The 72089-nt window shown below is 40.4% G+C and overlaps 1 protein-coding gene and 1 long non-coding RNA gene across 3 annotated transcripts; one reads left to right on the top strand and one right to left on the bottom strand.

The window, feature by feature from the left end:
- Positions 1–42331: 42331 nt before the first annotated feature.
- LOC116758549 lies at positions 42332–59190 on the bottom strand. The gene is made up of 3 exons (XR_004351189.1): positions 58978–59190; positions 54430–54484; positions 42332–42601 (listed from the first exon to the last, which is right to left on the bottom strand). It is a non-coding gene; the product is annotated as an uncharacterized LOC116758549 (long non-coding RNA).
- Positions 59191–59326: 136 nt separating this feature from the next.
- Positions 59327–71803, top strand: PSMA1 (proteasome 20S subunit alpha 1). 2 transcript variants are annotated; one of them, XM_032641452.1, is made up of 10 exons: positions 59327–59469; positions 60780–60824; positions 61278–61379; positions 61500–61603; positions 63488–63576; positions 64200–64270; positions 64389–64518; positions 65707–65786; positions 70025–70135; positions 71438–71803. In XM_032641452.1, exons 1-10 carry the CDS (start codon positions 59467–59469, stop codon positions 71492–71494), a joined length of 792 nt encoding a protein of 263 aa, XP_032497343.1. In that variant the 5' UTR covers positions 59327–59466; the 3' UTR covers positions 71495–71803. The 2 variants fall into 2 exon arrangements, with proteins under 2 accessions (XP_032497343.1, XP_032497344.1); XM_032641453.1 differs by lacking the exon at positions 59327–59469 and adding an exon at positions 59703–59893 and having other exon boundaries at positions 71438–71801.
- The last annotated feature ends 286 nt before the right edge of the window (positions 71804–72089 follow it).

Below are 72089 nucleotides of genomic sequence, written 5' to 3'. Positions count from 1 at the left end.
CAGGTTCAGCTTTTGACTCCTGGGGCCAACAGTCCTTGTTAGTTTGTTGAAGGCATCAGTGCCAAACGAAACATGGCCTTTTAAAGCACTGAATTACGTGAGTGCAGAGCTGTTAAAATCAGCGCAGCAAAAATCCAGCTGGGTTTGGCCAGTGCCACAAAGTACAAAATGATGATCACTTGCTCTGCCAAGACCCAAGGTTCCCCAGACGTGGTGGCCTGAGCAGAATTATTTGAATATATGTTCATTCTTTAAAACAAGGAATTTGCTATTAGGAAATAGACATCTGTTGTTTTTTTTCTTGCTCTGGGTCCCGAGGTGGATTTATTGGGAAGCTTCAGAGCCTTTGACTTGCATGGGTCCCTGTAAGGGCTGGGAGACTCTAGGAGTTAGAGATTGCTCTAGATGGGGAGAGGAAACCACGTTACAATCAAGAGGCATTTAAACATAAGCATTTCTGGTCAATTGCCTAAAGAGACCTCAGCAGAAAAGAACTGAATCTCCAATATTTCAGTAACTTGTGACTTATTTTCTCATTCTAAACAAATTCACTTTCATACTTATTTTCAAATTTGTAATTTTGTATTATTTTTATTAAGGAGAGGCTGAAAATTATGAAGCTCCGGGCTCCACAAAACCTGAATCTGTCCCTGTCTGCTTCCATGGCTTTTCTTCTGGTCACCACACCTTAATTTGTCTTTGTGGAAAGGCCCTACTATTCACTCAGTGGTAGGCACGGGATCCAGGTCTAGACAAAAAGAGAGGAAGTGACTGGTTTAGGAAAAAGCATGTGATCCAGTTTGGGCCAGTGAGAATTGGGGCCAGACTTTTTGCTGGATCTCTCTACCATGGTTGTTAAGTTGTGGGAATGAAAGTTTGACATTACTGTTTTGCTTCTACAAAAGGAAACTGCCTGAGAATAAAATTAGCATAGATGAAAGCAAAACTGAGAGATTAAAAAGAAGCCAAGTCCTCATGTCACTTTTTTTTTTTTTTTGTGGTACGCGGGCCTCTCACTGCCGTGGCCTCTCCCGTTGCGGAGCACAGGCTCCCGACGCGCAGGCCCAGCGGCCATGGCTCACGGGCCCAGCCGCTCCGTGGCATGTGGGATCTTCCCAGACCGGGTCACGAACCCGCGTCCTCTGCATCGGCAGGCGGACTCCCAACCACTGCGCCACCAGGGAAGCCCCCTCATGTCACTTTTTGCCCCAGAAACCAGTTGTACTGAAGCTGGTATACATAACCCTGGGCTTTTCAGGTAAACAAATCAATTAAGCCCTCTTTTTTGCTTAAGCTAGTTTGAGTTGGGTTTCTGTCATTTGTAACTGAGAGTCTTGACTAATACAGGTCTAGAAAAAAAAATCTACTGTTATTTCAGTTCAGAAAATGGTTCATTGGTGTATTTGAGTCTTTCCCCCAGCTTTATTGAGATATAATTGACATATAACATTGTGTAACAACTTGATTTGATACAAGTATCTACTGCAAAATGATTACCACAATAAGGTTAGTTAATGTATCTATCACTTCACAAAATTACATTTTTTTGTATTTGCCTCTTAATAGTTATAAATAGATAATGCTTATTGATCACTCTCATTAAGGGCTTGCATAATCCATTGTATCTTACAAGCAACCTTGTGGTGTATGCACTATTATTAACATGCCCATTTTACAAAAGAGAAAATTGAGGCACATAGAAGTTAAGTAACTTGTCCAATTGGTCCACTATCACCAAAACAAGTGTCTCAGACTTGAAGCCATGTTGATCAGTCCTTCCATTTATTCAGCAAATAGTTATTGAGCACCTACTAGGCACTGGGGATTTAGGGATGAATATGACATGGTTCTTTCTAAAAGCTCTCAAAGTATTGGAGGGAGGCTGGATGGGAGGCAAGGTCAACAGTTCCCATGAAATGAGTGACTTGGAATCACAGTAGAGGGAGGTGCCAACTCATGGAAGGGAGCAGGGAGGCTTGATAATGAAGGACTGCAGATAAGGTGGCAAGGAAAACTGGTCTTGAGGTGCCAGCAGGAATTACCAGGCAGAGAAGAGAGAAGAGGATTCCAAGCAGATGTAACAGCATGGTCAAGGCTAGAAACGCAATGAAAGACATGACTTGTTTGGGAAATAACAAGAATTTTGGTGTGGCAGGAGAAGACAGTTTTTGAGAGAGAGTGGTGAGATGAATCTTAAAAAGTAGATAGAGGACAACTCACAAAGTCCTAGTGTGCTGTGAGAAGGAATCTGGAGTTTACTCAGTATTCCTAGGGAGCCACTGAAAGACCTCAAGGAGAGAGTGACATGACTACATTTGTATTTCAGACAGATCACATAGACAACAGTGTCACTCCCTTATAGTAGTCAGGCCCTTCTGTCCAGCCTTGTTGTTTGAGTTTGAGGTTCTTCAGATCGATCTAACTTTTTCCTCCATGATCACTACTGTTGTCATATTTTTCTCTCTCTTTCATCAATGAGCAATCAACATAACCTGAGGATTCCTTCACCTATCAGCCAGGGTTATAGCATTCCCTCAGAGAAGTAATTTTCAACCATGTGTGGTAGAAGTATATCACTTTCACTTGATGGGTATTTTCATAACACATATGTCTTTGTGATACACTCCCCACTTGCCCTGAAATTCTGATAGACCTAAGATTTGGGAAGATGCGTAGGGGTGGTTGGAAAGACTTGCATCTTGGAAAAGTTTATTCTTTTAAAGAATGTGGATCTGGCCATGCAAATAAGTGTCTAATAAATATCTCTCTCAGGCTTCCCTGGTGGTGCAGTGGGTGAGAGTCCGCCTGCCAATGCAGGGGACACGGGTTCGTGCCCCGGTCCGGGAAGATCCCACATGCCGCGGAGCGGCTGGGTCCGTGAGCCATGGCTGCTGAGCCTGCGCGTCCGGAGCCTGTGCTCCGCAACGGGAGAGGCCACAATAGTGAGAGGTCCGCGTACCACAAAAAAAAAAAAAAAAAAAGAATAAATAAATAAATATATATATATATATATATATATATATATATATATATATATAAATTCTGTGGTTGTTATTAAAACACTACAAAATCTGCATGGATATATTAATAATGATACCTTTGGTAGATGGTTGAATGGTGGCTCCCCAAAAGTTATGTCCTTGTCCTTACATCTGGCCCCTGTGAATGTTACCTGATTTGAAAATAGAGTCTTTGCAGCTGTAATTAAGTTAAGGGTATTGAGATAACATCAGCCTGTATTATCTAGGTGGGCCGTAAATCCAATGATGAATGTCCTAATAAGAGACAGAAGAGAAGAAGCAGGGACAAAGAATAAGGCAGAGATTGAAGATATGCAGCCACAAGACGAATGTCTGGAGCCACCGTAGTTGGAAGAGGCAAGGAAGTATTCTCCCCTAGAGCCTTCAGAAGGAGTGTGGCCCTGCCGACACCTTGATTTCAGACTTCTGGCCTCCAGAATGATGAGAAAATAAACAAGCTGGTGGTTGTTTTAGACCAGCAGGTTTGTGGTAATTTGTTATGGCATCCTTAGAAAACTTGGATAACTTCTTTCTAATAGGTTATGCTTAACAGTCACTTTTCGAAGAGAAGACAACTTTCAAAAGTGTTATATATGGTTATGTTATACATGGTATAACGCAAATGAATCTGGGCACGTTAACAATCTCTCTGGGCCAATTTTCTCACCTAAAAACATGGAAATAATTCCATCACCACAAGTGTTTAGACTATTAAATGAGATAAATGATGCCCAGCAGACAACTAGCAAAAAAGCCAGGTGCTCAAAGATGTATCCATTTGAGAACAGGACACAACACTTACTACACAGACACCCTGGTGAAACAAGGCCTCTCAGGAGAGAGCTAGGATAGTTCATATGCAGAGTCCTGGCCTATGTCAGAATTGCTTTTGCATATAACCACTTACACCCATCTGGTGTCAGCTCTTGCTCTCACCGACTAACCACTGCCCTCTCCCTCAACCTTCTCTACTTCCTGTTTACGTAGATTGCTGCTTCCTGGCCAAGGGAATTGAACAGTTTCAGCCAGACTGCATTTCCCCTGGACCTATGCCAAGACTACCTTCTCTGCTTTCCTTCTTTCATTCTGCTTTCTTCTTGTTTTAGAAGCTGTCACATTAATGAGGACAAATTTCTTGCTGCTCTGAGCAATCCACAGCTAAGCAGTTGCTCCTCTTCCTGGCTATTGGATTGAATCAGATGGACATGAGAAAAAAAATAGCAAAAATTACGTACGCATCAAGAAATCGGTCCAGCCCTGCTTGCCTCAGCCCCTCCAAGCTATTGATACTGAGGCTTCTTTCACTCAACTGTGCTGGTCACATTGCCTCCACTCTCAGGCCCAGCCCTCACCTATTTGTGTGAAGCAGTCCTGACCAAGGCCGGCAGGATAGCAGGGAGTCAAACTAGACCAGAACATCAGGTTGGAAGGCTGCTGAGATGATCTAATTTGTGATTCTCAATGTGAAATAAATGTCCAAATCACCTGATGAGGCTCTTTCAAAACAAAAAACAAACAAGCAAACACTTGGAACTGGAGGATAGGCATGGATATTTGGGGGGAAAAAAAACCCCAGATGATAATGATTTTGCCCACAAGTCCAGGTTTATTATTCTTAACACAAGAGATGAGAATGTGGACTCTCGAGCCTGACTGGATTCAAATTCTAGCTTTGCCACCAATGAGCTTGTGACATTGCACATGTTTCTTAACTTCTCTGTGCCTCAATTTCCTCATCTGTAAAATAGTAGTAATAATACCTACCTTCATCATAGAAATGTTGTGAGGAGTAAATGAGTTAACATGTGAAAAGCACTTAGACTATATAAGTGTTTGCTAGTATTACCGTTACTTCTATGTTGTTTTTATTGACCGGCTCAAGGAAAAGGAAGTTGATCAGAGGATGATATGCCCGAATGAGTGATTTGAAGATGATACAGGCGGAGGGGATGGTAGAGTTCAGTGTATGACAGTGGAAATGGGTAGTGGAGCCTGAATAGAAGACTATCATTGGAAGGAGAAAGTGGAGCAGTAGTAAAGCATATGCTGTCTGGAACTGGAGTGCCTGAGTGTAGATCCTGCTTTCGCTACTCAGTAGCAGCACAACCACAGGCAGACCTAATTGTTTCCTCATCTGTAAAATGGAGATGATAATAACAGTGACCTATCTTAGGCGGCTGTCATGGAATCAAGTGAGTTAATACATGACATGCTGATTTCTCAGACTAGTGCCTGGCACATAGCAAGTGTTCTCTTATCCTTAACATTTTAATTGGAAATGAGAAGGTCAAAGAACTGAGGGGCCAATTGTTATTCGGAAATTGGCATTATCCGAGATGATGGCAAAGTCTGAGGTAAACAGGAACACTGTGAACCAGTTCACATGAATGAGTGTTCAATAAATGAGTGAGATGACCAGGAGGCTGGTAATAAAGAAGTAAGGAGGAGGAGAGTGATCATAGCCAAATGGCGCTAGCCTCCAAGTGGCTGAGTCTTTCACAAGAGTTTGACAGCACTTACAGGGAGCAAAGAGGACCCCAACATCATATTCTGGCCCTGAAGGCCAAGAGCTAGGGGCAACAGTCAGAGAAGGGGCTGAGGACGTAGGAGAGTTTCCTGCCTAGGGAGTGACAGTCCACATGGAGTGTGGGAGGAGTCTGGAAGATGGAGAAAAGATGGGGGTAGAGCCACACTGCTGAACGTCACAGTAGGTGCTATGGACAATAAATGGTCTAGACTAGCACTATTCACTAGACTGTTAGGCAGTAATGGAAATGGTCTGTATCTGCAGTGTCCGATATAGTAGGCACATGTGGCTATAGAGCCCTTGAAGTGAGGCCAGTGTAATCAGTGTTATTAAACAATCACTGAGGAATTTTGTTAAGATGCAGAATCCCAGACCCTACCTTCATCTACTGAATTAGAATCTCTGCAGTTTGGTCCAGGACTATCTCCCAGAGATCCCCAGGTGACAGATTTAGGCCAGGTATACAGCCAGGTTTAGGCCATGCTGTGTGATCTAAGGAGGCTGGAGAAAGTGGGTATCCATGTGGGTTAAATATAGGAAAAGCTATCATATAGGGTCTGTTTGGGAAGTTTTAAACTTATTTTATTCTGAGTGACTCTGATAGTTTTTATTTTGAAAGTGTTTGGCTTGGTTGATCTAAGAAAATTTAAAACTTAAAGAATGTAAGAGTAGAGAAAATCGTATTATGTTAAAGGTTAATACTAGTGTTCCTATTACGGGAGAATTAACTGCTTGAGAAGAAATATTTTGATAACTGCTAGAATCCAAAAGCGAGAGTGGGACTTCCCTGGTGGTCCAGTGGCTAAGACTCTGTGCTCCCAATGCAGGTGCCCTGGGTCTGATCCCTGGTTAGGGAACTAAATCCCACAACTAAGAGTTCCTAATCCTGCAACTAAGAGTTCGCATGCCGCAACTAAAGATTCTGCATGTGGCAACGAAGATCCCGTTGTGCCGCAACTAAGACCCAGTGCAGCCAAATAAATAAATTAAATAAATAGTAAAAAAAGAAAAAAAGGGAGAGTGAAAATCCTTTCTGTGTAAAAGGGAAGATGAATCTGAGATTTGGATGGGCCTCTGGGATGGAAAAAGGGAAGAGAAAGGAGAAGGGAAAGTTCTGCAAGATGGTGGTGGGCTGAGTATGTACAATGTAACAGCACCCACCCTCCACCAAAAAAAGTCAAAAACAGTTCACCAGATTACAAATATTCATTGAGCAAGTTATTTAACCTCTCTGTGCCTCAATTTCCTCCTTTGTAAAACAGTGGTAATGTTACTTACCACTAAGTAAGACCTACAGGCTTTTTGGTTGGGGGGAACTGGTGAAAGAGCTGAGTTTTCTAGCTCTTGGGAAAACTTGGGCTGTCCTGGGGTAAATTAGAGCCAGTATGATTGAACACAGATGCCTGGAGGCAGAGAGAGTCAGGAGAGCATCAGCTGCTGAAAATGCCCAAAACTCTGAGGAAAGTTTTGTGTTACTCCACATTGTGGAATCAAGTAGTTGAGGCAGTTTCATTGGGCTCTCACTGGTCAGGGAGACCTCAGCTTTCATCTGGGTTACAGCAGGAAAGAAAGCAAAACATAAAATGGCCTGTGGGTCCTGCTACTTGAATTCACTGACCCTTAGACTGGCTGCATGAGCCGCCGTCCACTCACGGGCCTCTCTGCTAGCCTATCTGGTCTCTTGGGGCTGGTCTGTTTATGTCCTGTCCTCTCATCCCCAGAGTGGCCTGGTCAGCTCTGGTCTCAGCTCTTATCATCCCTCCCAAGTGGTGTCACAAGGATGTGTGTGGATGATAAGTGCTCTAGTCTTAGAGTATAAGGGTTTAGGGAAGGGAGACAGCAGCGGGGCCCTGGGTGATTGGGTATCTGATTTGCCCTTGAGGGAGGCCAGATTAGGCCAGGCAGGGTCTTAGGCAAAAGTGGGGTGCAGGAGGGAGGAATAGCTTTGGGGAGCAGGGGTACAGGGTTGCCTAGAGCAGTTGGAATATAATTGAGACAGAAGGAAAAAGCAAATGTATTCCAGGAATATATGTCAGCAATTGAACCTTAGAAGCCAAATCCACATTAAGACTAAGAGAAAAGGAATGGTCAAAAATGGAAGAAGGGGGGCTGCCCTGGTGGTGCAGTGGTTGAGAGTCCGCCTGCCGATGCAGGGGACACGGGTTCGTGCCCCGGTCCGGGAAGATCCCACATGCCATGGAGTGGCTGGGCCCGTGAGGCATGGCCGCTGAGCCTGCACGTCCAGAGCTTGTGCTCCGCAACGGGAGAGGCCACAACAGTGAGAGGCCCGCGTACCGCAAAAAAAAAAAAAAAAAAAAAATGGAAGAAGGGACCCAATTTCAGAAGCAACTAAATACAGGAACATAGCAGAAGACAGGGTGAAGGGAGGAATGGCCAAAAGGTACTAGATTTCTAGCCACAGTGCTAGGTTACACGTGGCTGAGTTATCCTCTCCTCAGTGAGAGGTAGAGGTTGCCCTGCACATGAAAACATACCTTTTTTATGTGTGTGTAGTAAGATGTACATAAGATTTACTATTTTTTAGTGTATAGTTCAGTGGCATTAAACTCATTCACATTGTAGTGCAACATCGCCACTCTCCATCCCCAGAGCTTTTTCATCATCTCAATCTGAAACTCCAAACCCATTAAACAATTCCCCATTTCCCCCTCCCACCTGCCCCTCATAGCCACTGTTCTACTTTCTGTTTCTACAAATTTGACTAATCTAGGTACCTCAAATAAGCGGAATGATGAAATATTTTTCCTTTTATGCCTGGTTAATGAAACATACCTTTTTAATATCCCCTCAAAGTTCCTAAGGAACATGTCAGATGTGCCCCAGGTCATGTCTCAACTAGCTGTGCAAGTAAACCAACGACTTGCTGTTTATCCATCACGGGTTCTGATTCTTCCCTTGAGGGAGATAAATGCAGGCAAGAGGAAGGAGTGCACCTTCTCCCTTCGCATTACTTTTGCTGCCAATTTGTCTCCTCTCTTCCCCAGCCTTTTTTTTTTTTAAACATTTTTATTGAAGTATAATTGCTTTACAATGGTGTGTTAGTTTCTGCTTTATAACGAAGTGAATCAGCTACACATATACATATATCTGTTCCCCAGCCTTGATCACCACTACCAATGTTAGCTCTACTTGATCACACCACAGACCTCTTTAACCCCAAAATGGAATGAAATTGCTGCTCTAAAGAGTGAAACTGGGACTTCCCCGGTGGCACAGTGGTTAAGAATCCTCCTGCCAATGCAGGGGACACAGGTTCGAGCCCTGGTCCAGGAAGATCCCACATGCCGCAGAGCAACTAAGCATGTGCGCCACAACTACTGACCCTGTGCTCTAGAGCCCGCGAGCCACAAGTACTGAGCCCGCGTGCCACAACTACTGAAGCCCACACACTGAGAACCTGTGCTCCGCAACAAGAGAAGCCACTGCAATGAGAAGCCTGTGCACCTCAATGAAGAGAAGCCCCTGCTCGCCACAACTAGAAAAATCCCGCGCACAGCAACAAAGACCCAACGCAGCCATAAATAAATAAATAAATAAATAAAATATATATTTTTAAAAAAGAGTGAAACCTTTTTCAACAAGCCTTAGGTAGTCTGGCATCTGAACAAGTGTGTTTGGATTCATACAGATGGCCATGAACTTCTTTTAATTAACGTTTGGACTGGGACTCATTCTGTGATACCGCTTACCTCAGCCTCCCTCACCTATCTGGTCTGTGCCCATGGTGAGATGGATATGCCCTTCCACTGCCCACCATCACCCCACTCTCACCCATATAGTCCTCTGCTTTTCCAGCACCAGGCTTCTGCCCTCCCCCTGGGATTAGGGCCTATTTCATCATTCCCTCTCTATTCAAAGGTATCATCCATCTGTCTAGGGTCCCAATCATTAGTTTCCATGGTCCTTTTTACCATTTCTCTTAGAAGGCCTAAGAGTCTTCATGCAAATCGACCCCTGGTGGTGGCTGTGATCTCCCAGAACTCTCAAGGTGACATGCAGTTGAGCCTCACCATGACCCATGTGACTCATGAATTTTATTTTTGAAAGAGAGGAAGGAGGGGCAAGTTGAAGACTATAGTTCCATGACCAGACACTGTCAGGGGGCTTTGCTGAAAGGCTCTTGACTATCATAGAGGGTCAAGAGTCTCTCATCCTCAGGGTCTGAAAGTGAACACTGAAAAGGAGGAAAACACATTTTGCTTTGGCAAAAATCAGGATTCAGATCCTGACTCCTTCATCTACTAGGTGGGTGACCTTGGAAAATGATTTAATCTGGCTAGCCCACAGTTTTCTTATTTGCAAAACTGGAATAATATAGTACATAGCACATAGGGTACATCGATTTGGAATCGTAGTGGCTGTAAGAAACTGAACTACAATATAAGGGCTTTCAAAAATATTTTTTAAATTTTTCTCTCACCTCAAAGTCCTGAAGTAGAGGGCTTCCCTGGTGGCACAGTGGTAGAGGGTCTGCCTGCCGATGCAGGGGACATGGGTTCGTGCCCCGGTCTGGGAGGATCCCACATGTTGCAGAGCGGCTGGGCCCGTGAGCCATGGCCGCTGAGCCTGTGCATCTGGAGCCTGTGCTCCGCAACGGGAGAGGCCACAACAGTGAGAGGCCCGCCTACCACAAAAAGAAAAGAAAAGAAAAAGTCCTGAAGTAGAAAATCCAGAGCTGTTCCACAATGTCCTCAGGGACGCAGGGTCATCTCACTGCTCTCCATTCCTTCTGTGTGGCCCTCACCCTCATGGCCCAAGATGGTGACAAGACTGCATCTGTGTTCCAGGTAGCAGGATGGACAAAGGGATGAAGAAGGGGTAAAGGGCATGTACCAATTTTGAGGAAAATTGCCAGAAGCTGCCATACAACACTTTTGCTTACATCCCATAGACACAATCACACCTAGCTGCAAGAGAGACTGGGAAATTCCCGGCAGCCTTGTGCACAGCTAAAAATTGGGAATCCTGCTACCGCGAAAGGGATAAGAAATAATGGGGGGACATTTTGAGGCTCTGTTACATAAGTTACTTATTGTAAAGATTAAGGTACTCCATCAATAAATGTTGGCTATTTTTTTTTTTTCTTTTTTGTGGTACGCAGGCCTCTCACTGTTGTGGCCTCTCCCACTGCGGAGCACAGGCTCCGGATGCGCAGGCTCAGTGGCTGTGGCTCACGGGCCCAGCTGCTCTGTGGCATGTGGGATCTTCCCGGACCGGGGCACGAACCCGTGTCCCCCCTTGCATCTGCAGGCGGACTCTCAACCACTGCGCCACCAGGGAAGCCCAATGTTGGCTATTTTTAATATTCTCCCTTGAGGGATTACTAAGGAGTAACTCAGGGAAGCAGAAATAAGAGTGTCCTCCAAATGAAGAGAAGATGTAGCTTTCATTTTATCCTTTGTTAAGATAATGACTCACCCAGACATTGTAGCCTATGAGGTGCTGACTTAAAATTTTCAAAGTTATTATCTCCTTTACTTTCTAGGGCTCGGCTCACTTTGAAAGTATCTTATTGACTCACTCTGAGCCAATCAGTGTCCTGTGTTGGCAGACTCTCAGAAGGGAGCATACCAGCAACCTAACCAGATACAGTCCCTGAAAGGGAGGACTTTCAAAAGATCTGTGTACCTCCTCATACCCACATCACCGCTGTGAGTGTTTCCTTTTCTGTAGAAACTTCCACCATCTAGTGCCCAATTACCACCATCTCCAACATGAATCTGACTTCCCCTCTGCCAGCAGCTTACATTCTGTCTGTGGTACAGATAAGTTCCTGAAGATTCTTGCTTCTTCTCTGTCGTAATATTCTTGCATCACTCACTAACTGAGATGGTCTCTTTCATTCTAGAGAACACCATCCCTCCCAAAGCCCATGATCACACTGAGTGGATAACCGAGGCAGTAGAAGAATTGGTCAATTAACTGAGCACAACTAGAGCAGACTTCCAGAACTGCAAGGACATGGAGGTCAGATTCCAGTCTAGTAGCCTTCAAGAGCAGAACCACTTCCCATTTTTTCCTATTGAAATATTACATTGTATCTCAATGTGTAAAACTGATAACAGCAGAGTTGATCTGATTGAATGAGGGGAGAGCCCAAAGCCCAGCCTACCCATCTTGCCTCTTACCAAGCACCTTCGTTCCTACATGAGAAGTCCCTGGGTATCTCCAAGGAACTCCAGGGCTCACTCTACTAACCTCAGTTTGAACATCCTTATTCTGGTAATTCTCTTGCTTTAAGAGCTGGTCGTGCGAAGGGGAAAGAAAAAAGTTTTAGAATCAGACAGTCCACATGTCACATGTTGAGATCTTACTAGCTGTGTGACTCTTGGGCCTCAATTTTCCCATTTGTAAAATGGAGATGATGAGTGCTGCTTTCCTGCATTGTAATAAGACTTAAAGTGAGTTTATGAATATAAAGTTCCCAACACAGAGTAGGTTCTCAATAAATGCTAGCTCCCTTTCTTCTTTTCCTTCCCCTTAAGGTAAGATGACATCTAGCACATCTTTAATGGATGGTTAGCATCGTTTGCCTACCACACTGACCACTGTGTGTGTAGATGAGCGTGCCTTTATGCACGCGTCTAAAAAAGTAGAGGCCACTGCTGGGTAGTTTTAGGTCCTGGCAGCTAATGATTATTGTAGTTTGTGAAAACTGTCCTCAGGCATTAACAGAGCTAATGAAAGTACTATCAGATAAGGCCGTGACATAGATTGAATGGATTGGCTTCTTACGTTTTTTTTTTTTTTTTTCTTTTTTTTTAGTGGTGGCACACAGCATGCAGGATCTTAGTTCCTCAACAAGGGATTGAACCCGTCCCTCCTGCAGTGGAAGTGCAGTCTTAACCACTGGACCACCAGGGAAGTCCCTGTTTGAAAATATGAATCAAAGAAAAATTGGATTAGCCTGGCTATCACAATAAAGAATAAAGAAGAAATAAAGAATAGTTTCTTGAATGTTGCTGAAGAAATAAAGAATAGTTTCTCCAACTCACCAGTAGGTGAGCTGGGGCTACTCTTCGTTGTGTTGTGTGGGCTTCTCATTGTGGTGGCTTCTCATTGTGGAGCACAGGCTCTAGGTGCACGGGCTTCAGTAGTTGCAGCACGAGGGCTCAGTAGTTGTGGCTCACGGACTCTAGAGTGCAGGCTCAGTAGCTGTGGCGCACGGACTTAGTTGCTCCGCGGCATGTGGGATCTTCCTGGACCAGGGCTCGAACCCACGTCCCCTGCATTGGCAGGTGGGTTCTTAACCACTGCGCCACCAGGGAAGTCTCTTTGGGCAGAGCAGCCAGAGTACCCTCATGCTCAGTATAAGGCACTTTGGGTCACTTTATATAAAGGTCAAGTGAGGGGGAGGGAGCCAGTCAGGCCAGAGACCAGCTCCTCAGCATGGGATTCATGAATCCCATCACTAAGAGGATGGCTCAGGCCTGGTATCTGAAGGAGTTTACTAGTTTCAGTCCTAATTCTAGAATCAGAGAGCAGGGCACAATGAATAATGGTGGTTGAAGAAGACAGAACAATGGCCCCCAAAGACATCCACATCCTATCTCTGGAACCTATGAATATGTTATATTACATGGCAAGGGGGATTTAAGGCAAGGTTGCAAATGGAATTAAGGTTGCTAATTGGCTGACCTTAAAATAAGGAGATTATTCTGCATTACTCAGGTGGGCCCAATGTAATCATAAGGGTCCTCAAATGTGGAACAGGGAAGCAGAAGAGTCAGAAGGACATGTGATGATGGAAGTAGAGGTTGGAATGTTTCAGTGTGAGGACTCAACCTCCCATTGCTGGCTTTGAAGATAGAAGGGGGCCAGGAGCCAAAAACTGCAGGTGGCCTTTGGAAGCTGGAAAAGGTAAGGAAACACTGTCCCCTCCAGGGCCTCTAGAAAGGAACACAGCTCTGCTGATACCTTGATTTTAGCCGGGACCCATTTTGGTTTTCTGACCTACAGAACTCTAAGGTAATAAATTTGTGTTGTTTAAGCCACCAAGGTTGTAATAATTTGATACAGAACGTTAGAAAACTAATACAATGGGTTATTGGCAAACACTGGGAGATTATACAAGGCAGTGGGGAGGGGCATCCATGAGCCCAGCTGTGGGAAACTAAATAGCACAGAAGCTGGGGAGGTAAAGTCCAATGTGTCAAGGCTAACAAGAGTGATCTCTCTGGCTCATTGGCTCATTTCCTGGGTAAGTTGGAGATGGCCACTCCTTACCCCTTCAAGCCTGCAGAAGGAGGGCAAAAGGCATCGTGGGCACACTTTCCCAAAGTAAGACTTTCGTGCTTTTCCTAATCAGTCACCAAATGATCCTGGGAACAAATGGTCTCCAGAGCCCCCACTATAGTCCCTGTTGGGGAATCCTGCAGGTGTCCTGACACTTACACTATCAGGATTGCTTCTCAGGCACAGACTCACATGTCCCTGTGAGTACCTGTCTTCCTCTTACAGATTCTTGGAAACTCAGTGTATTCTGCTTTCATCCTCAGAGCTGAGAATAAAAGGAAATATTTCACCAGGTGCAAGAAAATACCACAAGATGATAGCATTATTAATGATAACAATAGATAGCATTTGAGTTTCCTAAGCACACTTCACAAAAATGTTACAGACCTCACTTTTTTTAATCATCATGATCATCACAATCCCATAAGGTGCATACTGTTGTTATCTGCATCTTACATATAAAAGAACTAAAATCCAGAGAGATTAAGGAGCGTGCCCCAAACCACAGCCCTAGCGGGTGGTAACTCAGCTCAGTCTTACTCCAAAGCCATGCACTTAGGTATTTTATCACTGCTTTCCCGGGCCTTGAGTACCACACTGCTCCAGAACTAGCTGCAGAATGGGAAGCTCCAGCTTCCTGTAGTTCTCCCAACACCAGGGCAGAGATTTTTGACTGAAAATCACTTCCAATAATAAAATGACAAACATGGTTCAGAAATCTAACAACATTCTTTCAACTCTAACTCTCACGCCACATTGGTGCATTAAGTGACATTCCCTTCTTAGGCTCCCAGTCAAATATACCCATCTCTTCCTGGTCTAACTTCCCATCCCCTCTTCCCTATTTCCTCTCAAATTCCATTTGCCATGACTAGCAGAGGAGAGAAAGAAAAAGGAGATAGGGTAGAGGAAGAGGAATTGGACTGAGCAGGTAGAAAGGTAAGAATCCTGAGCCCTATGTGAGGATGGACAGCACTGGTGCCCACAGGTCTAGAAGCTGAAGGCTGGGGTCCTTAGTTCAGAGTCAAGACTAGTTCCCAGCTTAAGCAGCATACCCCATGCCTTCTCTTCCTGTATGCCTCGACCTTATTCCTGCTTGGGTTTCCCGGATCTATCTTACCAGAGGTAAAGAGGTAAGCCATAGGAGAGAACATGAAGAAAAATGAAGAAAAGAGGCAGAGAGATTCAAGAGGATGCTGCTCCAGTTCAAATTCATACACAATTTCTTGACTGCTTCCTCCAAAAATCTCCTCCTCTGCTGAAAAGCTCCATCCCTGCCATACTGGCCCCTGCTTTGTGCCCTTAAGGATTCCATTCTGTCACTGGCCTACATCAGAGCTCTTCTCTCTGGGAAAAAATAGATGTCAATCTAGGAGCCCAGGCATTCATTCAACAAAATCATTGAGCACCACTGAGTAGACAGTGTTCTAGGCACAGGCGGTAGAGAGATGAACAAGAAGGATGTTCTCACCAAAATGAATCTTTCAGGAGCAAAGTCTTATGTAAAGGAATCCAGAAAGCCTTTCTAAAGCAGAAACAGCCAGATACTCAGGCTAGGCTTTGAAACAGACTGAAGCACTCACATAAACTCTAAAGTTCCTTAAGCCTGGCAACCCAGATCCTCCAAGTGTATGCTTGATCGTATAAGGACCCAGGCCATCATGCAAGGAAGATAAAGGTTTCATCTTAGATGCCAGCTCTGATTGACTAGTAGTGGTTGCCCAGGGTCCTGTGTTAAGAAAGATCAGGAAACTCCATTTGGGCTCAAGCAGGAAAAGGCACTATGATAGAGTAACCACGCCTGCCACATATATTTAAGGAATGAGTGATGGCAAATGTGCTACAATTACTATCCCAGCCTAAGGTGGATAATCGTACATTTTTCACAGTTGTTGCATACCTGTTCATTTCCCAGCTAGGCAACAAGCTCTAGGGAAGGCAGCATCATACCATGGAAGGAGCACTGGAAGCTGAGCAGAAGAGCTTTTCTTTCTCTTCTGAAAGGTAGCTGATGGGATGGAATGAGGTGTCCAGAATCAGAGAGACAAGGCTTCGGAGCCAGGCATTCCACTCCTCCACGAGTTGTCTGATCCTGCACCTGGCACAGTTGATTCTTGTTTTTCTTGGTAGTTATGTTCTATAAATCTCTGTAAACACTGAATTAGCAAATACTGAACTATTACTCATAGGGGAAATACAGGGTTAGGTTCCTGTAAGCCTCAGTCACAACATTTTTGCAACCAATCAATATATAACTACATAACTTTGTTTTATGTATGCTTCTGCTTAAAGATGTCTTATTTAATATATGTTGACTCATTAACATTGAACCCATAGCCAATAGCACTATAGCTGTTCACACCTGAACATAGCTCATCTAACACATGTTTTTCTCTGTAAGGCACATCACAGCTGCTTGCACTTAGGAAACACTAGGTAGCCCTTCAACATTATGATTCAAGGCCATTTTAAACAGCAAAATCACCATTAAACAGCACAAAAAGGTGAAAAACGTGGCACTAAGTAAACTACAAAAGGGAAACTTGTTTACAGCGTCAGAGCCGAAACAAGAAGGGGGAGCGTTGCCTTGCTTGCCTCAGCTGGGAACAAGCACATCGGACAAATCAATTTTTTCACTGCTCTGCACTGTCTGTGAATGACTTAAGTGCCAAGAGCATAAATTTGGGGTTACAAATAAATTTTAGTGAGTAGGCAAATTTGTAAATACAGAACCCACAAATAATGAGGATGGACTGTACTTACCCTCTGTGAAACTCAGTGATGGTACCTCCCTCACACTACAGATTAAATGAGAGAAGGTGTGTAAAATGCTTCACATGATTCCAGTTAGTTCTTCTTTATTCAAAATATTTGCATTTTTCACCTTCTGTACCTTGTCGGCCGTGCTCAGTCCACAGAGATAAGTAGATACCAAGAGATTTCCTGTCGAATGTGCCATCCTTATCCCTGGAGCATAAATCAAAAACTACTCACACGAGCTCAAGTAGAAAGGGAGGTATTTTGATGGAAGCAACCTAAGTGCCCATCAACAAATGAATGATAAATCCAGTCAAATCTGTTTAGCCTCTTTATGCCTCATTTTGTTTCCTCAAAATGTTTACCAGTCTGTTTCCTCCTTTTGAAAATGGAGACCATAATAATACCTACCTCAGCATTGTTTTGAAGATTAAATGAAATGACTTCCCTGGTGGTGCAGTGGTTAAGAATCCACCTGCCAATGCAGGGGACACAGGTTCGAGCCCTGGTCCAGGAAGATCCCACATGCCGCGGAGCAACTAAGCCCGTGCGCCACAACTACTGAAGCCCGTGCGCCTAGAGTCCATGTACCACAAGAAACAGTAGCCCTCACTCCCCGCTACTAGAGAAAGCCCACGCTCAGCAAAGAAGACCCAATGAAGCCAAAAATAAATTAATTAATTAAATAAAAATTTTTTAAAAGTGCTCAGGACAGTGCCTGGCACAGAGAAAGTTCTCAAAGCATGGTAGCTATCCTATTAATATGATCTTAGAAGAATCTTCTCAAGAGTGTCTGGAGATTCAGATAGATCAGAAGAATGACATTGGAAAAGGCTGGAAAACATCCACTGGACTGTGATTCAAGGATGTCTTTGGGAATCTTGATGAGTTTCAATGGTGCAGTGGAGGCAGAAACCAGAATGGGTGCAGGGGAGGACTAGAGGGGATAAATGGGTTGTGAAGAGGTAGATGATGATGGGCATACAAGAGTTCATTGTACTGTTCCTCTACTTTTCTGGATATTTGAAGATCTCATAATAAAGATTTTTTAAAAGACAAAAAAAACACAAAACAAATGAAAGATAAAGAAGATGTGGTATATCTATACAATGGAATATTAGTCATTAAAAAGAATGAAAAACTGCCATTTGCTATGATGCAGATGGACCTAGAGGGTATTATGCTTAGTGAAACAAGTCAGACAGATAAAGACACATACTCTATGTTGTCACTTATATGTGGAATCTAAAAAAATAAAACGAATGAATATAACAAAACAGAAAGACTCACAGATATAGAAAACTAGTGGTTACAGGTGGGGACAGGGTGGTAGGGGATTAAGAGATACAAACTACTATGTATAAAATAGGTAAGCAATAAGGATATATTGTACAGCACAGGGAAATATAGCCATTATTTTCCAATAACTTTAAATGGAGTACAATGTATAAAAATACTGAATTGCTAAGCTGTACACCTGAAACTAATATAATGTTGTAAATCAACTATATTCCAATTTTTAAAAAAGCAAAAAGAAAAGGAGGTATTTTGAACAAAATGCACTCTCTGGGGGCACTAACGTGCAGGGGTCAGCACAGCCAGAACACCCTGGGATGGGACTGAAACAGGAAGGTTAGATGTAGTCCCAGCTCTCACATGGTTGCATCATCTGATGATGATGATGGTTTTTTCCCTCCAATTCTGATTCCTGAAAGAAAAAAAATCATTGGAAGAGTTTATTGCCATTTATTCGGGCAAAACTTTCATGCCAGGATACTCTAAAGGCTAATGTCCAGCCTATTGATCAGCTGCTCCCAGGTAAGTGCCTGCCATTGTCCAACAAACTGGGCAGAGTTGTAGGGGTAAGAGGGGAGCATATGGTATTAAATGTGGTCACCTATGTTTAAAAATTTATGTCAAGCTGGTTTTCCAGATGCCTATCTTTTTCTGTCACCCCAAATCCAATCTATGAAGAAATCCTATTAGCTGTACTTTCAAAATACATTTAGAATGTAATCACTTCTCACCATTCCCACTACTACCACTTTGCTCCAAACCACTCTGCCTCTCACTCGCATTACTTCAGTAGCCATTTGCTTCTATACATAACCCATTCCCAACATAGTAGCCAGAGTGATTCTTTTTTTTTTCTTTTTTACATCTTTATTGGAGTATAATTGCTTTACAATGGTGTGTTAGTTTCTGCTGTATAACAAAGTGAATCAGCTATATATATAGATATATCCCCATATTCCCTCACTCTTGTGTCTCCCTCCCACCCTCCCTATCCTACCACTGTAGGTGGTCACAAAGCACAGAGCTGATCTCCCCGTGTGATGCAGCTGCTTCCCACTAGCTATCTATTCTACGTTTGGTAGTGTATATATGTCAATGCTACAGAGTGATTCTTTTAATACCTAAATCAGTTCATATCATTCCTTTGCTTCACACCCTGCAATGGCTCCCCATTTCACTCAGAGGAAGAGCTAAAGACCTAGCCTCCATTATACTTTGACTTCATCTCTCCCACTTTCCCCCTTGCTCACTCCACTTCAGCCACACCTGCCTTCTTGCTTTTCCTCTAATATTCCAGGCACGCTCCCACCATAGGGCCTTTGCTCTAGCTGCACCATCTGTCTGAAGCACACTGCCTACAGTTACTCGCTTAACTAACTCCTTTAGATCTTTACTCAAATCTCACTTTCTCCACAAGCCCTGCCTGACCAATCTGTTCAATACAACTGTAGTACTAAATACATTACAGTAAGTTCTGCAGTAGTAAATACTACACTTCCCCACATATCCATTCCCTCTTACACTGCTGTACTTTTTGTTCCTGCACTTATCACTTTCTAACATACTATATAAATTACACTTATTATTTATTGCCTGTCTCCTCCTGCTAGAATGTAAGCTCCACAAAGACAGAGATCTTTGTCTATTTTGTCCCCTAATGTATATTAAGGATTTAGAACAGTGCCTGGCCCAAGCACTCCATAAATATTTGCTGAATTGAACTGAATTCCTCGGTAGGGAGCTATAAACATGGTAGGTACACTAAAGCTTTTCTATGCAACATAAAATATCTCTTTCAGTGAAATTTATACATGTAAGTATACATATTAGAAAAGAGAAAAAGTCTGTGATCAATAATCTAAGCTCACATTCAAGAATCTAGAAAAAGAGCAAAATAAACCCAAAGCCAAAGGAAGGAAATAACAAACGTAAGAGCAGAAATCAATGAATTTGAAAGGAATACTATGAACAGCTCTATATACATAAATTTGACAACGTAGATGAAATCGACCAATTTCTTGAAAAACACAAACTAACGCAACTCACCCAATGTGAAATAGATCGTTTGAATAGCACTATTCAAGAAAATAGAACTATTAATAAAATTCACTACTTACCTATCAGAAGGGGTAAAATAAAAAGTAAGGATGCAGAGAAACCAGACCACTCATACAATGTGGGTAGGACTACAAAATGGAACAGCCACTTTGGAAAAGTTTGATAGTTTATTTTAAAACTAAACATGCAATCACCATTTAACCCAGCAATTGCACTCCTGGGTGTATATACCAGAGAAATTTTATGTTCACAGAAAAATCTGTACATTAATGTTTATTGCCACTTTACCAAAAGCTGGAAACCCAGGTGTACTTCAAGGGGTGAATAGGTAAACAAACTGGGTATATCCATTCATGGAATATTCAACAACAACAACAAAAGAACACATTATTGATACATGCAAAATCTGGATCAATCTCCAGAGAATTATGCTGAGTGAGAAAAGCCAAAAATACATATCACCTGATTCCATTTGTAGAACATTCTTGAAATGATAAAATTACAGAAATGGAGAACAAATTGATGGCTGCCAGAGGTAATAGCCTGGGCTGGGGTGAGGAGAATGACAGGAAGGTGAATATGGTTATAAAAGGGCAACATAGACATCCTTGTAGTGATGAAAATGGTCTGTATCAATACCAATATCTTAGTTGTGATACTGTACTATAGTTTTGCATGATGTTAACAGTAGGGGAAACTGGGTGTATTAGTCAGGGTTCCCTGAAAAACAGAACCAATAAGATATATAGATATTAGATTACAGATACAGATATAGATATAGACACAGACATAGAAATAGACATAGACACAGACAAAGATATATAGATATATAAGAAGAGATTTATTATAGGAACTGGCTCACACGGTTATGGAAACTGAAAGTCCCATGATCTGCTGTCTGCAAGCTAGAGAACCAGGAAACCCAGTGGTGTAATTCAGTCCAAGTACTAAGGTCTGAGAACCAGGAAGGTCAGTAGGGTGAGTCCAAGTCCAACGGCCTGAGAATGAGGGGGCCAGTGGTTTAAGCCTCAGTGTTAGTCCAAAGGCCCGAGAGCCAGGAGCACCGAGGTCCAAGGGCAGGAGAAGATGGATGTCCCAGCTCAAACAAAGTAAACAAATTCACCCTTCCTCTACCTTCTTGTTCTACTCAGGCTCTCAATGGATTAGATGATGCCCACCTGCATTGGTGAGGACGATCTTCTTTACTCAGTCAACTGATTCAAATGTTAATCTCTTCTGGAAACATCCTCACAGAGGCACCCAGAAATAATATTTTACCAGCTATCTGGCACCCCTTAGCCCAGTCAAGTTGATACATAAAATTAACCACCACACTGGGTAAAAGGTACAAGGGATCTTTCTGTATTATTTCTTACAACTACATGCTAATTTATAATTATCTGAAAATAAAAGATTTAATTTCAAAATACCTTTCTATTTTAAGATACCATGGGCTACATTTAGTAATAGCTATTTGGGGGGTAGGGGGAGAAGAGAAATACTTTATTAAATTTAATCGATTGTAAAACTGCATCTCGTTTTAGAAATGTTAAAATGTGGAAAAAGTTATATCTTAGAAACTAAGAAATATATTAAGTGTGCATGTTTATTTGTATAATTATAAACATCAGACATAGGAAACCCCATGAAAGTAAAGATACCAAAATAGTATCCTCTAAATGGTAGGATTTTAGGCATTCTCTCTCTTTTTGTTTTTAGCTTATCTGCATTTTCTCATTCTTCTGCAATGAACACGTATTACTTGTGTAATTTTCAAAGCACAGCATATTTTTAAGACATTATTTAGATCAACCCTTAATCCATTGCTCAAAATCCTGCAACCAATCCCCAAATGACTAGTTATTTCAGTCTATTCACATCACAGAAATCAATACCTCCCAAAGCAGCCCAGACAACTGTAATTATTGGAAATGAGAGTTATTGAAAGCAAGCCTGTGCCTTCAGAGGGCTTAAGGACATGGATTTGGTCCCAGTACAGATCAATTAACTTGGCTTATTCATAGAGGAAAATCGTAAATGTACACCACCCCCATGGTTCACAAGGGCCAGGCACTACTCAAACATTATCCACAAGAGACACAAACATGTGAAAGCAAACAGCCGATGCAAATCCATCTCTGCTAAGCACGCCTTCTCACACTGGGCAATTCCTCATTTCCTCAAATGGTCAGCAGGAAACATAAACAGATTTAAAAATAGTTGTTACAATCAATAGCCAGATTGAAACTAAGGTGTGAAAAAGCAATCTCATTTGCAACCAAGACCCCAAATCCCCATTAAAAACTTTAGAGTCAACCTTCCAAGAACTGTAAAGAAAACTACAAAACCTAATAACACATTGAAAGGAAATCAGACTACATGGAGAGCTATCCCTGCTCATGACTGGAAAGACTAAACAAATGATACAGTAACACTTCCTATTCACAGATTTAATGCAATGCTAATTAATGGGGCATAAAGAATTTTACGAAAGAACTTGACAAAATAATTATAAAATGCACCTGAAGAGAAGCACACAAAAAGGTTAGTGTTCTGGGAGGAGACAAGATAATGCTGCAGAACATCACTTTCCTGGATTTAAAAACATTGTGATATCGTACAGAAGCGATGATCAAAACTCTTGGGCAGTTCAATTCCCAACTGAAGGGGCTATTCTGAGTTAGCACGGTGAAGAGGTGAGGGAAGAGTCCAGCTCTAAAGACCAGTCAGAGGCAATAGGTGTCTTGGGAGGGTTTTTTTGTTTCTAGGACACAGGGACCTCCTTCAAGGTAGCTCAAGTAAAAGAGGGCTTATTTTAAGGCTGCAACAAGCAATTTCACCACATCTAAGGATGGAAACAGAACAGCTGGACCTCACTGCACTAAAATTATGAACCAAGGCAACTCTCTCCATATCTCAAGAACCCTCCCTGATGCCCCCCTAGTACTCACTAGGTCTGAGCAGTAATTGGGTGACACCTCACCCCACCTCCTGTCTGCCCTGCAGTCCCATCTCCCCAAAGCAGTGGCAGCCCTGGAGGATGTTCAAAACACCTCTTCAATTTTATTCTCCCAGTCTTATACGTAGTAGCTGCTTCCTGAAATACAAATCTCTGGTTTTCCTAGCTTCCCCTTATTTGTATTTACAGCTTTCCAACAGCTGCCTAACAAACTCCCTGAATTTAATCCCTTCTGTTTAACATGTCCACAGTGGTTTCTATTTTCCTGACTAGACCCCAATTGCTACATTGCCAATTCCAAGGCTGACCTTAGTTTGGTGTTTTTTGTTTTTTGCTTTTTTTGGAGCCAGGTGTGCAAATCCAAGCTGTTTCTCTTGTGAGCAGGTATCCACCTTTGGTCCAAAAAATCATGTCCAGGGCATGGCTATTTTCAGCAAATGGTCTGTCACCCCAAACTTTCTGGTGCAGCTGAGAATAGGACAACCCAGAAGCTGGTGGACCTGGGTGTGAGTGGGCAGTTTGGGGGTGGAGACAACTGACGATTGAGGAAGGACTACAAAGAGACTTGAGCAGAGTTAACCAAACACAGAAAGAGCAAAGTCTAAAATCAGAAATCCAGAAAGAAATCAGTGACAGGTAGTCACTGTGGGAAACCAATGGGGTTGAAAGCCAAAGGTAGGTACAGGTACAGTTGCAGTCACAGGGCGTAGATTCCAGGAACAGGACTTAGACAGACTGGAACAAAAGTGGGCATTTCAGAAATGTCAGGGACAGATATGCAGAGACGTGCTTGCACAGAGGGCCGAACAGTGTTAAATATAGTCACATAAAGGGATTTGAGAGCAATCGCCATTTATCTGAGTTTGCCCCTAAGGTGACATATTCCCTAACCTGCCCCTTCTTCTTCTTTATATTTTCTTAATAATTGCCTTTTATTTTACTATTAATATTTCTTCTTCATTCTATCTGCATAGTTTTTCCTTTTTTAAGCATTGAAGTGATATGTGTCCATTGTAATATAACATACATTAAAATTTATAGATAAATGGCAAGAAAAATATAAAGTTCATCTGTAATTCAACCATCCAAGGTTAACCTTCCAGACCTCTTTTTATGCCTCTGTATTCATATGCATATACCTATGTTCATATACACATAGTTTAAAACCAAAATTACTTCACTTCTTAAGGGGATGTAAGAGGGAAGAATCTTATAATACTAGATTTTTTTTTTTAAAGTAGACCTATTGACCAAATCAGAAATAAATTCAAAACTACACAATAAGTTAATACATGAAAAATTTGGTGAAATAAGCAACAAATAAATGAATCTCTGTTAAACAATATTGGAGAAACTAGATATCATTTAAAAGAATCTAAATATATGACCATACTTTACACTTGATCCTAGCCAAAAGGCCAAGAAGCAATATATGTGACCATACTTTATAGTATATGCCACAATAGATTTGGAGGTATTAAAAACAGAAATCTATTGTCATTTGAAGATAAAAATTTCAAAGATTTATCATAAAATATATAATACAACATAATAACATACCTTTCCTAACAGAAAACAACATATCAATTTTGGAATATTGAAGCATTTAAAGAAATCATTAATGTCAAGGTCAGTGGGTTTTATGCTATAAAACACAAAGCCAACTATTTAATTAAAAAGTGAATTCAAGGGCTTCCCAGGTGGTGCAGTGGTTGAGAGTCCGCCTGCCGATGCAGGGGACACGGGTTCGTGCCCCGGTCTGGGAGGATCCCACATGCCGTGGAGCGGCTGGGCCTGTGAGCCATGGCCGCTGGGCCTGTGCGTCCGGAGCCTGTGCTCCACAATGGGAGAGGCCACAGCAGTGAGAGGCCCGCGTACCACAAAAAAAAAAAAAAAAAAAAAAAGTGAATTCAAGATAAAAAGCAATGGAATGAGAAACCACTGAAAATAAATGTCAAAGTTTGTTCTCTATAATATATAAGGGACTGATAAAAATATGAAAGATCAGTTCCCCTTTCCAGAGAGATAAATAGCCAAAAGATGTAAATAACAAAAAATACAAAAAGTAAATAAACACTTGGGAAAATTCCTTCCCTCACTAATAATTAAGAAAACTGAATTTAAAACAATGATGAGGGGGCTTCCCTGGTGGCGCAGTGGTTGAGCGTCTGCCTGCCGATGCAGGGACACGGGTTCGTGCCCCAGTCCGGGAAGATCCCACATGCCGCGGAGCGACTGGGCCCGTGAGCCATGGCCGCTGAGCCTGCGCGTCCGGAGCCTGTGCTCCGCAACGGGAGAGGCCACAACAGTGAGAGGCCCGCGTACGGCAAAAAAAACCAAACCAAACCAAACCAAAACAATGATGAGATAAAAATTATCCCTACTATCAAAAGTAAAGTGAGAAAAATCCAAAAAATTGGTAAATAGACACTTGAACATTGCTATAGTACTGCAAATTAGGAAAATCTTTCTAAAAAGCAACCTGGGAATAGAGTTTTTAATCCCACTTTGGGGAAGAAAAAAGAGATTTTTTAAAATTATTTTTTATATCTGTACTACTTATTATTGTGAAAAAAACAGATACAAGTCAAATGCCCCAAAAAGAGAGATTAAGTCATCTTGGTAACATCAATACATTAATATGGCAGAATATTGAATTGCTTATAAAAATAATAAATCTATGAACAATGTGTGTTAATGGAAATGAAAAAAATAGAAATTTAAATTGTATGAAAATAACTTCTTAATATGAATATGTAAACATTATATCTGTACAATAATAAATATTTTTAAAAGAAAGCAAGCAGAATCTTGTAAATGGTGGATATTTTACGATAAAGGCATTCTTTGTGCTTTTTGTTGATCTGTTTAGAAACTTTTTGCTTGGATTAACACACATAAAATTTGGTTTGGTTAAATACACATAAACCCACAATATATACAGTTTTCAATGAATTTTCCTGGATAATCAACTATGAAATTTGGCAGATGACATATCTCACAATTCTCTACCCTCCTCCAACCCATCTCCATTCTAGAACTCCTAGAAGCAGCTGAAATTTAGAATGGAAATTCCTACCATTTCATTATTGTAGTGGATTCTGTAGTACACTGCCTACCTAGATCTCCCCTCCAGGACTGAGGCACTCATTCCCCTACCTGCTTTGAGAGTTGGTTGACAGCTCTCAAACGAATGTCTCTCCAAGAATTGCTCTCCCTCAACTGAAGAAAGCTGCCTTGCCCAAGGTCATGCTCCTTTCCTTGGGGGCAGCAACTCCTAATGACTGGCCAGTGATGGAGGGGAGGATAATACAGGCCAGACTTCCTTGCCTCAAGGATGGGCGCCCTATGGGAGCCTTTGTTGCAACTGCATCACTGTTTACTCCTCCCTCTGTTCAACCTACGACCAAGAGAGACCAACACTGAGCCCTCAATATGGCACCATTCTTCCAGGAGACCATCCAGCAACTTGTTGGCAAGTTGATTATACTGGAAGGGGCAGCAATTAATTTTGACTGGAATAAATATATATTTGGGGTATGGGTTTGCCTTTCCTGCCCTTAGGGCCTCAGCCAGCACGACTATCTGAGGGCATATGGAGTGTCTGATCCACCAACACGGAATCCTATAATATTTTTATTGGACCCAGGAACCCAATTCAAACAGAGAAGGTGCAACATGACACATGATCAAGGGATCCAAACTTTCTACTTTATATTATGCTACACAGAAGCTGTCAACTTGACTGAGTGATAAAATAGCCTTTTAAAAGTGCAACCGTGGTACTACTTTGGAGGTAATACCCTGCAAAGATGGAGTGACATCTTCCAAGATGCAGCATATACCATAAATCAACAATTATTATATGTGACTGTGTTCTCAGTCAGTATAATACATGATTCTGGAATCCAAGGGAAGGAAATAGGAGAGGCTCTGGGCTCTGCTTACCATCACTCACAGTGACCAATTGTAGTATTTACACTTCCTGCCCCAGCAACCCTGGACTCTGTGTTTAGAGGCCCTGGTGATTGAGTGGGTAATTCTTTGCCCAATTTTGATGGTAAATGGAGCAGCCTGAGAAGGGCATGGTAACCAGAGGCCCACCAGGTAAGACACATACACAACAGCACCAAGGGTGAGGGAAATAAAAATGGATTGTAGAGCAGGGAGACAATGAGTATCAATTGCAACCTTCAAAGCAGAAATAGTACCAGGGGCTGTAGTTTGTTCCACTAACCTTCCTCTTGTAGGTTTCCCCACGAAAACAGACCAATCCTAGAGGAGAATCCTGGAGGAGCTGTTGCCGGAACTTATTATAGTGAAACTGAGTGTACCCAGTGCAAATGGTTGGCTGTAATGGATGCTATGGTATGTCACTCAGATCCTCCTTTCTGAATTGAGGCAATCATTCCCTCAGCTGCTAGGAATATTGGCAGCTGATGGCTCTCAGACAGGTCTCTCCTCTGATATTGTCCTCAGCTGAAGAGAGTCACCTCGCCCAAGCTCATAGGCAGCCCACATCTAATGACTGGTCCCTCCCCAAGTATGAAGGCCCAGTCCTCTTTGATACAAGGCAGAACAGAGTTCCCCACAGGATTGGTGGGCAGACCTTTGTTGTGACCACTCTGCAATTCAACTCATCCTTCTATGAAATCCTACTTCCTTCACTTCTTTGCTGGTATTGAATCCCTGGGCACTCTCCAGAAAACTTCCTGCATGCAAATATCCATCTCAGAGTCGGTTTCTGGGGGACTCAATACGCAACAGTTAGTTGTTTGGTTGTTTGTTTTTTAACAGAAAAGACTATGTCTATATAGACATTAAGAATCCCTAGGTGATCTATGTCTGGAAAGTACATTTACCTCACCAGCAACACTGACACTATTTCCTCGCCTTTGGAGACTTTGTTTTCCTGGGGCTCCATTGCATGTGCTGAATACTAGAAGCAATCAAGAAATCTTTCAGTTCCACTTCTGTCTAAAGGTCATATCCTTTCTTCTTCAGCTTTCTGGTTGTGTCAGACTCTGAGCTTCTCTATCCCATCCTTCCAGGAAGCCACTGGTCCCATTAGCTGGCATTTGTCCCCCTCCACCCACAGTCAAATAAGTTCTAGATGCTGACATAGTTGTGGGAATCTCTACAGTGTCACCAGGAGGAGGTGAACCTAAGTTCCTCTGGCTGGCAGTCGTCATCTTGTTTCCCTGATTCTTTCCTTTGCCCCCATGGCTTTTCTCTCTTGATCAGAGAGTTAAGTCACTTACTTACTCCACGTTATCTTCAAGTCCCTCTGCCTACTGTGATTCAACACCTTTTTATAGTAAATCTCCACATTATACTTTCCAATTTTATTATTATTATTGTATTATTACACTTTAAAAGTTCTGAATGACAAAGCTACAAATGAAAACTAAGCCTTTTCCTTCCTTCCTCCCTTCCTTCCTTCCTTCCTCCCTCCCTCCTTTCAGTAAATTTCTTGGGTACCAACTGTGAGTCATCTCTTAAGTGAAGCTAGGCTATACTTAACCTTATTTAAGGTTATAAATGTGACATTAGGGACACAACCATTCCTTCTTGAGATGGCTCTAGGGGCCAAACTTAGCAGTAGATTGCAGGTCTGTCTGAATCTTGCAGCACTTCCCACTGGGACAACAACCCAGAGCTCATGACCTTGGATGGAAAGTATATTAACAGCATTCTCTTTGTGTAGGAAGACCTCCAAGTTTTGTAAAGGCCCACTATATTTAGTTTAGTAAAGTGAAATGTCCCTAACCAGTAGATTTCTATTAACCAGCCAGTCCTCAAAGGCCAACTGGAGAGGGAGGCTGGAAATCATAACCCAGCCCCCTTCCAAGTGACTGCTTTAAGACATGAGGCCCTCTTGTATACTTTTAAATCAAGAGCCACATAAAATTGGACCTTCTCCATCCTCACATTGCTGTTGACCTTAGTCCTGAAGTCTGGACACACTTCTCAACTTTTCTACAACATCCAGGTTTCTGATCTTGCAATCACTCTTCATATGTAGCCTTGACTCTCCCTCAGGGCAGAGCGTGGGGTCAGCAGAGGGAATTACTGCTCCTCTTCACCACATTATCTCAAAGTACTGTCTTTTCAAATGGAGAAATATATAGAAGGTAGCCAAAAATTGTGACTTTTGATATGCTTACTCCTCTGGTTACAGAATCTTTCTTGTTTTTTGTTCATCTTTGGCACCATTTCTTTGACTTTGACTTCACACTTTTGTTTTGCTCATGAGTCAGGATTCAGGCTCCCTCATACTGGGACAAATCAAAGAAAGCTGAAAGAAGGAAGGTAAATTGCACCATAGAACCCTGGAAATTTCTGAAATTAAAGACACCAAGTGCCTCTGAAGATGGGAATGTGGGGTGTGGGTGGAAAGAAAAGATTGCTTGAAAGTCTTTATAACTATCAGTTAGATCCCCAGATTCATCCCAAAGGCACAGCCAAGCGACTACCTAGAAGAAGCTAGGTAGTTTATTCTCTTGAGAGGCTGGGTCAAAGGCTCTTGGCTTGGTGCACTAGATGTAGTGAAAGATGGGGGATTAAACAGAAGTCTCTGTAAGGAATGATGACCTCCCCTTACCCCCACCCTCCAGCCTTTTTCCCCTGATACTTTCCCAGAAGGCTAGAAGCCAGGTTCATAAACTCTCCCGCAAAAGGACTTCTTTGACTAACTGACTAGCTAGCTAAGAGAAAGTAACTACAAATAATGCCATTTGGAGGTCCTTCCCACTGTCCCACCTCCAAATGTGACGCTACTGTGAAGGCCAACAGTCCAGTACGCTCTCCCATCCACAGAGGGGGCATTTAAGTGCCTCACTCTTAAATACGAATAGACAACCATTTATGAAAAATCAAAAATGTAAATACAAACAAAAAGAGTTCAGAGGGACATGATGATGCGGGAAATAAAAGAAAACATCAAGCACTAAAATGAATGCCCTTAGAGAAGTAAGAGAAAATGCTGCATCCATGAAATAAGAACAGGATGCCATTTAAAAACTAAGCAGAACAAAAACAGAGACAGGAGGGAAGGGACAATCAGGGAACCGGAAAGAGCTTTAGAAAATAAAAATATGATAGCAGATTTAAAAGTTCAATAGAAGAGTTAGAAGACAAAAAAAATTTCCCAGAAAAAAAAAGAAAGATAAGAAGAAAATTAAATCAGTTCAAGTGATCCAACAACTGAACCAAGGGTTCTAGAGTGAGCAGAGAAAATGGAGGGGAGGGAATTACTAAAATAAAAATATACATGATAATTTCTCAAAACTGAAGGAAGTGTGTTTTCAGATTGAAAAGTCCCATGGTGTTGAGGTTCATTTTGCACAGTGGATGAGAAAAGACCCTAATCTAAGGTGGATCATCATGAAATTTCAGAATGTTAGGAAGAAAAGGAAGATCTCAAAACCCTCCAGAGAGGAGGAAAAAAACCCTCAAGCCCCACAGGACGTACCTAGTGTCAAAATTCTCAATAGCAAGATGGAAAGCGAGAAGACAAAGAAGCAAAGTTTTTAAAATTCTGAGGGAAAATTATTTTCAACCTAGAATTCTATACCCAGACTATCATTTAATGTGCTGCTAAAATAAAGGCATTTCAAACATGCCAGTCCTAAAAAAAATTTACCTTTCATGAACTTTTTCTCAGGAAGCTATTGCAGGATGAGTTCCACCAAACCAAGTAAGCAAACCAAGAGGAAAATATGAGTTCTAGGAAACAGGAGACCGAACAAAAGAGAGATGTAGAAGGAATTCCCAAAATGATGAAAAAGGGAAGTGGCAGGATGACGGCTGGGCAGCTGGCCTAGAGAGCAACCAGTCCAGACCGGAGCTGGACAATGAAAAGCTCCAGGATGACATCCAGAAGAGACGTCTGTGAGAAAACAAACAGAAATGATAGAGTGAGAGATTTATAATTCTGTCAGAGGGCTTGGGCAGAAATTAGTGATTGCTCTATGGAAACAGAAGTTTAAAAAAGACAATTATTAACCTAAGGGAAAACAAAATGATTATATAAGATACAGAGTGAACAGCAAGCAGCTCACCTGTGAACAATATTTCCATAAGCATAATAATGTAAACACTGAAAATGGGTCGAATCAAAATTGTGATATAATTACAATGGGAGGAGAATTATAGGTGAAGTGTGTGTGGTAGAGGGTACTATAAGAAAACAAAATTCTACCGTCCATAATAGGGAAGCATGAGATAATACGTAAACTGAAAAAGTATTATCTCCTGATTTCCTATTATGGAGGGTAGAAAAAGTCAAGGGGAAACAATTAAAAATAAGCACCAGAAGAAATAGCTAGAAGATGTGACTATAGTTGGCCCCATAGAGTGGAAATCAGAGGTGGGGAGGAGTGAGCAAAAGGACTGTCATTTTGTTTTGTTGCTTTTGGTAAAAGCCTTGTGTTTGACTTCCTATACTATGTGCTCATATATCTGATTTTTAAAAAGACTAAAGCAAAAAGAAGTGAGTTAGGGAGGAAATAAGAGAGATGAGAAAATTATTGTAGAAAAATAAGATGAAGTCAGAAGTAATATTAGATCCAGTATACACCATTGCTAAAGATAGGCTGAAAATTGGGTTCTGAGCTTTTTAGCAGCCAACAGAAAGTGGAAATGTAATCATTTATACAGTTTCACAATGTCCAAAAGATAAAAACAAACTACTTAGTCAGGAGAAATATATCTATTCCTGGTACTGAGATCTGAGAGACAGTTTTCCCATCTGTCCTCCTAAAGAGGACACCATGTGACGTAGTGAACCACATCCTCATCAACTTGCCTAAAGCAGATGCAATAAGATTATAGAGCTCTCTCTTATCATATCTCTCAACATGGTTTGATGGCAAAATGCCAATGCAAAGTTCAGTAAAAGCATCTCTGCAAGAAGATAAAAATCTCTTCACTTCAGAGAGACAATAAAGCATAGTGGCTAGTGTGTGGGCCTGGCTTCCAAATCTGTTCTTAAAATACTCAACTACTCTGCACTCAGTTTTCTCTTCTATAAAATGGGCCTAAATATGATCATCTCCTAGGATTTTGTGAGGATTAAATAAGTGTATGCATGTGAAGTACTTAAAGCAATGCCTGGCATATATAAGCACTCAAAAAAAAAAAAAGATAGCTATTATTCAGAGAGGTTTTTTCTTTTTTTAATGGATCTTATATGTTAAGACCACAGTAAACAAAGCAGTGTGGTATTGGTAAATAGATAGATAGATAGATCAATGGAGATGTACAGGGAAATAGATCCACACAAGCGTGGCCAACTGATCTTCGACAAAGCTGCAAAATAATTCAGTGGAGGAAAGAAAGTCTTTCCAACAAATGGTACTAGGGCAATTGGACGTCCACAGGCAAAGAAATGAACTTTAACTGAAACCTCACACCTTTTACAAAAATAGCTCAAAATGGATCATAGATTTAAATGTAAAATGTCAAACTATACAACTTTTAGATGAAAACAAAGGAGAAGATCTTTGGAATTTAGGGCTAGGTGAAGAGCTCTTAGATGTGACACTCAAAGCATAATCCATAAGAGAAAGTTTGACAAATTGGACTCATCAAACTTTAAAAGCTTCTGTCCTGCAAAACATCCTCGTAAGAGAATGAAAAAAAAGACACAAACTGGGAGAAAGTTTTTGCAAACCAAAAAGTACTACAAAAAGTATTGCAAACCAAACATCTGCAAAGGACCATAATGAACTCTCAAAAATCAGCAGTAAAAAACAAACAATCCAATTAGAAAATGGGCAAAAGACATGAAGAGACATTTCTGTAAAGATGATATACAGATGGCAAATAGAAATATGTTCAACATTATTGGCCATTATGGAAATGTAAATTAAAACCACAATTAGACATCATTATACATCTATAAGAATGGCTAAAATAAAAATAGTGACAAAACCAAATTCTGAGAGAGCAGTTGGTTCTATTATGTATTGCTGGTAGCAATATTAAATGGTACAGCTACTCTGCAAAATAGTTTGGCAATTTCTTAAAAAACTAAACATACACTTACCACTTGACCCAGTAATCACACCCCTAGGCATTTATCCAGAGAAATGAAAATTTAAGTCCACACAAAAACATATACAGGAATGTTTATTGTAGTTTTATTTGTAATAGGCTAAAATTGGAAACAACCCAAATATCCTTCAATGGGTGAATAGTTAAGCTATAATATGTCTATATCATGGAAAATTACTCAGCAATAAAAGGAAACAAACTACTGATACATGCAACAACTTGGATGGATCTCAAAAGAATTATGCTGAGTGAAAAGAAGCCAATCTCAAAAGGTTGCATACTGTATGATTCCATTTCCATAACATTCTCAAAATGATAATATTACAGAGATGGAGGACAGATTAGTGGTTCTAGGGATTCGGGTTTGGGGATGGGAGGAGCATAGAGGGTGAAAATAAAGGGGTAGGACGAGGGATCTTTGTGGTGATAGAATAGTTCTATATCTTCATTGTGATTGTGGTTACATTAATCTACACATATGATGAAATTGCATAGAACTATACACAAACAAACACACACACTCTCTCTTTCTCACACACACACACATACAAGGGCATGTAGAACTGGTGAACTCTGAATCTGAATAAAGTCTATTGATTATACCCAGGTCAGTTTCCTGGATTTGATATTATACTATAGTTATGTAAGATGTTACCACTGAGGGAAACTGGGTGAAGGGTACACTGGACCTCGCTGTACTATGTTTGCAATTTCCTCTGCACTTATAATTATTTCCAAAGAAAGTTTAAAAAAATAGATACTATGAAAATATTAGGTAAATCCTACTTCAAAATCTTTCTAATTTGGGGATTAAAGTTACCTTTTTTCAGCAAAATCTTTCTTTATAGATTGTATAAATGATAATTTAAACATCTGAAGAGTTGGTAGAAATTGTAGAAATTCATCTGAGTATAGGGCTTCTTTCAAAAAATAGTGGGGCTTCCCTGGTGGCACAGTGGTTGAGAATCTGCCTGCTAATGCAGGGGACACGAGTTCGAGCCCTGGTCTGGGAAGATCCCACATGCCGCGGAGCAACTAGGCCTGTGAGCCACAACTACTGAGCCTGCGCGTCTGGCGCCTGTGCTCCGCAACAAGAGAGGCCGCGACAGTGAGAGGCCCACGCACCGCGATGAAGAGTGGCCCCCGCTTGCTGCAACTAGAGAAAGCCCTCACACAGAAACGAAGACCCAACACAGCCAAAAATATAAATAAATAAATAAATAAATAAATAAATAAATAAATAAAATAGTGAAGGCAAGGAGCCGTGTGTGTGTGTGTGTGTGTGTGTAGAAAGAGAGGTGCTGAAGGCAAGTAGCACATTTCCAAATGTCCTTACAGAATGGCACTTATTTCATAGACCAGTGTCTAGCCTTCAGCTTTTTAGTTCAAAAACCAGATTTTCTTGCCCGACTGAGCATGGATTCTCATTAACTGAGCTCATAAGACTGATATGCCATACATGACCATCTGAGCCACATGCAGATAAACAAGAAAAGCCAAGTTTCTTTCTGTTTTTAAAATAACTTACTTTGAACTCCAAACCCACATCCTACAACCTGGAGGAATACCAGCCTAACCAATTCTTTGCAAAGGCATCACTGGTCCGATTACTGTCCAGATACCAACTTTCATAGTCTGAAGGGTACTCCTAGGAATAGTGACTGCAAGGTTTTTATGATGCTTGGGATTCAGAGAGTCTTTAGAGCCTAGGATCCAGCCTCCCAGGCACTCCATACAATTTTGTCTTCTGTCTTACATCTTCTCAGGCTCTGATATATCCTCCTCCCCAACCTCTGGGAAACTCCTAGAGAAGCCTCTCACTTCCCTAAGATCCCTTCTCCCCCTGTCCTCCAGATACCCAGCATCAAATGACCCATCAGCTTTGCTTTCCCAGAAGGTGGGAAAACCCACTAACTTGAAGCTGCTTCTACTTTTGGTCTTACCAAAATCCCTATGGTAAAGAATTATAAAGGCTTACTACCTTCAAAATGTGGGGGGAAATATAGGGAGAACAGAATAAAATTAATACTTCAACAAATCATTCTACTAAAACTACATCGAACTGGAAAAGCCACTTTATTAATTTGCAGTGAGCAATGAATGTCACAACAGGTCACATCCACGTGGCTAGCCATTTCTTCCCTCTTTAAAGTAGACGTTCAAGATTCTAATTAGACTGTTTTTTGGTGAGCCTGGAAGCAGAACTAGAGGTATTAGAATAATTCAACTTTTAAAGGGGACAGCCTGTCTTAGCCTGATGTATCAATCCCACAACAGGGATAGTCAAGTCATACTAAGGGAGCTGGAAACCCTGGAAGTTCGTTGACTATAATCCCCTGGATCCATGTTCACTTTGACAATGTTCTTGCCAGTGGAGTTGCAATAGTCAGAGGCATTTGGCTGGGACTTTGTCTCCCAGGAGAGCACTTGGATGAACACTACCAACATTTGTCCTAGAGACTGTCCTTTTTCTATGCTTCCACAACCTCTTCCATCAAATAACAGCCCAGTCCTTCTGGCCTATGACGCATGTCTCTTCTGGATGATTTTGCATAGATCTGTTCCAATCAATTGCATAGGAACTTCAAACTGAATTCTCAAAGAGCCATGTAATATCTTTGTTCTTGGGTTAGCCTTCCTATACCCACCACATCCTGATACTGGTATATATAAAACTAATTACATTAGAAGATCTTCAATGTGGGATTCTAAACATCAGACGCATCTAAAAAAAGTATTATCTTAAATAATGTAAAAGTAATTATGCATTTAAAATGACATCATTGCAGTGCCCGACACAGCATGGCGGCCACGCACATCCAGTCTGCTGGCAAGGGCAGTGGAGAGCCGGGGGAAGTCATGGCCTTGGGAATGTCCTCTGATGAAAAAGAACCTGCAGGCTTATCAAATAATTTTCGTGTGGAACATTGGTGTGTTGAAAAGCAGTTCTGTGTGCTTTTCCCCCTCGGTGTGGATCAGCAGTGCTGAGGCAGCAGGCGTGATACAGAAGTGTGAGCAGAGACCGTTGGGAATCCCCAAACTCCAGGGAAACTAAAGGTGACAGCAAGCCTAGCGAAGAGGACAGGAGTTGGGGGCCTGTGGCGGTGGCGGCAGGAAGGCGCCCGAAGGCAGCAGCATCCCATCTGCAGTGGCAGCAGCCCAGCAGGTGGCCCTCATCTCCCTAATTCTGGCTCCAGCTGGGTGGTCAGGGGAGCTGCAAGGTCTTCTGGGCGAGCAGAGCCCACATTCCTGAGCTGTTCTTTGCTGTATTTGGGTCATCTCCCCCCATCCAAGGGGAGAAATCTAGATGAGGTTTAAGAATTAGGGCTTTAAGAACGTGTATCTCATAGTTGAAACCTTGGAACACGTGTTTTCAGCACAAGGTGTTAAAGTGGATTTAACGCCTTTTCAAGGAGGATGTCTCCATGTGGGCAGAACTAGAGAATAAATGGATCTTGAATACACTGGGAAAAAAATGACATCATTCCAACCATTGAAGAATAGTTAATTGTTTTATACAGCAAGAATGATGATGGGTGAAATCTGCTGGATGCAAATGATCCAATAATAATGGATCACTGAAGTCAGATTTTTAAGGTTGAGTGTACACTGTTAAGTATGGAGTGGACTCACTGTAAAAGATCCTGAGTATTTATGTTTGGGTGGGTAATAATACCTTTCTGGATTATTGTATGTGTGCTATGTTGAGATATCTAATCCTCAGACATATCATAATCTAGTACAGTACAGGCAAGTCCATGGCATTTTCTCCCACTCTTTGCAGAGAAATAATGAATGTCTTAGTGAAAGTATCGTACTCTGAATTTGCAAAGTGCTTAAAGGCAATCTTTTTGGTAATTCCTCACCTATATATCTATGTGTACCTCAAGAATTATTATCCTATTTTTTATTTTATAGGAGAATAAGAAAATATAGTTAATAATAATAGTAATAATAATAATAGATTTCACAGTCATTTTTCCTGTAAAAAGTTTAACAAGTTACATCACCCATGGCAGCAAGAATAAAACTCAGACTGAGCCTGCTCCCTCAAACTCTGTTTAGTTACTTTGTATTCTCTAGTATCCTCTGCTTGTCTTATTTCTCTTTTCAATCATTTTTTTCTTCTCTAGTTTTCTTAAAATGGCACAAGCAGGGTACTCATCGTTACTAATAAGATCTTCCCAATCTTAATTCATTATGTCCAGTAAAGCCAGAGAAAACACTAGCCAAGTAGCCTCATGAATGATTTTATAATAGCTTTCTCTATCAAGATAAATGGATAGGGACTTCCCTGGTGGCGGAGTGGTTAAGAATCTGCCTGCTGGGCTTCCCTGGTGGCGCAGTGGTTGAGAATCTGCCTGCCAATGCAGGGTACACGGGTTCGAGCCCTGGTCTGGGAGGATACCATGTGCCGCGGAGCAACTAGGCCCGTGAGCCACAATTACTGAGCCTGCGCTTCTGGAGCCTGTGCTCCGCAACAAGAGAGGCCGCGATAGTGAGAGGCCCGCGCACCGCGATGAAGAGTGGCCCCCACTTGCCACAACTAGAGAAAGCCCTTGCACAGAAACGAAGACCCAACACAGCCAAAACTAAATAAATAAATAAATTTTAAAAAAAGAATCTGCCTGCCAATGCAGGGGACATGGGTTTGAGCCCTGCTCCGGGAAGATCCCATATGCCGCGGAGCAACTAAGCCAGTGCACCACAACTACTGAGCCCATGCGCCTAGAGCCCATGCTCCACAACAAGAGAAGCCACCGCAATGTGAAGCCCACACACCACAACAAAGAGTAGCCCCCACTCGCCCCAACTAGAGAAAGCCCGCTGACAGCAACGAAGACCCAACGCAGCCATAAATAAATAAATAAATTTATTTTTTTTTAAAAAAAGATAAATGGATATGCTATAGCATCTTAGGACTTCTGAAGTAATTCCAGTATAATTTTAGGATTCCAAAGCAGTATATGAGAAAACAAAGGTTTTTAAAGTTCATGTCAACTGGTTTGGGAGTAAAACTTAGCATATTGTTTCTATCAAGTTGTGCTGTTTTATTTTTATTTGATTCCTTGACTATTTATGAAGCACATGAATGTTTATGAAATACATGAATATATTTACTTTGAGATTTGCTTTCCTCCAGCTCATGCATAACAACGCTTTTTGTATTTATGTAAACTTGAAATAATAATAATAAGCTAGTTGTGTTCAGTTCTGTCCTTTGAGATGCAGTCATAGCCCCAGAGGGCAGTCATATGGTGTCCACTGCCTCTCAGCATGATAACAAGTAAAGACTGCTCAGAATCTGTTCAGATGACCATTTCACCCAAGACACATTTTTGTTAAAGACAGAACAGCAGGCATTAGAGGACCATGAGGCTTAGAATTAGCATGTTTTGTTCTGCTAAGACAAAAAAAAAAAAAAAAAAAAAAGACCCAGTCCCATGTCACCTACTGACTCCATCCTTCTGCAATTGGAGCATCAGGACAGAACCTGTTCTCGTCCTCATGGCCAGACCTCCAGCATTGCACACACTCTGTGAAACTCATTTGGCAAGAAGGATCCAAGGGCGCAGGAGAGTGTTGCCTACGTGTTGTATGAGGTGGCAAGAACATCTCTTTTGGTTTGGTTTTCACTGCCTGAAATTATAAAATCAGATTACTGCACATAATGGGGCTTATTCCAAGAGGCTAGAATGAGATTTAGAAGCCTTTCAGTCCAGTTATCAAAATGCTTACAGTTCCCATTTCATTGTGGATGAAACAATAATAAATAATGAGCAAAAGAAGTTAATCCCCATCTGAAGGATGTTATCCAGTTAAACAACAAAAGTTGTTCAGATCCCAGGCAATGAACTTCATATTAAAATTCACAGCAACCCATAGGCACATTTCATTAAAAGCCATAGACATTGTAATGTATCTTTTTCAGTACTGATTCTGTCATGAGTCTAATTGAAAAACAGTAATCACGAACATCAGGGTTGGGTTTTTTTTTAATCAGTATTTTTCTTTTAGCAACATAGCAGATCTAGGACTGACAGGGACCTATCACGTAATGTTGTCTACATAGTAGTACCAAAGCATTTTTCTATACCAAAATTTAACATTGTATAGCAAGTATCTTCTTTTTTTAAACATTTTTTAAATTTATTTTTTGGCTGTGTTGGGTCTTCGTTACAGTGAGCGGGTTTCTCATTGCGGTGGCTTCTCTTGTTGCGGAGCATGGGCTCTAGACACGTGGGCTTCAGTGTTGCAGCACACGGGCTTCAGTAGCTGTGGCTGGCAGGCTCTAGAGCACAGGCTCAGTAGTTGTGGAGCACAGGCTTAGTTGTTCTGCGGCATGCGGGCTCTTCCTGGACCAGGGATCAAACCCATGTCCCCTGCATTGGCAGGTGGAGTCTTAACCACTGCGCCACCAGGGCAGTCCTATAGCAAGTATCTTCTAAAGAAATCTTTTTATTTGATCTTTTAACCAATATAGGCTGGGTGTGAGGGAAAGTAAAGTTATTACACAGTCTTATACTTAGTATTTTTATACTTTGCTTGACATTTGACTATTTTTAACATATTTGTGGCTTATAATAGGAATTTATTTATGTTTTTGGTTACATATGTTATATATGCCCATCAATATAATATGGGTGTATCTATGTGATATGTATACCCTGTGGTATGGTGGTAAGTCAGCCCTTCAAATAAATCCTGATTTATTGCCTTTGTGAATTTCCTTGCTGTACATACTCCTACCATGGCCAATTTCAAGCTACCAATATGATGATAATGAACGTGGAGTTTGGAAGAGGTGTGAACATTTGGCTCCAGCACACCACTGTATCTATACGTGTGCGTGTGTGTGTGTGTGCATGTAAATATACATATAATGTGTACACACACACACACCTGTGTGTATATACCACACAAACACATATACATCTACACACACAACTGAGAGGGCTATGGCGAAGTGAGGAAGACTGAAATCAGTGCAATCCCACTTCTACCACTCACTAGTTATTTGAACTTGGAGGAATCACTTAACTCTTCTGTGTCTGTTTTCTCTTTTGCATAAAGAACATAATAATAGTACTATTAGGGAACCATTTACTGAAATCACCCGCCTTGGCCAGGCACGATAATAACCGCTTGCATGAGTTGTCTCACAACAGGAGGTCCTGATAAGGAACAAGGTGCTGCCACCAAAAACTAACCAGGATAATTTGGGAAGGGCCAAAAGGAGGGAGGAGACGCCAGCCCACAATATATCCTGCCAACGTTTTTGAAACACTCACACTGGAAACCATCCTGACTGAGGAAGGGCCTTGAACTTGAGCAAATATGGGCACAGGCAAGATGACTGGCCAGAGACAACCCAGAAAGCTAACCCCATTACCATAAAACCTGAGACTGCGAGCCCCATGGCAGAGCAGTTCTCCTGGGTTCCCTTACCCTGCTGCTCTCTGACTGCCCGGGTGCCCCTTCCCAATAAAGTCTTTTGCTCTGTCAGCACATGTGTCTCCTCAGACAATTCATTTCCAAGTGTTAGACGAGAGCTCACTCTCGGGCCCGGGAACAGGTCCCCCTTCCGGGAAGAGTATCACTTAATAGACATGTTGTAAAGGTTAAATAAATTAACATATGTCAAGTGCTAACAACAGTAGCACTTAAGAGCTATATATCAGCTATAATAATTGTTGCTGCTATTAACATTATTATTTATAAATAACCATGTGTATATATAGTAATTTGCCAAGATCTTGCCCACCAAAAGCAGCTGATGCTCCACCTTCCTCTCCTCTACTCCCCAACCTCCGCCCCATCTCTCCCCTCCTTCCATTTGCAGGTTCAGGTTAGCCTTGTAGGGACTAAGTTCTTTCCCAGTCAGAATCAGCAAATCTTTAGACCTGAGGCAGGAGCTGTTCTGTTACCATGTCTCAGGTTGTCTGTCTTACCTACTTGTCCCTCTCTATCAGTGCCTGGAGAGCTCCCCTTACTGGGTCATTACCCTGGATACTTAGCTACCTACCTTCATTCCCCAGAGTCTTTGAGTTCAGCAGTTGCCTCTCTTCTATTGGCTTCTGACCAGTGGCTTGCCTGATCCTTGCTCTGAATGAGAACCTGGATCTCTGGACCTTGACTGCTGGGTTCTAATCTCATGACTTTGCTATGGTTTGGAATCCTGACTGATGATCTTGTTCTGGACCGTCCCCAATTCCTACCCATTTTGCACTTACAATTCACTTGATCTGGGATATCTGTAACTATGATGGCCATTCAACCTGGGTTTTCCAGATAGTGTCAATTTTAAATATTTTGTCCTTTAGACACTAGTGTTTTGGTATATGAAGTATATTTCCCAGAGAATTTTTGACACCAGAGAGAACTATAAAACCCCATAGGCAAAATATGTCCTTTTTATTTTTTTAATTCAGAAAATATAATCAGGGTTTATCTAACCTTTTAATAAGTTCCCATACTCAAGTGACCACCAGTCTTAATGCCCAGTTGCAACCATAGTCCAGGTTCTATATATTACTCTATCAGGCAGTACTATATTACATGGTGGAGGTGATTTGGAAAGAAGGCACAGTTAAAAGGAGGACCCAAAAACCTCCTTGCCCCAGGTTTCAAATAATGGCCGGAATGTCACACATTCTATTCTCATTTTAAAAAATGATTTACTCCATCTGTGTGTACATATTGTAATCATCTGATATTTACAATCATTTGAATAGAATGAAGACAAACAACTTGATTGTGTCTGTTTTCTTCCATTCCACTTCTTAGTGACCACGTGTGTATCAGCAGCTATCTCTTAAGATGGTCTGCCCTGGTAAGCTCCTCCCTAAATTGAAAAGTGAATAAATTTCTGCAAAATCTAAAATCAGTGATTTGAGCTCAGTTACCCCACTCTATTTCCAACAGATTCAATCTCTGCTGGCAGCTTTTCTGCCTCACCAGGCATTCAAAAGTGAATTCTTAAAAATATTCCCTCTGAGGGGCTTCCCTGGTGGCGCAGTGGTTGAGAGTCTGCCTGCCGATTTGGGGGACTTGGGTTCGTGCCCCGGTCCGGGAAGATCCCACATGCCGCGGAACGGCTGGACCCGTGAGCCATGGCCGCTGAGCCTGCGCGTCCGGAGTCTATGCTCCGCAACGGGAGAGGCCACAACAGTGAGAGGTCCGCGTACCGCAAAAAAAAAAAAAAAAAAAAAAAAAAAATATTCCCTCTGAGAAAACGTCAAATTCCACTAGAGCTCTAAACAACAATTACTTTTCTAAATCGATGTCTACTATTGAAATATAGTAATTATATTATCATTTTGTAGTTGTGGTGTATATGGGTTGCATGGGTGGTGGTGGTTGTGTGAGGGGGGCAGGAATGGAGTAGGAAGGGAAGGGTCAGAGTTCAAAACCTTTTTATTCTTTAGAAACTTCCACACAAGCAACCCTTGGGTCCCTCTCGTTTTAGAACTGACTCACTCTAGCAGTTTAAATAAAATTCATTCTTTTCCACCTAATCCCCTTTATTAAGAGAGAAAAAAAAAAGAGTAGGATTAGATAGAGAACTTAGCTAAGTCAGGAGGCATGGATTTTAAACCAGCTTTCTCGCTAACTCTCTTGATGGATCCCCAGGAGGTCCATTCTGTCCATAGACAGAATTCAGGATGTCTGTGAATTTAAAAGGGGAAAAAAATTACATCATTATTTTCAGCGATGTCTAATTGAAATTTAGCATTTCCTTCAAGAGCTCTCCCAATTCTGCCCTATCTTTCACTTCCTCCCATTTGTAGGCTTAAATTGCCCATGTAGTCCTTTGATTATTAATGTAGACAAGAAACCACAGAGTGTTAGCAGTACTTATGATTTTTCACCACGAGAAGTCAGACATTTTCTTATTGCTTTCACATTTGTTGCAGATATCTCAAGATATGATATCTATTCATCACTATTTCAAAATTATGGTACTTAATAGACTTGCTGCTGCATCTTTTAATTTAACACGTTAAAAAAGAAGCACATATATTACTATATCATATATTTGTTTTTTAATATTCTGATAACTATATTTTGATGGAATTGGTTTCCTTTGGATTCTTATGTATTTTTAAAACATCTTTATTGAGATATAATACATATAACATAAAATTCACCCATTTAAAGTGCACATTTCAAAGGCTTTAATATAATCACAGAATTATGCAACCATCACTATAATCTAAGTTTAGAATATTTTCATCACCACAAGAAGAAACTTGTACTCAATAGCAGTCACTGCCTACTCTTTTCCTCTCTATCCCTCAGCCCTTGGCAACCACTAATGTACTTTCTGTCTTTATAAATTTGCCTATTCTGGACCTTTCATATAAATGGGATCATACAATATGAGTCTTTTGTGACTGGTTTCTCTCACTTAGCATGTTTTTAAGGTTCACCCAAGTTGTATCATGTACCAGGACTTCATTTCTTTTTATTGCCATATAATATTTCATTGCATGGCTATACCATATTTTGTTTATTCATATTGATGGACATTTAGGTTGTTTCCACTTTTTAGCTATCATGAATAATAGCTGAAATGCTATGAGCATTCATGTGCAAATGTTTGTGTAGATATATGCTATGTTTTCATTTCTAATGGGTTTATACCTAGGAGTGGAATTGCTGGGTCATATGGTAACTCTGTGTTTAACCTTTTGAAGAATTGCCAGACTGTTTTCTAAAGTGGTTGCACCATTTTATATCATCTCCAGCAGTGTTTGAGGGTTCCGATTTCTCAATATCCTCTCCAACTCGTTATTGCATGGCTTTCTGATTACAGCCATCCTAGAGGGTATGAAGTGGTATCTCATTGTGGTTTTGCTTTGCATTTCCCTAATGGTTAATGATGCTGAGCACTTTTTCACATGGTTATGGGCCATGGGTCATGGTATGTCTTCTTTGGAGAAATGCCTATTCAAATCTTTTGCCCATTCTTTAATTGGATCGTTTGTCTTTAATTATTGAGCTGCAAGAGTTCTTTATTCTGGATACAAGTCCCTTATCAGATCTAATTTTTCTTCAGAAAAAAAAATGGTAGAAGAAAAGAACAGACATGCTTAGAAAAATCCAGACCTTGGTGTCATTGTTTGATTATCCTTGTACATGAACCAATAAATCCTCCTTATTGTTTAAAAAAAAAAGTTAGATTCTAAAATTAGATCATGGTGATGGTTGTACAACTCTGTAAATGTACTAAAACTGTACATACCTTAAATAGATGAATTTTATGGCATATGAATTATATTTCAATAAACATGTTTTTAAAAAGACAAAAGAGGGGCTTCCCTGGTGGCACAGTGGTTAAGAATCCACCTGCCAATGCAGAGCACACGGGTTTGAGCCCTGGTCCGGGAAGATCCCACATGCTGCGGAGCAACTAAGCCCGTGTGCCACAACTACTGAGCTTACACTCTAGAGCCCGCAAGCCACAACTACTGAGCCCACGTGCCACAACTGCTGAAGCCCGTGCACCACAACTGCTGAAGCCCGTGCGCCTAGAGCCTGTGCTCTGCAACAAGAGAAGCCACCGCAATGAGAAGCCCGCACACTGCAACAAAGAGTAGCCCCCACTCACCGCAACTAGACAAAGCCTGCACGCAGCAATGAAGACCCAACACAGCCAAAAATAAATATAAATAAAATAAATAAACTTAAAATAAAATAAAATAAAAAGATAAAAGAATCCATTGCCTAATCTACAGTCATAAGGTTTACTTTTATGTCTTCTTCTAAGAATTGTATTGTTTTGGCTCTTACGTTTAGGATTTTGATCCATTTTGAGTTAATTTTTGTACATGATATAAGGAAGGGGTCCATCTTCATGTACTGTACATTATTTTATGTTGTTAAAAACATTATTCTGAGAGGGAATCCACAGGCTTCACCAGTTTGACAAGGTGGTCCATGTTACAGAAAAAGGGAGGAATCTTTGATCTAGAAATTGGACTATACCCTTACTTCCCTGGGTCTCAGTTTCCTCCCCTGTAAAATTCATGGGTGGGATTGAATTGGGAAGCCCCTTCCAGTTCTGTGGTGCTCTTTACTATGTACACATTATGGGCGGAAATCAATGATTCTTTTCTTAAGAAAATACCTATGTATGACACCAGCTGCTTTATTTAAAAGGAAACCATTGTTTGGCAATCCAGGGAGGGCTCAGCCAGAGCTCTGGAAAGTGTTTTAAGGGGTAGAGGTGACACGATAGGGGAAGGAAATGTTTTCTATTGAAAAGCAGTCAATTGCCTTCAACAAGTTGCCAACAAACTGGGAAAAGACTTTTTTTTTCCTCTGGTTTCAGCTGAATGCCAGCTTTTGGAAGGTAAATAGAGTGGGCTAGATGAAAGGGTTATAAACATCCCCAAATGAGGGAGGGAATTTTTTTGTACAAAGTCAGCAGGAGGAGAGATGCCATACATGCAGCTGAGGCACCATCAGTGAAGTCATCAAAGGGGAAGAAAAATCAGGAAAATACAATCAGATCTTTGCTTTTACAATGGTAAAGGGACTTCTACAATTTTACGATTGTTCCTCTATATTCTTTACCTTTAAAAAAATTTTTTAAACATGGTACGGAGGGTCTTCACTATTTATTGTTTGGGTCTCTTTCAAAATCAAATGATTATGAGATAAGTCATTTGCATTTTTTAAAGCTTTAGCATCAAATCTTTTTTTAAAAAATAAATTTATTTATTTTATTTATTTATTTTTGGCTGCATTGGGTCTTCATTGCTGCATGCAGTCTTTCTCTAGTTGCGACAAGCGGGGTCTACTCTTCATTGCGGTGCATGGGCTTCTCATTGCAGTGGCTTCTCTTGTTGCGGAGCACAGGCTCTAGGCACGCTGGCTTCAGTAGTTGTGACACACAGGCTCAGTAGTTGTGGCTGGTGGGCTCTAGAGTGCAGGCTCAGTAGTTGTGGCACATGGGCTTAGTTGCTCTGTGGCATGTGGGATCTTCCCAGACCAAGGCTTGAACCCGTGTCCCCTGCATTGGCAGGCGGATTCTTAACTACTGCGCCACCAGGGAAGTCCCAGCATCAAATTCTTTAAGCTATTTGACCATTGTCTATATGCATTGTAATTTTTCCTGGAATCTATTTCTATACAGTGGAACTACAGATCATAATAATTATAAAAGGAAAGCAAAATGTTTGCAAAAAGTTGCATTAAATATGCCATTTTTAAAAGACTACAGGATGCTCAAGCTGTACAAGTTTGATAATATTAAACATTTAGCAGGGTGTATATTTATGTGCCTTATAGTAAGTCTGGGATTTTATCACCTGTGTATATAATAAAGTGTCTATTTAAAAAAAAAAGATCAAAATTTGCCTGTTGGTGAGTTTGTAATTAGATAACAGAGTGAAACCGCCTAGCTTATGACCAGAAAGCATGTGGAATTGTATCTTTGCCACTGTATTAAGTAATATTATGGACTGAATTGTGTTCCAACAAAGTCCATGTGTTGCTTTGCTGTATACTTGAAACTAACACAACACTGTAAATCAACTATACTTCAATTTAAAAGAATCCATGTGTTGAAAAACATAAATAAAATACTATGGGATATTTGCAGAAGGGCTAACATAGTCTCCTGAAATATGTAAGCTATCTACCCTGATGCATAGAACATGCTAAATTCTCTGGTTCTGCAAATTTTGCATTTTTTTTAAATTAATCTTTTTGGGGGGTATAGTTTTTTTTTAACTTAAAAAAATTTTTTTTAATTAATTTTTTATTGGGGTATAGTTGTTTTACAATGTTGTGTTAGTTTTTGCTGTACGGCAAAGTGAATCAGCTATACGTATACATATATCCCCTCTTTTCTGGATTTCCTTCCAAATTTTGCAAGTCTTGTGTTGATATCCATTTAAATGAACAGTAAACCTTAATCAAGGAAGGGAAAATAATCCTTAGGGGCTTGAATGTCAGGACTTCCAATTTTCCTCTTCCCAGCACCTTTTCCTCAGGTTCTTCCCCCTTCCAAGAAGGACCGACTGACAATGTGGGGAAAAAGAGTGTGGGCAGAGAGGAAGCAGAGTCAGAGCTCAAGAGCCCTGCCAGTTAGTCAAAGGTCAGCACGGAAGGGACTGTCTGTGAGAGGACGAGGAAGCTGTCTTCTCTTGAGCCAGCTGAACTAGATGGCGGCCAGTCTCTATCTCCTCGCTGGGCTGGAGTCGAGTCCCCACGGTTTTATGGGGCCCCATAAAGACAAAAATGCTCTGTAGAACAGGGTCTAGCTTCACCTTTTTAGGTGAACAGACCAGGTTTCAGCCGGGGGTCAAGGGAGAGAGGACAGAGAGGACCAAACTGGCATGTGCTGCTTCAGAAACTTACAGGCTTATTTGGAAAGACTGAAACTAAATAAAGACTTCTTATTAGCATAGAACTAGAGTTGTGAAATCTAGTCAAAGGGTTGTATGCAAGGATGCTGGGTTTTTATACATATACTCTCTCAGTGATGGGGAAAAACAGTGAAAAACAACATTCTAATTAGGGGAGAAAACTATTGTTTTTCATAAATTCGTAACATTTCTCATGCCAACAATTTTCTTTTGACACTAGAACACAGGAATGATGTTCCCAAGTTTTTGCCCCCCTCTTCAAATTGAAAAGGGAAGTAAAATTCTTTTCTCAGAAATAAAATGCACATTTAAAAAAAAAAGAGCATTAAACTAACATTAGATGACTTATTCTAAACGATGTTCCCCTTTAACTGGACTTTTCTTCAGATTTTCTAAGAAGAAAACTTGACATCTAATTCCATGTGTTAGTTTCTTTTTTTCCTTTGTAAAATTTTTTCTCACATTTACTTTCTGGTGGGAGTAGTATTTTATTGTTCTGTGAAAATCCAATTGCAATCCATCAGCTATTATTATCAGTTATTAGACATTTATGGTCAGAACTGATGGATCTTTTTGCTCTTTCTGCATTTAGATGATCTCAGCTTATATTCTGGAAATGTGCATTGAACCAGAAGTGATATCCTATCGCCCCTGAGGACAAATCTTTCCAAAATTCCTGTCTAGATCACTGCGTTTTTCACAGAAGGGAGAATCCTGAGGACTGGGTCCAACGGGGAGGAATATTGCCCAAGATGGCCTGAGACAACATAGCTGGATGGCGAGTCCCAATTTTCATCATCTTAGTTGAAGAGAGACAAGGTCGTGGCACAGAAGACAACCTGCATTTGAGAGCCAGGCAAATGCACAGAAGCAAGTAGTAAAGCTGAAACCAGGGGATTGAAGGTCTGAACAGAGCTAGGCGGATGGAGAGGGTCAAGGGAAGGATTTTGGTTCTGAAGCCACAAACCGGAAGCAGGTGCCAGAGTGCCCTTCCCCCCCCCCCCCCAGTACGTGGGCCTCTCACTGCTGTGGCCTCTCCCGCCATGGAGCACAGGCTGCGGACGCGCAGGCTCAGCGGCCATGGCTCACAGGCGCAGCCGCTCCGCGGCATGCGGGATCCCCCCGGGGCCGGGGCACGAACCTGCGCCCCCTGAATCGACAGGTGGGCTCCCAACCACTGCGCCACCAGGGAAGCCCCAGAGTGCCCTTTTATGTCAGCTGTTGAGGGCAGTTCTGCTGCTCGGAGGAGACACCCAGCACTCCAGGCTAAACGCTGCAAAGCAACAGATAGATCTATTTTTATTCTCTCTTTTATATACTTTATTTTCATCTCGTTACTCCATGGTTTTTGTTTTTTTTTTTTATAAGCTTTATTACTCACATGAGACTTTTGTGTGTGTGTGTGTGTGTGTGTGTGTGTGTGTGTGTGTGTGTGTGTGTGGTACGCGGGCCGCTCACCGCTGTGGCCTCTCCCATCGCGGAGCACAGGCTCCGGACGCGCAGGCCCAGCGGCCATGGCTCACGGGCCCAGCCGCTCCGCGGCACGCGGGATCCTCCCGGACCAGGGCACGAACCCGCGTCCCCTGCATCGGCAGGCGGACTCCCAACCACTGCGCCACCAGGGAAGCCCCTCCATGGTTTTTTTATCCTTTCATTCTTCCTTCTGTGGGTTCCTGTTTTGTTTTTGTTTTTTTTTTAATTTTACAATTTTATTTTTTTTTTTATACAGCAGGTTCTTATTAGTCATCAGTTTTATACACATCAGTGTATACATGTCAATCCCAATCTCCCAGTTCATCACACCCCACCCACCCCCCTCCCGCCACTTCCCCTGCTTGGTGTCCATACGTTTGTTCTCTACATCTGTGTCTCTATTTCTGCCCTGCAAACCGGTTTGTGGGTTCCTGTTTTTAAACTCCATTCTCTACAGCTCTAGGCTCCTTTTCAGACTTTTAAATTTTGTTTTCTTTAAGAGTGTTGTAAAAACTAGCACTTTTGCTGTTTTTGTTTTTGTTTTTCTTTGTTCACGTAGTCTGATCTGGAAACCAGGACTTTATGTTGGCCTGGATTTCTCAGGTCTCTAATCAACTCTGTGGAAAGTGGAATAGCTTGACAACAGGCATAATAATAATAATTAAAAATAACAGTAAGCACAGAACTAAGAAATGAGATTCAAAAATAAGAAGGAAAGTGACATAGGCTTTCATCTGAAAATATCTATTCTGGCCAATGGAGAAGCACCCTTACAAATCAGTTAATTACATCTCTTTATGTAGAGAAAAACAAAACCATAGGGAAATTCTACCTTCAAGTGTAAAGTTTGCTTTGTGTACTACCTTCTGGTGAAATTCCCAAACCTTTGAAAACCCAAGATGAAAACAATGGCTGCCTCTAGAAAGACTTCCAAGGATACTTTTAAAACAGAGTAGGTTTGTTTTTCTGGTACAACGACTTCAGAGAAGTTCTCACTTAAATCCATGCATGGTCATTTTATATCTCCCATTTATGCACGCTTGTTTGCTGAACTTAAGTCTAGTGAACGAGTTATTTTAAAAAATACTTTTTGAAATTACCCCCACCCTAAACAGCAGGACTGCTGTGTGTATACTAAGGCTCTGGAAAGGCACAAATCAGGTATTGGGTGTAGGCACAGGACAAACCGCATGGTCTGCCTTGGCAGCCCTGTCCTCACCTGCAGGCTGCCCACACACACACTGTCTTCCAAACGGTGCTCCTCTGATGCCAGATGGCTGACTGAGCTACTGTGGGAGGGAGCCTATGGGAGGGGAGGGAGGAGGGGATGTGGATAAAAATTTTATAAACTAAACTTCAAGCTGAAAACTTGATTTACCCTTTCAGCCCAATTCACATTGGAAGTCCCATCTTTTCTTAAAAATCCTGGACACTGAAGAGTTAAAAGGGTATGGAAGCTGGTGTAGCCTGGGGCTGTCATCCAAGGCCAGCAGCAGGAAGGGTTTGGCTCTGGCTAGGCTACAGACAGGCCATCTGGATGCAGGGAAGGCCTAGAATGCCAGAAGCAGCTTTTCTTTTTTGGTGTTCGGCTTCATTAAGTTCAGCCTGGGGAGAGTCTCTTTGGTTTAAGACCCAAACTGAGAGTTTTCTTTGAACAGGGATTTGATATTTTGAATTTTATATAAAACAAACACACACTACATATACTCTTTCAGCAAAGAAGGTCATGAAAAGCAATGTCCTCGATTAAACATATTTTAAAAAGGATGTAGACCAGATTCACTAGACTTATAAATACATAGAAGCTATGTGTAGTCTTTAAATAACTTTGCTAGGAATAGATAAATCTGGGTAGGTTATCTGAGGAAAAAAAAATTCTATTTTTTATATAGTACCGCTCTGTGACTCTTATGAAGAATTCTTTCATTGTTTTTTCTATAGTTCACTTGGAAAAGCAGTTTCACCACACTGAAATTGCTTTTCGGTCTTTAAAATTATTTTCTTTCTTCATTTTTATTTTCTATTTAATTATATAACATTTGGCATAACGTTAACATGGGCCAATTGTAATTCCTTTCACAGGAAATTTTTCTTTATTAAAATTGAGAAAAACAAAACTCTGCAGGGAAATTATAGCAACTTCCTACTCTATATCACTCATGAACATACACTCTGTTTGGAAACCACCCTCTTTAAGAGATATGATCTATTCTTCCCTAGCTATAGCAGTCTGTGGTGGATTTGTATGTGTTACTCTTAACAATGAAAGGAAAAGGTGAATGTAAATTCACTTGGACAAAACAAAGCAGGAAAGAGAATATTATCCTTAAGAGAATTCTTACCTTAAGGAAAAGAAAATGCACGTATCTTTCTGGGTGGGGAAGGTGAAGGGGGGAAGGGATGGGTGGGGATTTTTTCTCTCCAAGGCATTAATTGCCACCTAGCAGCAGAGGAGGGAATTGCGCACATAACTTTGGACTTCAACTCTAGAAAATATTGGTGTTAAAGGGCACATTACTTTTATTTCGATCTAAGGAATTACTAGCCTACTGGTAGACTAGGGATTGACTTTTTTTCTCTCTTGTAGCGAGGAAAGAAAAAGAACTATAACAAGTGAAAAATTTTGCCTTATTTATAAGAATGCTCTTTCCACCCTAAAATGTCTCTATTCTTTTGTTTCTCAATGGTTACCCTTGCCACCTCAGCAACAGGCCAAAGGAAGAGAAATTCTGAAGCCACTCTGACACCAAAAAAAGGCTGGCTTTGGCCCATTTGCCTGTTTTTAATATAGAAAGTAGTTTTCCAAACAATCTCAGAGTTATTTCTATGAAAATTAGATCAGAATATATTTTATTTTGTTAGGGCAATAAGACGCCATCTATTTTGAAAATTAAAAGACTTTTTTAGATAAAGGATGAAATAATTTTCAGATCAAATGATTATTCAAATGTGTTAAAGAAGGGCGTCCTTATTTCAAACTTCACCAACCATGTTTTTATTTTTGTAGCAGTCAGCCATACTGAATGCCAAAACTTTAAAGGAGAGTCTCTATAATTGTGTTTCACAGATCTTGGCAGCTAAATAAAAGTACCTAAAATTTTTCAAAAGAGATTAATGCAAAATTAAACAGTTAAGAGGACTTCAAAAGCTAACAAGTTGAAAAACCTCTTGGCTTTACTCTTGGCTAAAAGTGTATCTTATTTAAGGTATTAGATATGGGGGGAGGGAGTGGTTCACTGTATACTTCCAATTTGTCACTTTTTATCCAAATAAATAGCAGGCATTGCCACTATATTGATTATATGAGCATATTATCACTGAGGAAGTCAGCAACATTTTGGAAGACAAATGCTGGTTTTAAAAGTAATAATAATAGTAGGTAATATTTACTGACTATTTACCATGTGCCAGGCAGCGTGCTAAGCACTTTAAATGAGAAATTCACTTATCACAATAATCATAAAAGATACTGGTCAATATGATCTCAATTTTACAGGTTTAAGCAACAAGAACAAGAGCAACAACAAAACAAAGGTTCCGAAAGGTGAAATAAGTCATTGAAAGTCTCAGAGCTTGTAAGTAGCTAGGCTTAAATACAAACCCAGTTCTGTCACAAAAGTGGAATGCCCCAGCTTTCAGTTCTTGGAATTCTCTCCTATCTACTCTCAGTCCAATCTCATAGCTCTGAATAAATCTTCTATGATGACGAACCTCAATTTTGGATCTCCATCCTGGACCTCTCCAATAAACTCCAACTCATATGCCAACTTACTACTCCGTATCTCCATTAGAATGTCTAAGAGACATCCCAAACTTGAAACATACAAAACCATATCCATCATCTTTCCCGCCAAACATACTCCTCCCATTTCTCCTTTGTCACATTTCATTGCAACTTTTTTCTTCCATTTGCTCAGGCCAAAAACGTTAGCCATTTTGAAATTTCTCTTTGTCTTACATGTCACATCCAATCCATTAACAAAGCACTGTTGGCTCTATCTTCAAAATATACCCAGAATCCAACTACTTCCTACAATCTCACCATTACAACTCTGGTCCAAGCCATTGTCATCTCTCACTTAGATTACTGTAGGCTTGATCTTGTTAACCTCCTTGGCCCCCTATAGTTTGTTCTCAACACAGTGTCAGGATAATCTTTTATAAAGTCAGTCCTGAAATGTCTCTGTTCAAAACCCTCTAGTAGCTTTCTATCTCACTCAGAGTCAAAGTCCTTATTGTGGCCTAAAGGCCCTATATTATCTGCAGCCCCCAAACCACTTCCTCTCTGATTTCATCCCGTACCACTCTTCCTCAGGAATTTTTGTCTGTTTTGTTTACTGAGGTATTCTCAGCATCTTAGTAATAATGCTTGGCATATAGTAAGGTAATCAACAAATATTTGTTGAATTAAAGAGAAATATCTGACTCGAAAACCTTTCCTTTTCATCATTCCCTTCTATGAATATATTGGTGGCTTTGTGAGTTGAAGGTGATTGGCTGGATTATTCACAGTGGCTCTTGTATCAGAGCCCTACTTGTAGACGGATAGAAGAAATATTTTGATCTCTTGGGGTTTTAATGGCTTTAGGCTCCTTTAAGCATGATTTAAAGATTTGGCTCAGGGTACATCCTGATTCTTAACCAGCAGTTGCAAAATTGATCAGTAAGGGTATTTTGCAGAAAGAATAGGCCAGAAAAGTGGCACTACTCTGTTTAAAGACCATTGTTAGTCACTTCAGGATTTTTTAGAATTAAATAAAAATAAATTCAAATAAGAGCCAAGTTGAAACTTTCCTATGCACATGTAACATTTATCGTTACTCAACTATCTAGATGACATTCTGTAATAATTTCTTAATTTCTGGAAAAAAAAAAGCATTTCTCAACAACTCAAGTATGCCAATGGCTTTTGTACAGGCCTGTCTTTTGGTCACACACACTGAGAAGGAAAATTATCTTATATACTTTAGATAGAATTCTAAAGTATTAATCTTCCAAATTATGTCTATTAATTTCAGTATGCTCTATCCCAAGCTTTAGCTCTTACCCAAAGAGAATCTTAGCTTCTGAGTATCTATTTAAAAAAAAAAAAAAAAGGTTGTAGTGGATACAGATAAGGCTACCTTTAGAGTGAGCTATCTAAAGGCTATCAAATGTTGGTTAAATAAATTATGATACATTCTTATGATGGAATACCTTACGGTTATACAGACATTTAAAAGCATGTGACATGAAGAAATGTTTGTGGTGTAATGTTTAAATTAAAAAGCAGGTTAAAAATAAGCATATATAATTGGATACAAATTTTTGTGGCAGTTTATTTTGTTGAGATATTAATTCTATGTTTTCTCCTATCTCCCTGCTTCTTGACCCCATTCAAGCAGGTATCCAGACCTCAGATTCCTCTAAGGCAAAAAGCAAAAGCTGCATGGAGACAAATATAGGCTCTCCCTATATTGTGAAATGAGAAGGGGAAAAAAAGAAAGGAATGCCTTTGAGGATGACGTGGAAGAGAGATTCCTCAGGATTTAGGAGATGGAAGCCCATAAGTTGAGTGAACATCTAAGACTCCTGTCTTGCTCTGTGACAAAACCTCAGAAAGGAAGGCTGCACCTGGGTGCAGGGGGTGCCAAATTCACTCACTTGATTCCGGATTCTTGAGTTCTCAGGGTGGTAAGAAATATTGGAGTCCTCAGACCTGAAGGGAAGATGGCACAAAAGGGAATCTCAGCAGTAAATCAATGTGGACAGACGACCAAATAATTTGAGGTAATTCCAGGTATTTCCACAATGATTAAGGCCCTAGAAACTTTGTACAATCCTGGATGGAGAGGAAATGCTCAATAATAACTGAGATTGACTTTCTCACCAACATGGCAGGATGGGAACTCAGGGTTAGATTCATGTTGATCTAAAGAAATGCAATATTTCTTTCTATGGAATGAGTCACACCCCACAATATGCATATGCACACAAAGACAATGTACTATATATTATAAATATTGGAAAATGTATTATCAGGATAATTTTCCTCCCTTCTTTGATAGATATTATTGTGGGGGAAAATGACTAAATTTCTAATAGTAATTTTCTCTACCTAGTGGATTATATGGGATTATTTTTCATACTGTCTGCATTTGAAAAAAATTAAATGTATATTCCTCTTATAATTGGAAAAATATAAAACCAACTGTAAGCTGACTTCTTTCCTATATATTTGAACAGGCAGAAACAGGAAAGGGCATATATCATTTTAGGTTCTATTTTCCAGCTATTTCAGAGCCACCAATATTAACGTGCTTAGAAGTATAATATAAACTAAACTTCAAGAAACGATAACAGATTTTTCTCACATTAAAAAAACTGGTGTATACCTCCTGCACCCTGTAAAAACTGAAAATATTTTTGTATCTGTCAGGGTCCCAGCAAGAAACAGATGGCACACTCAAAAGGGGCAACTGAAGAGAATATAATCAGAATGTGAGGAGGGAAACAGCAAGAGATGATGCAGTGTATTTATTACCCCAACCTGGCCAATGTGGAGGGAGAGATGGTAATAAATACACTAATCTCTGTCTCCTACTGCCTTTTGATCTCCTGCTAGTGCTCTCCATCAGCTGAGCTCAACCAGAAGCCAGAGGGGAAGGGAACTTGCTGATGTAACCTCTAAAGGGTGACGCAGATCTATAGGGGCAGCAGAGAATATCTGGCACAGTGACATTAAAGTACAAGTAAATCTGTCATTTTGCTATAAATATTTCCAAATTTAAAGATTTCTACTAGAAGAGTACTATAAACAGAGTTTTGTACTTTAATCTTTGAATTGGAATATCTGCAATATATTTGGAATTATTACTACTGCTAAAGTACTCTTACTCATCCACGAATTCTAAACTTTATTGAGTACCTAGCTTGTATGATACATTAGATATATATATTATACAAACAAATATAGCACAGTCCCTGTCCTCCAGGGGCTTGATTTACTAGATGGAGACAAACTGTAAATAAATAAGTACTATTGTTATATATGTGTAGCAGGATGTTAAAATGGGACTTTCTGTCTCAGTTTTGGCTGAGGCTCTAAGGAGAGTAAAGTGCCAACTATTCCCACATTCCACAGTAAAGTGGAAGACCACCAAAATTAGAAATTAAAAAACAGAGGGGGACTGCTTTTGCCACTGTTAACTGTCTACCCATTTCCTCACTTCATGCCTAGGGAGAGAGGCTTTAATGGAAATTAGATATAGGACCCCTAAGCTGGGCGTCATGGTGGTGGATTAGTGTCTGGCTTATATCTGAGGAACTCATTCATTCAATACTTATAGAGCACTTATTAAGTATAGACACTATTCTAGGCACAGGTGACTACAGAGGTGAACTAAATAGACGAAAATCCTCTGCCTTCATAGAGCTAACATTCTAGTGGAATCTAGGCAGCAAGAAATTTTGGTTGGCTAACTGTGAAGATGAGTTTTCAATTTTGTCAAAGTCTATACTCCCATAGATGTGAGGCAAAGCCATTCCGTGGGTGTTTCTTTCGGTCAGATATGGGCTATCGGCGAGGATCAAGTGGAAGTGTGAGGAGACCTCCACAGTAAGAAGCTGGAGGTGTATACAACAGATGCTAGTAACTGACACTGAACTTTAGACGAGATGACATATATTTACCCAAGTGCAAGTGAGGGACTGTTTACGTTTGCTCACTGGGGATGGAAGTGTTTCCAAAGAATGCATAAAGTAACGAGTCAAGTGTAAACACCTGCTGATCTCAGAGAGCATCAACAGAACTGTACTAGCCACGTTAAGAACTCTCTTGCCCTTTCCTCTATTTCATCTGGGGAGAAGTAAGGCCACCGAGTTGGTGGTGGTGGGAGGGGGCATGAAGAGAGATTTTAGGCTGGGACATAGAGAAGAAGTCAACCATTCCCCTTTCACCATGGCAGGCTCAAGCTGGTTAGAGGAGGGAAAGGGCTTTGCTATTATCTGCCAGTTATTATTATGCTGGACTTATTAACTACTGATCTGAGGCTATTGAATTGCCTAGTTAACTTTTTTTTTACTTGAATGTCAGAAGAGTCATGATATTTGTGCCATATTTCATTCACAGAGCAGGGAAGAAATAACTCCACAGGATGTGTTTTAACATGTGGTGGGAAAGTTTTGTGCAATTGCACCCTACATATCTCATTTGGCAGGGAGCTCCTACAAATCAATGAGAAAATGATTAACAAAATAATAAATTGAGAAAAGGAATGAAATGGCAATTCACAAAAGTAACATAAACAGCCAAGAAATATATGAAAAGTTTTTTTTACTAGTAATCAAAAAATATAACTAAAATTACAGCAAGAGTTTTTTTGGGTTTTTTTTCTGCCTATCAACTTGAGGAAGGTAAAAAGTTCGTACACTATCCAGTATTGGTGAAGGTATAAAGAAAGTGGACTCTCAGGCACTCTAGAAAATATACTGATATAGCTTCTCTTTTTTTTTTTTTTTTGCTATTTAGCCATATTTATCATGATTGAAAATGTGGGTTCCCTTTGGACCTGCAATTCTATTTCCATGAATTCATCATAAGGAAGTAATCAGGAAAGTACACAAAATGTGTGCATGTACAAGAATATTCATTATAGTTTTGTTCTTTTTGTTTTTTTTTTTTTTGCAGTACGCAGGCCTCTCACTGTTGTGGTCTCTCCCGTTGCGGAGCACAGGCTCCGGACGCGCAGGCTCGGCGCCCATGGCTCCAGCCGCTCCGCGGCATGTGGGATCTTCCCGGACCGGGGCACGAACCTGCGTCCCCTGCATCGGCAGGCGGACTCTCAACCAGTGTGCCACCAGGGAAGCCCTACAGTATTTTTATAATAGCAAAAACTTAGAAATAATCTAATTGCCCACCCATAGTTAAGTAAATTATTTTATTTCCACACAACTGAATACTACACAACTATTTTAAATAATATAGATTACTTATGGACATGTAAAGATGGCCACAACTTTTTATGTCTAGTATAAAACAGTTTAATATTATTTTACTTTTAAAACAGATATATTTATTATATATATGTGTGAGGCACATAAATATATAGAGATATGTAGAAAAGAACTATCAAAATGTTTATCTGCTATATAATCATTTTAAATGATCATTTATTTAATCATTCATTTAACACTATTAAGCTCTTAATATGTGCTAGGCATTATGCTAGGTGCTGTGAAAACAAAAGAAAACAATCTGTTAATTCAATCTGCTAAACTAATAGTGATTTTGAAAAATGACAACAAGCAGTACTGGTGAGTTTAAGAAGGGGAGCACTCTCATATACTACTGTTGAGAATATATGTTGGTAAAACATTTCTGGAGAGCAATTTAGCACTTTTTATGAAAGACTTAGAAATACCCATTTCATTGACCCTACAATTCCATTTTCAGGAATTTATTCTAAAGGAGTATAAATGTACACACAAAAAATATGTCAAGCAGCTCATAAATGAGTTGCTTGGGAGAGGGGTAACCTAAATATTAAACAATGGGGATTTGGATAAATAAAGTATCATATGTTCACAATGCAGAATACTAGGGAGTCACGTTTAACCTAGAAAATGTTTAACAGGAAAAAATGTCCAAAATATACAAGTGACAAGGTTTAAAAAGAAGAGTGTGGTACTAAACTGCTCGGAACTTGAGCAAATCACTTAAATGATCTCTTACTTCATCTGCAAAGCTTAGATACTTAAGGACCCTCTCAACTCTTACCTTTCCTGAGTCTAGGTACTCATCCTTTCTTCTTTATAAAGAAAATAAGTCATCATTGGCAGTCGGTAAATGTTAGGTTGGCAGCTTATTGCAGAGCTGTCCTAAACTATTTCATTTGGGGATTTACTGAAAGATTGCTCACAAAGGATAAAATACGTGTCTTGTAAGAAAATGTCCACCTTTTTCCTTAGTAGCCTAATCTTTCAGGCATCGTGCTTGATTCTGAGGGCACAGAAAGACATTAGTGCCCTCGAAGAGTTCAAAGTCTCTTGGGCGGAGGGAACCAGTAATGACGTTAAAGAGTGATAAATGACAACAAAGCCTTTAAAGATGAGTTCTCCAAGGAGTAGGGAAAAGGATTCCAAAGTAGAAAGAAAAACATGTCTACAAACAAGATACTCGAGGAAGAGTATGGTTCACACAGAGAAACGAACCATTATTTGTGGCCTTTCTTGCAGTCTCGTTCTTCTCACACTACACAACACCCCACATCTCTGTGGAAGCTGAAGGAGCGGTTGAGCCGCACACTCGCTCACCCGGAGTCTCAGGTGCATCTGGCCTGGTCGGTGAGAAACTGGCGGGCATCTGCAACACACAGGTAACTTCACTGAGGACCCAAGAAGGGCGACTTGGTAGTGGCCGCCTAGCAGCTCTTAGCTCCCGCGGGGACACCTGTCCCGGGGTTTCCCGCCTATCTCAGTTCCTCCTGCTTCCCAGGCCCCGCCCACTCCCGAGCTGGCTGAGAGCTTTGAGGGCGGGGGAGCGAGGGAAGCCTATCGACATCTCTGGAATAGACTGCTCTACCCTGCGCCACCACCTTCAAAGTCCCGCAGACTTCTCTGTAGATCGCCTAGCGGAAGTTTAGGCAGCGCTGCTCGGTCAGCGGGTTTTCAGGAGGCCGAAGCCAGCCTCGCGCCGGAACCATGGTGAGTTGGAGTCCGAGCTCAGGCTGGGTTTGGGCAGAGGTCCGCCGGCTGGGGTTGGCGAGCCGCCTCGCCTGTCATCCTTAGAGCGGCCCGAGGCCACGGGCCGTGGGAACCTTAGCCGAGTGGAGGGTTCAGGCAGTGATTCAGCATCTCCGGCCTGGCCGGGAGAGGGGAGGTCGGTAGTTGGTGTGGCCTTTTCCCGGGGTTTGTTTCGCTTTCCACCGGGCCTTGAACAGAACCTCCTCGGACTACTAGACGAGTTCGCCCCTCAGTTTCCTTCAGTCGAGTAGATTCCGAGCGGTCCAGAAAGGCCCCTAGTGCTCTGTGTGGGAGAAAGGGAAAATGGGGACTTGAGATCTGCCTGTACTGCCAAGTGCGGACTTGACCCCAGGGTTTGGGTTCCTGGACCGCGTTCATTTTCCAGGTGGGTCCCTCTGTAATCTCTCCCTCAGAGCTCGATCAGAAAAGGCCCTTTTCAGTCACTTTGTCCAGTCACCTAGTTTTACAAATGAGTGAACCGAAGCTGATAGAAGTGATGGAATCAGGGTTACAATATAGGGCTCAGGGCTTGCAGACCTATGTCTGCCATTCCAGCCTTCAGCTTGCTCACCACCACGATTAGTCTCCCAAGTACTGTGCTGGTGGACTTGTTTTAATACCGTCCTTAAAGCAGTAATGGGTCTGTCGCTGTGGCTATTTGTGTCCGCTTCTAACTTCCTGGGGACATTGTGTTCATTCATTCAGTATGAATGTTTCAAAGGCACTGTTTTAAGCACAGTGAAGGTTCAAAGATAAATCAGACATGTCCCTAATCGTAATATAAAGTAGAAAGGGACGTGAAGATAAAGAACTGGTGGGAGTATGTTTTGGGATTTGGGGAGGAAAGATGGAGAAGACTTTAGGAGGTAGACATTTGAGCTAGTTTAGGGAAAAGTAATGCTTTTGACCATTTATTAAGGTCCTGTGTAAGGGAAGAGCATAAGCAAAGATAGGAAGGAAAGTGGACACATAGGAACTTTAGTAATTGACTGAACCTAAAGTGGGTGCTATGGACAGTGTTAGAATTGGAAGATAGGTTGGGAGGATAAGTCCCATCTAGATTTGCTCTCCCCTACCCAACTAGCTCCTTGTAAATGTAAAACTGGTTTGCAGCTGAGTACAGTAGTAATCTTCCAATGAGGTTGCAATAACAGTCTTTTGTTAATGTTAGATGAAAACAGATGGAAGAACATTTTTTAATGATAGATCTTGTTAAGATTTGGGATTTGTAATGTTCTCCTGTTAATAAGTCTTTTTTCATTTACTTTCAGTTTCGCAACCAGTATGACAATGATGTCACTGTTTGGAGCCCTCAGGTAAAATGTTTTATGCTATTTCTATGAAGTGGTTTTTGGTGGCTGCAATGTGTTTAGAAACTTATGGGATTGTGGGCAGTGAGAAAATGGAATATCATCACTTTAGACTTTTCTGAAACCTGAATGTATCATAAAAGTAAGTTTCCTAGTTTTTTTTTTTGTTTGTTTGTTATTTATTTATTTTGGCTGAGCTGGGTCCTAGTTGCGGCATGCAGGATCTTTTTAGTCGTGGGATGCACACTCTTAGTTGCAGCACGCATGAAGCATCTAGTTCCCCGACCAGGGATCGAACCCGGGCCCCCTGCATTGGAGTTTTACCCACTGGACCATCAGGGAAGTCCCAAGTTTCCTAGTTTAACTATGTTCACCTGATTTTGGGGATCTCTAATTTTAAATATATAAGAGGGTCTTGTAAGATGACTCTAAGGTATGTTGGGGTTTTTTTTGTTTTAGGGCAGGATTCATCAAATTGAATATGCAATGGAAGCTGTCAAACAAGGTTCAGCCACAGTTGGTCTTAAATCAAAAACCCATGCAGTGTTGGTTGCGTTGAAGGTAAGTAAAGCAGTAAATATATCTTCTTCCTTTAGAAAACAACTGTCAAATGTAACTTTCACTGTATAGATAATAAAATTGTAAACTTGTTTTTCTGTCTTAAATAACGTCTCTATTTAGAGAGCACAGTCAGAACTTGCAGCTCATCAGAAAAAAATTCTCCATGTTGATAACCATATTGGTATCTCAATTGCGGGACTTACTGCTGATGCTAGATTGTTATGGTGAGTATGATCGTGGAAAACAAAAGAAACATCCCTTTGATTCATAATTGATTACATTTCTAGAAAAGATGCAGATATTTTAAGAAGTTGTCTGCCAGAGTGCTTATAAGTTAAGATCATGAATACCTTAATGGATTTGGAGTCAGTTACTAAGTATTCCATTTCTTGATCACTGCAGTATTAATTAATAGAATTAATCATATTAATATTAACGCTTTTGAGAAGTCATTGAATAATGTCTTACTTGATAACTCAGTATATATTGTTTGATATCAGGTCTGAGAAGAGCTTGACACTTTTTTCAGGTTTCTAAGGATCAGCTGAACTACCCTTGCTTTCTTTAACACATCAGTATTCATTTGACATTTATTTTTTGCAAAGCTCAATACTGGGTACTGCAGGGTATACAAAAGTGAATCAGACATAAATCTCATCTTCTAGGAACTTAAAATCTAGTAGAATATCTGTAATACAAGGTAGAAAGTGGAGAGTAACTGGTATATTTCTGTGAGAGACCAGAGGAGATAAAGATTATTTCTAGTATTCTAGTATTCATTCATTCAGTATTCAGAGGTGGGGCTTTGGAATCACACAGTCTTTAGTCCCCACTTTTAGCACTTAGTCTGATATTGATCTAGTCACTTAAACTCTCAAATTTTTTTAGTGTTTTTTCTAAGGTTACTGATAAATAGCCTAACATGTAGAACACTTAACACAGTGACTTTTGTTGTGTGTGTTGGGAGGTGGGAGGTAGTTAGCCAAAAGTAATCTCTTAAGTCTGTGATTTAATTAGGAAAGAAGGAATATAAACACTAAGGAAAATAATAATGTTTAAAAATTTTAAGTTATCTGGCAAACCCCCCTGCTCTCTTAGGTCAGCAGTATAGTGACGGCATTATTAGTGATGGTTTCTTTTAGCTGTTGAAAATGTAATATATGTTGTGCCGTCAAACATTTTATTTAACCCAATCTGTCCAAAATATTGTCGTGTCACAGGTAATCAGTATAAAAACTTTATTAATGAGATGTTTTACGTTGTTTTTTTGTACTAAGTCTTTGAAATTTCATGTATATTTTGTACTTATGGTACATCTCAATTCAGACTAGCCACTTTTTCAGTGCTCACTAGTCACATGTGATTAGTACCTGCCATATCGGGTTTTAGACAGCCCTGGGAAATGGACTTAAATGAAAGTAGAGAACAAGTAGCTTGGTTCCTGCAGCCAACATTTGATCATCAGATGTGACATACACATAAACTAGACAAAGCAGCATGAAAGAAAAGTACATATCCATTTCTTGTTTATTCTCTTGGCTTTAATAGTTAGGCATGAATTTCCTTTTCCCCTGTGTTATACTTGCTTGAATCTTGTCAGGTTTAAGAGTGAGACTCAACAGTCTAGTGTCTGGTATCTCCTCTAGAGTGCTGCTTATGGATAGAAGTAACGTTGGCAGGACATGTTAACAGTGCCATACTATGGATTCTATTTCTTGTATTTGTTCTATTGGGAAAATTTTCATTAGCTTTCAAGAAAAAAGCACTGTCTTGTTGACAGTGGGAAGGGTAAGAGAAGAGACATTGCTCTTTTTCTCTTGCTCAGCCTTTTCTTCTCTATTCTATAAAGTGCTCTGAGACAAAGGTTATCTAGAACTAAGGAACATTTTAGTCATAAACATAGTAAGATTGTGAAAACTTTAAGGTTAGTCATTTAAAATTTAGAAGGAAGAGTTGGTATAAAAATGCATCCTTGTGGCCATGTCTTTGTGGTTCCCTTGTATGGATGTAATTCATGTAAATGTCTAGAAGAAAGCAAAAAGAAATGAAATTATTTAGAATAACTCTCTGTGATTTGAAATTACTAATTTTTCTTGTTTCTTTTTTAGTAATTTTATGCGCCAGGAGTGTTTGGATTCCAGATTTGTATTTGACAGACCTCTTCCTGTGTCTCGTCTTGTATCTCTAATTGGAAGCAGTATCCTTTTTATTTATGCATTTATTTTAGCATTTATGGATGTGGACTTTAAAGGGTTTTGATACTTTATCCTTATGTTACTTATTAGGAATATGATAATATATAACATGGGTAAGATTGTGAAAACTTTAAGGTTAGTCACTTTTCAATAGCGGAATGTTTAAAATTTTTAGAAGGAGAGTTGTAGGAAGTTTTACCATGGAAGAATGGGTCTAAATAAGAAATTGGGCTGCTCTTTTATCAGCCCTTATAGATAAGCAATTAATATTTTCCAGATACAGATAAGCCAAATTTCAGAAAAACTAAGCATCATTTTTAGAGGAGATTTAAAATTTTTTATTGGTGGTTCTAGATGTTCCCAAAAAATCCTTGCCCCTTATATCCAAAATGAATGAGATTCTTTACATCAGAGAAAGTCATTTTGGTAGCACTCACTTTGGATTTGGTGGATAGCCAAACATTTTTTTATAATAAGCCAAATAAATATTTCTCTTTTATTTTCTTCTTCTTGTGGTGGATTATGCAGCAGTTAAGAAACCAGAGTTCTTTGTTAATAATGTTTAATTTGAAAATAAAGATAGTACTTTATACCTTGTTAGAACAGGTTCTTTAACTAGTTTAAGAAACTCAGATACCAACACAAAGATATGGCCGGAGACCATATGGTGTTGGGCTGCTTATTGCTGGTTATGATGTAAGTTCGCAGAGTATTGTTATATTTTAATGATTTTTTAAAAACTGACTAGAAGTTTTCTAATTTTTAGCTCAATCAAAGTGAAGAATTATGTAGTGTATTTTTCTTCTCTTTGTAGGATATGGGCCCTCACATTTTCCAAACGTGTCCATCTGCTAACTATTTTGACTGCAGGGCTATGTCCATTGGAGCCCGTTCTCAGTCAGCTCGTACTTACTTGGAGAGACATATGTCAGAGTTTATGGAGTGTAAGTGATTTTTTTTTCTTGTCCCCTCCAGTCTTTATGTAGTGAATAAATATAGTATTCTAAATGAAGAAAAGTATCTGCTTTACAGAAAGAATATTAAAAAAGATTAAACCCATGAAGTGTATATTATTTCTGTCACACATACTAGCTTTTACTTTCTCTGGCTACCACAGTAATTTGAATCATCAGTAGAACTTTTTCAAAATATAAATATGTGTCCCTGACCTTGAAGATTCTTGATTCAGTTGGTCTGAAGTAAGTGTGCCCCAGCCAGAGTTGAGAGCTACTGTACTAGCTACCAGTTGTAAGTTCTGTTTACAACTTTTAGTTTTCTGAGATTCTTATTTTTAGCCACACAGACATTCTGCATTAAGTAGTCCATAAATAAATAAGAAGTCAGTGTAACTGTGGGAAAGAAAGGTAAAAGATGTAAGGTGTGGTGATAGGGCAGGTTTTTGAGTAGTTTGCTTATGCAAGGCTCTTGGATTTTAACACATGCTTTTTATGCATCTATTGGGGTAATCATCTGTTTTTTTTCCCCCTGTATTCTATTGTGATGTATTGCATTGCTTTTGAACATTAAACCAACTTTGCATTCCTGGGATAAATCCCTCTTGGTCATAGTGTATAATATAAATTATATATATATATATATAATGTTTATTAAACATAAATGTTGCTGGATTCAGTTTGCTGGTATTTTGTTGAGGTTTTTTGTGTATATGTTCATAAGGGATATTAATCTGTAGTTTTACTTTCTTGTGGTATCCTTGTGTAATTTTGGCATCAGGGCCAAAACTACACAAGGATAGTTGTACTGGCCACATACAAGGAGTTGGAGGCTCCTTTTATAAAGAGCAAATACAGTGGTGAGCATTCCACAGAATACATTATATGAAACTTTGAGCTGTATCATTTGTGAATCAGGATTTTGATTTAACATATAGCATAAGAAAAGGGTAAATTCAGTAACAAAAATCAATTATCCTCTCATTAAATAAAATAATAGCAATCTAATAATAGATTATTAAAAGATTATATGGCCAAACTTTAGACTTTTGGGTTTTTGTATTATGATGTATTTAGTATGTGACAAAAACCATGATTTCAGACTATAGGGCTGACAAATAAAAGAAGCCTAGCATGAAAATGGAATTAAGAAATAATTGTTAATCTATTATATTTTAGGCAATTTGAATGAACTGGTTAAGCATGGTCTGCGTGCCTTACGGGAGACACTTCCTGCAGAACAGGACCTAACTACAAAGGTAAATATCACATTTCCCAATTGTAGATACTAACATTACGGTTTAATCATTTATCACATAAATGTAAGTAATAGAGAAGTTTGTGTACTTACAGTTCTTCAATTTGCAAGTTGGTTGCCTTGGCTCATTCTCTCACTTTAAGATGTTCACTAAAAGGGACTGATTTTGAAATGATTTTTAAACATTTCTTTTTGGTATAAAGCAATAAAAGCAGTATGTCTGAGGTACAATATTCTTCATTTCTTCAAGAAGTAGGAATATCATCATATTTTTAATTCAGTGAACAAATATGTACATTGAGCACTTACCACATGTAGGCAGTAGGCGTTGAGAATATATAGTAAACATAACAAACATCTTGGCATTTTGGGGACATACATCCAAGTGGGGGAAGAGAGACAGTATACCCACAAGTAAATTATATAGGATATTAGAAGGTGATAAATGCTATAGAAAAAATAAAACAGGTTAAGGGGAGTAAGAGTGACCAATAGGGTGTAAGAAGGAGGTGTGGTGGGTATAATTTAAAATAGAGTGGTCAGGGATGGCCTCACTGAGAAAGTGAAATTTGAGGGAAAGATCTAAAGGAGGTGAGTGAGTGAGCTATGCAGATGTCTAGATCAGTATTCTTCCAGGGAGTATAATTACAAAGGCCTTGAGTCCAGAATGTCCCTAGTGTTCGAAGCAAGGAGGCCGGTAGTGTCAGAGTCAGTGATCAAGAGGAAGAGAAGGAATGAAGTCAGAGAGGTAATGGAGGCCAGATTGCGTATGTCCTATAAACCATTGTAGATGCTTTGGATTTTACTCCCAGTGGGCTGTTAGAGTTTGAACAGAGGAATACCATGGCTTGATTTAGGTTTTAAAAGAGTCACTCTGGTTGCCGTTCTGAGAACAGATTGTAGTGGGGACATGGGTGGAAATAGTTTCAAGGTTGTTATAGTAATTCAGGTGAGAGATTGTGGTGGATTAGAGCAGAGTCATAAGAGTTGGAGATGATGAGAAGTAGTTCAGTTTTGCTTATGTTTTGAAATTAGAACCAAAAAGGTTTGCTAACAAATTGGTTGTGGGGTGTGAGCTTAAAAAAATAAATCAGGGGCTTCCCTGGTGGCGCAGTGGTTGAGAGTCCTCCTGCCAACGCAGGGGACGCAGGTTCATGCCCCGGTCCGGGAAGATCCCCCATGCCGCGGAGCGGCTGGGCCTGTGAGCCATGGCTGCTGAGCCTGCGCATCCGGAGCCTGTGCTCTGCAGTGGGAGAGACCACAGCAGTGAGAGGCCTGCATACCGCAAAAAAAATAAATCAGGTTTTTGGCCCGATGAGAGGAAGGAGAGATTTATGATTTACTGAGATGGATAAGACAGAGAACAGGTTTTGGGGTAAGGTTGTGGAGGAAGATCAGGCGGTTAATTTAGGACTTAACAGGATTTGAAATGCCTCTTGTTTGTCCATTTGGTGATAAAGAATAAACAGATATCAGACGTTCACCCCCTAGAGTTTGGTGGAGAATGGTCTATCCTAGAGTTACAAATGTTGGAGTCTTTGTGTAGAAATGGCATTTAGAGACTGGCCTGGATTAGATTTCTAAAAGAATCGAATAGTTAGACAAGAGGTTTGAAGACTTGGTTAAGGGCACTCTACCCTTTAGAGGTTGGGAGGTGAGTAGGAATCAGCAAAAAGGACTGAGAAAGGTGACGAAGAAGGTCGGAGGAAAACTTGGAAAATGAGGCATCCTTAAAAGCAAATGAAGAAACTGCAGTCATCCCTTGGAATCTGGGGAGGGATTTGTTCCAGACCCCCGCCCTTGGATACAAAATCTGCAGATGCTCAAGTCGCTTATATAAAACAGCATAGTATTTGCATCTTAACCTACGCACATCCTCCTGTATACTTGAAATCATCTGTAGATTACTTACAATACCTAATGCAATGTAAATGGCATGTAAATAGTTGTAATTGCAATGTAAACGCTATGTAAACAGTTGCCAGTGCATAGCAAATTCAAGTTTTGCTTTTCGGAGCTTTCTGGAATTTTTTTTTTCCCGAATATTTTTTGTTTTTCTTTTTTTTTTTTTTTCCTTTTTTTTGCGGTACACGGGCCTCTCACTGTTGTGGCCTCTCCCATTGTGGAGTACAGGCTCTGGATGCGCAGACTCAGCGGCCATGGCTCACGGGCCTAGCAGTTCGGCGGCATGTGGGATCTTCCTGGACCCCTGCATCGGCAGGCGGACTCTCAACCACTGTGCCACCAGGGAAGCCCCTGAATATTTTTTTTTTTTTTTTTCGGTACGTGGGCCTCTCACTGTTGTGGCCTCTCCCGTCGCAGAGCACAGGCTCTGGACGCGCAGGCTCAGCGGCCATGGCTCACGTGTCCAGCCACTCCGCAGCATGTGGGATCTTCCCGGACCAGGGCACGAACCTGTGTCCCCTGCATCAGCAGGCGGACTCTCAACCACTGTGCCACCAGAGAAGCCCCCCCTGAATATTTTTGATCCATGGTTGGTTGAATCTGAGGATGCAGAACCCACAGATAGAGGGGCCGACTGTCTTTCAAAGAGAAGAGAGTGAAAAATTGCCAATAGACCATGGAAGATGTGGACTGAGAATTAACCATTAGATTAGCAGTGATGTCTCTGGGACTTGACTAGACAATCTTAATGGAACGGTGGGGTAGAAGCCTGATAGGAAAGGAGTCAGGAGAAAATAAGAGGAGAGAAATTGGAGACAGCTCTTTGGAAGAGATTTTCTGTTGTGGGTCCAGAGAAATAGGGTGGTGGCTGGAAGAGAATGTAGTGAAAAAAGGGTTTTTTGTTGTTTTGGTTTTTTAAGATAGGAGAGGTTACAGCAGGTTTGCTGCATGGGTATAAGAATAATCCAGTATCAAGAAAAACATTTATATAAGATAAAAATGAGAAAAACTGCTAGACCAATTACCTTGAATAGCACACAGGTGGAAAGGTAGGCCTTAGAGAGGAAATTGGGCTATTCATTCCCAGTAACAGGAAGGGAGAGAATCTAGGGACATAGATACAGGAAAGAGTGGATACTGTGGGAGCTTGTGAACATTCTCTTCTGATTGCTTCTGTTTTCTCAGTGAAATAGGAGCAAGGTTTTAAGCTGGAAGGAGAATGGAGAATATTAGAAAGAGTTGTCCAGGGAAGGGGAGATTGAATGATCTAGGGACCTGTATAATACAACAACCACTAAAGGCCTCCTTGAGGTTAATGATCATTAACTAAAGTGAGATCAGTCAGCATATTATAAAATCCATTTTGTTATAATGAATGGATAATTAATATTTAATATGTCTATGAAGACTTTATAGCCTGCATAATCTTTTTAAACACTTTTTTCTATTATGAAAATAATATTCTTTCAAAAAAATTAGGAAAGTACATTAAATTTTTAAAATTTGTTTAAAATACCTATAATGCCATCACTCCAAGATGACTGTCTTTTAAAATTTGGGTATACAGTTGACTGTTGACATTTACAACTTGGAAAAGGTTGCTCTGGCTTCCTGATTTCACATTTTTACTAAATCATAGAGAATGCCCTATATATCCTTAATACCTCAAGTTTTTGCTGAAATTTTAATCTTACAGGAGCTCTTTTGCACTGGTTCACTGAACACTTTAAGAATTGCTTTTTAATTTTTCCACGTAGAACATAGTTCCAATCCCCTAAATTCAACACTTTAGAACCCAAAATTTATTTCCCTAAGAACTATCATGTCTTAACTTACACATGAAACAAATTAGATTATTTCTTAGAAGTTAGGGTTACTTCCTAGCAAAGCGGTTTGTTCCCTCACACTGGTCTTTGCATTCCCATTATGAACAAAGTTGCAAATTTCTAGGTGACATAGACCTTTGGAATTATTCATGATTATCAAAAGTGAATATTAGGGACTTCTCTGGTGGTTCAGCAGTTAAGACTCTGTGCTCCCAATGCAGGGGCCCTGGGTTCAATCCCTGGTCAGGGAACTAAATCCCACATGTCGCAACTGAGACCTGGCGCAGCCAAATAAATAAATAATTTTTTAAAAAGTGAATATTAAATCTGTAAATTACAAAAGTTTACTAGTTTTCTTCTTCCTTTTTTCCCCAAGTATTTTTTAAGTCTCATTCAAGTGCTATATAAATTTTTACTCTGCTTTTTTCCATGCAACATTTTATCATAAGCGTTTTTCCAACCTAAATTCTCTTGAGTTTTAATTTTTACCTTTTTTTTTTCCCCTCAGAATGTTTCCATTGGAATTGTTGGTAAAGACTTGGAGTTTACGATTTATGATGATGATGATGTGTCTCCATTCCTGGAAGGTCTTGAAGAAAGACCACAGAGAAAGACACAGGTATATAACTAATTATAAGCAAGAGACTTCAGTTCTATTGTTCCTACCATGACTGTGTAAATCTACCACTTTTGTCTTTAATTATTGAGATAGGCTCATAATTCATGTGGCAGTGGGAAAACTAAGAACTGACTAAAGTAAAATACTGAGGGGTCAGTGATCTCCATAAAACACAAAAAGGGTGATTTGGTTACCTATTGCAGTTTCTCACTTCTGTGGGTTGATGGGCTCAGCTAGATAGTTCTTCTGCTCATCTCATTTGGGGTCTCTCAAATGTTCCAGTCAGTTGAGGGAGTGGGGCTGGAACATCCAAGATGGCTTTACTCACGTGTCTTCTTTACTCATACTTGCTAGGTATCTTAGAGGGACAGCTAGATGGCTGGGACCTCTGCTAGGATCGCTGGGCCTCTGTCCACGTAGTCTCAGGGCCTCTCCTTCACCAGAGTATCTCTAGCAGGGTAGCAGCTCAGAGGTTGCAAAAGTTCAAAAACTGAGAAGTGCAAGCTGCCAGGCATTCTTAAGGCTGAGGCCCAGGGCTGGCACAGCATCACTTCTGTACATTCTGTTGGTTAAAACAAGTCATAGGGCCAGCCAAGATCCTACCAGAGTGGGGACTGAGAGAAAATTCATTGGGGACCAGCTTGGGAAACTAAGTTGGCTCTTCACAAATATTGAGAAAAGGATCAAGAAGTATTGGTGAATCTCAGGTTAAATACTAGCCTTTTTTTGTTGAATGTTTAGAGTACACATTTGCTTTTGTAGATGCTTTTTTGATTGCTGTGTAGTTGAAAAAAAAAACAGTCATGAATTTCTTCTACAGCATGAATTTTTTTTTAACATGTTGGTATTTGGAGGAGCAAGATTTGCATTATTTAACTGCTATTGGTAAGAACCAGCACTGTTGGGAAGAGTGCAGTGGAGTACCATACAACTGCTTTGTTTGAAAATATTTTTGCTGTGTTCATTAGTGCTAAAGAGTAAAAGAATGTCTAAAATGTGCCAGTATTTTAAGGCTAGTAGTGATAATAAAAGGAAAGCCTTTATTCTTGATCAAGACAAATTACGATGAAACGCTGGAATTGTTCAGTGATGCTTAGGTTTTCAGAACTGTAAAATTGTATCTATTTTTTTAAAACCCTTTGTTCAGAAATTTTAATAGGACAATGAACCAAAATTGAGTATCCAAAATGTCTGCTAACTCCTTTTCTCATAAATTTTTTTTATAACACAATGTTTATGATTAAAAATATATATTGGTCAAGTGTTCTTTTTACATATTTTCTTTTTTCTTCCTCTCTTAAGCCTACTCAGCCTGCTGATGAACCTGCAGAAAAGGCTGATGAACCAATGGAACATTAAATGATAAACCAGTCTATATATGTATTATCATACATGTAAGAATGCAGGAACACGTATTGATGACAATAACCTATACTTTGAACCAAAAGATGCAGAATGGTGGAATGGTATGTTTTAGGAATCAGTCCAGATGTGAGTTTTTTCCAAGCAACTTCACCAAAACCATATAATGGGGTGCATTTTCTTTAAGAGCGTCTCTATAATCATTTTCTAGAAAGTATAGTTATCTGAACTGACGTTTTTATATGAAGAACATATTGTCTTTGTGGTTTTAAAGACAACTGTGAAATAAAATTGTTTCACCTGCTGATGTATTGGTGTTTTGCTTTTTAAGCAGCTTCAACTCTAAATAGTAGTCTTGAGATTACAGCTGTGTCATCATCATGTGTGGTCACCATGTTTGCCAAATTAAATTGCCTTATTTTTAGTGACAGGAAAAATATTACCTCTTATCTATAACAGCCTTATACTAATGCCCCAGTGTATGGACTGGCTGCATGAGAATCCATGGAGATTTGGTCCAGAATACAAATTTTAGGGTTCAACCCTGGAGATTCTGATTAAAACCTAAGAAACTACCACTTTCTAACAATAG

The sequence above is a fragment of the Phocoena sinus genome, chromosome 8, assembly GCF_008692025.1.
Source record: "Phocoena sinus isolate mPhoSin1 chromosome 8, mPhoSin1.pri, whole genome shotgun sequence".
Lineage (NCBI taxonomy): Eukaryota > Metazoa > Chordata > Mammalia > Artiodactyla > Phocoenidae > Phocoena > Phocoena sinus.
This window is presented reverse-complemented; position numbering and strand designations above follow the sequence as displayed.

What these genes read in the sequence shown, in the direction of transcription:
- PSMA1 (XM_032641452.1), top strand. An exon ending in CAGTGTTGGTTGCGTTGAAG is followed by an intron (nt 61,380 to 61,499) that starts GTAAGTAAAGCA and finishes GTCTCTATTTAG; the next exon opens with AGAGCACAGTCAGAACTTGC. An exon ending in GACCACAGAGAAAGACACAG is followed by an intron (nt 70,136 to 71,437) that starts GTATATAACTAA and finishes TCCTCTCTTAAG; the next exon opens with CCTACTCAGCCTGCTGATGA.